The sequence below is a fragment of the Castor canadensis genome, chromosome 3 (genome assembly GCF_047511655.1).
Source record: "Castor canadensis chromosome 3, mCasCan1.hap1v2, whole genome shotgun sequence".
NCBI lineage: Eukaryota > Metazoa > Chordata > Mammalia > Rodentia > Castoridae > Castor > Castor canadensis.
Window position 1 is genome coordinate 150856881 of NC_133388.1, and position 72089 is coordinate 150928969.

Genomic DNA, 72089 nt, shown 5'->3' on the forward strand with positions numbered 1-72089 from the left:
GGGTGGGGGATGAAAGAGGGGGAAGAACAGGGGAGAGGGGATGAGGTGGCCCAAACAATGTATACATGTGCGAGTAAATGTAAAAATGATAAAAGAAAACCAGAATAACATTTTGGAAATGCTATTAATAATACATTAATACATCAAATACATGTATTAATAATACATTTAATACATCAAATACATTTGGTGGATATTGAAAAATTCATACTTTTTCATGTAAATTTCTATATGCTCTATTTTTTCTGGAAATTTCTCTACTATACTGAATTTTCAAATTTATTGCTATAAAACCACACTAGTAGGCACCAACTGATGTTGGAACTGCCCTGCAAAGCTTAGTGGCAATAGATTTGGACTTTAACAACCATTGCAGAAAAGGAAATGAAGCTTCAGCACAAATGAAGAGGTGACCTAGAACCAATCCTGTTCAAAAACCTGTTGCTTGTGGTTTCACAACAGATATTTTACTGTCTTGTCCTGACCTCTGTGAACAAACATCACTCTTGAAGGTATCCAGTTCTTGGATCATTGTCTTTTCATTTAAATAAACTTATAATTGAATTTATGCAATCTCTGTCCAGGAAACTGCTATAACTCAGAAATTAACTTAGAAAGTTGACTTGTGACAGTATTGATACTACAGCAAACAGCAAGAGAAGACAATATTGTTTTTTCAAAATGAAAATATATTCTAAAAAAGGAACATTTTTGAGATAGCATAGTGACTGCTAATCACAACAGCATATCAATTAATAAATATTACCACTTTACTCATGTTCATTTTTGTTTAGTATAACTAAACAAAATTTATTTAGTATAACTAAAGTATACTAAATAAAAGCATAAGTCATAATTCTCAGTTTTTCGGTTGCTATATCAGGGCAATGACAGGTGTTGAAGAGTGTCATGTGAGCAATCATAATTTAGACACAGTTAAGCTAATGAAGAATTGTAAGTAATTTGAATATTTTTATTGAAAAATTAAGAGTGTTCCAAGTCGAAGTGATAGGATGTTCACAGATCCCATGCTAGAAGAAACCATGGCTCAAAGAGTGAGGAAAATTGCCATAGAACTACAGTAGCAATAGAAATTGGGACACTGGTATAAGATGAGGTTGGAGAGGTAAACTGACGAAAAAATATGTACTTCTTTTAGGCTATGTGAGGAACTCAGATTCTATGTTTTGATCAAGTATAAACTATTGTAGGAGTTATAATTTGGAATTGTTTTAAAACAATTACCCTGGCTCCCATTTGAAAAAGTGATTAGAGAAAATAAAATCTGGTAGCAGGAAGAGTGCTTAGGAAGACGCCATGTAGTTTAAGACAGAGATTATGTCTATGATATCCTAAAGAAGCATCTGAATCATGGATGGGAAGGGTAAAGAAAGTGTGGAGCAGGACTTCTAGATGTCTGGCTTCAGTATTTCAGGATGTAGTACCATATTCACTTGGAAATACTTGAGGAAGCCATGATAAGAGGAAGGAATCAATGTTCTTCCTTTAAAATATTAAATTTGTGATATCTGTGAGAAAACCAAGTATAAATAAACCACAATGTGGATGTCCTATGCTAATAAACAGATGATGAAGTACATGATATGACAAGAAAGAATGCAGATAAAGGCATTAAATAAAGCTCTGAGGAGTTATCTTATTTCTGTCTGAGTCCATTACAAAATGAAAACCACAGATTAGCTGTGACTGTGTAGAACAGTCAGGAAAGATTTTCTGTAGATTCAATTATTCTAGTAGGTTTTGAAGGAAAAAAGAAAATACTTCCTACTGATGAAAAGGAAAACATAACTCTAGAAGATGGAAAAAAAGATATTGGCATAAAAATAAAAGGCAGGGAACAGAATGGCCAGAAAACTCAATAATTCTGGCATATCTACAATTTTGAATGTGCCATGGCAACAAATGGAGACAATATATGAATAGTTACTATATGTAAAGACTGTTAAGCAAATGAGATGTAATTTCTCAGAAGACAATGGGGAGTTAGTGACATATTTCAAGCCAGAATGACGTGATTAAACTAGCATTCTTGTTAAAATGCTTAGCTAAAGAATGAAGGATAAGTTAAAACAGTTTTTTCTTAAACTATGTTCCAAACAATACTAGATTTAGTAAGGGAATAATTTTGTACGCAAAAAAACCCTCCATTCTATAATTGAATAAATTTGCAAAATGACAAATTAAGGTATCTTGTACTATAAGACTTCTCAAAAACTATAATACACTAGTATATATTGTTAATTCTCTATATGGAGATATAATGTACATAGTCTCTCAAAGTTATCAGATCATAAAATTGTTTCCTCAAATAGCACCCTAAGACTGTTTTCTACAAGACACATATTTGGGAAGTGATTTATTAAAATTCTCAAATTTAATAGTGTTTAGGTAACATCATTCCTTTCTGCATAGATTTAATATTAAAAAAACTTTAATCTGTTACTCTCTGTGTCCCTTATGTTATATTAATGGGAGTAAGAACTATTTTTATTTGCCAATGATATATTTGGCTTCTAATGAAGTGTCCTATGTTCTATAAGAAAAAAAAAACATTGAAAACACATAGGCATAGAGAAACATGTGGCGGGTGGGAGACAGAGTACAATCACAGAGATAGTCAACTTTTAATTTTGTATTACTTTCTACTGAGTGTATGCCTTTTACTGCCACATTGTCAACATCTGGGATAAACTGGAATGCAATGATATCATGCATTGCATTTTTTAAAGAATTAGTATAGGTGTGGGTGTATGTGTCCATGTTGAAGGACACTTCATCCTGATGTAAGATGACAATTGGCTTGACTATACTTACGATGGTTGACAGGATAAAGATCTTAGATTGGTGAGATCTAAGAGAATAGCAGCTACCCAAATGTCACCCTTTTAACATTAGCCCAAAAAACAATAAAAGGAATCCTCAGAGACTAGTTAAAAACAAAACAAAACCAAGTGAAAGCAAACAAAGAAAAAGTGTTTTACTAATGAGTCTGCTCTCCTCTGTTTCTTGGCAGGTAGTGAATAACTCACTTTTCTCTGGTCAGAGCCCATTCTTCCCATTTTCTATCCATTTTTCTTGAGTGAAAGTTCTGTGCTATTTGTCTTTAAAAATAAGACACCTTTATTTAGCCTAAGCTTTAAATACTCAGGAAACCACAGGAGTATTGTGATAGAGTCTTCTGGCATTCTGCTTCTTCCTATGACTTCTAGCTCCTGTGCCTAGCTCAGACTTCTTTGCTTTCTGACTGTGAGCAGGTCTCCAGGTGTCAACCTTGGCCACTTCTTGACATTTCTAAGAGAAAGTTCAAGTTTCTAATTTCTCAGCATTCTTAGGCATACAGCCAATTGCAACATTGGACACATAATGGAGAGTACCACCGGTTTTATGTGCGGGATTCACTGAAGCGCTAATGGGTCTACGGATATTTCTTTTTATTGTTGTTGTTGTTTTTATTGTTTTATTATTCATATGGGCATACAAGGCTTAGGTCATTTCTCCCCCCTGCCCCCACCCCCTCCCTTACCACCCACTCCGTCCCCTCCCTCTCCCCCCCCTCAATACCCAGCAGAAACTATTTTGCCCTTATCTCTAATTTTGTTGAAGAGAGAGTATAAGCAATAACAGGAAGGTACAAGGGTTTTTGCTGGTTGAGATAAGGATAGCTATACAGGGAGTTGACTCACATTAATTTCTTGGGTGTGTGTTACCTTCTAGGTTAATTCTTTTTGATCTAACCTTTTCTCTAGTTCCTGGTCCCCTTTTCCTATTGGCCTCAGTTGCTTTTAAAGTATCTGCTTTAGTTTCTCTGCGTTAAGGGCAACAAATGCTAGCTAATTTTTTAGGTGTCTTACCTATCCTCACCCCTCCCTTGTGTGCTCTCCCTTTATCATGTGCTCAAAGTCCAATCCCCTTGTTGTGTTTGCCCTTGATCTAATGTCCACATATGAGGGAGAACATATGATTTTTGGTCTTTTGGGACAGGCTAACCTCACTCAGAATGATGTTCTCCAATTCCATCCATTTACCAGCGAATGATAACATTTCGTTCTTCTTCATGGCTGCATAAAATTCCATTGTGTATAGATACCACATTTTCTTAATCCATTGAAATAGTGGATTAAGAACACTATTAATCCAATTAAGAACACTGGTATTGCTGGATCAAATTGTAGATCAATGTTTAGTGTTTTAAGTGCCCTCCAAATTTTTTTCCAGAGTGGTTTTGCTAGTTTACATTCTCACCAACAGTGTATGAGGATTCCTTTTTCCCGCATCCTCGCCAACACCTGTTGTTCGTGGTGTTGCTAATGATAGCTATTCTAACAGGGGTGAGGTGGAATCTTAATGTGGTTTTATTTTGCATTTCCATTATTGCTAGAGATGGTGAGCATTTTTTCATGTGTTTTTTGGTCATTTGAATTTCTTCTTTTGAGAAAGTTCTGTCTAGTTCACTTGCCCATTTCTTTATTGGTTCATTAGTTTTGGGAGAATTTAGTTTTTTAAGTTCCCTATATATTCTGGTTATCAGTCCTTTGTCTGATGTGTAGCTGGCAAATATTTTCTCCCACTCTATGGGTGTTCTCTTCAGTTTAGAGACCATTTCTTTTGATGAACAGAAGCTTTTTAGTTTTATGAGGTCCCATTTATCTATGCTATCTCTTAGTTGATGTGCTGCTGGGGTTTCATTGAGAAAGTTCTTGCCTATACCTACTAACTCCAGAGTATTTCCTACTCTTTCCTGTATCAACTTTAGAGTTTGTTGTATGATATTAAGATCCTTGATCCATTTTGAGTTAATATTGATTTAGGGTGATATACATGGATCTAGTTTCAGTTTTTTGCAGACAGCTAATCAGATTTCCCAGCAGTTTTTGTTGAAGAGGTTGTCTTTTCTCCATCATATATTTTTAGTGCCTTTGTCAAAGACAAGTTGGTTATAGTTGTGTGGCTTCATATCTGGTCCTCTATTCTGTTCCACTGGTCTTCATGTCTGTTTTTGTGCCAGTACCATGCTGTTTTTATCATTATTGCTTTGTAATATAGTTTGAAGCCAGGTATCGTGATACCACCAGCATTGTTCTTTTGACTGAGTATTGCCTTGGCTATTCGTGGCTTCTTGTGTTTCCATATAAATTGCAAGGTAGATTTTTCGATCTCTTTAATGAATGTCATTGGAATTTTGATGGGAATTGCATGAAACATGTAGATTACTTTTGGGAGTATCGACATTTTTACTATGTTGATTCTACCAATCCATGAGCATGGGAGATCTCTCCACTTTCTATAGTCTTCCTCAATCTCTTTCTTCAGAAGTTTATAGTTTTCCTTGCAGAGGTCATTCACATCTTTTGTTAGGTTTACACCTAGGTATTTGATTTTTTTTGAGGCTATTGTAAATGAAATTGTTTTCATACATTCTTTTTCAGTTTGCTCATTGCTAGTGCATAGAAATACTAATGATTTTTCTATATTGATTTTATATCCTGCTACCTTGCTATAGCTATTGATGATGTCTAGAAGCTTCTGAGTAGAGTTTTTTGGGTCTTTAAGGTATAGGATCATGTTGTGTGCAAATAAGGATACTTTGACAGTTTCTTTACCTATTTGTATTCCTTTTATTCCTTCTTCTTGCCTAATTGCTCTGGCTAGGCATTCCAGTACTATGTTGAATAGGAGTGGAGATAGTAGGCATCCTTGTCTGGTTCTGGATTTTAGAGGGAATTGTTTCAGTTTTTCTCTGTTAAGTATAATGCTGGCTGTAGGTTTGTCATATATAGCTTTTATAATGTTGAGGAACTTTCCTTCTATTCCTAGTTTTCTTAGAGCTTTTATCATGAGATGGTGTTGGATCTTATCAAAGGCTTTTTCTGTATCTATTCAGATGATCAAGTAGTTTTTGTCTTTGCTTCTGTTAATGTGGTTTATTATGTTTATTGATTTTCATATGTTGAACCACACCTGCATCCCTGGGATGAAGCCTACTTGGTCATGGTGAATAATCTTTTTGATGTGTTGTTGAATCCGGTTTGCCATTATTTTGTTGAGGATTTTTTCATCATAAGGAGATTGGCCTATAGTTCTCCTTTTTGTAGGTGTCTTTGCCTGGTTTTGGGATAAGTGTAATACTGGCTTCATAAAATATGTTGGGCAGTTTTCCTTCCCTCTCTATTTCGTGGAACATTAAGGAGGGTTGGTATCAGTTCTTCTTTAAAGGTCTGATAGAATTCAGCAGAGAATCCATCAGGTCCTGGACTTTTCTTTTTGGGGAGACTCTTGATTGCTGCTTCAATTTCATTTTGTATTATAGATCTATTCAGGTGATTAATATCCTTTGGTTCAGTTTTGGATGATTATATGTATCTAGAAATCTGTCCATTTCTTTAAGATTTTCAAATTTATTTGAATACAGGTTCTCGAAGTAGTCTCTGATGATTTCCTGGACTTCCATGGTGTTTGTTGTTATCTCCTCTTTTGCTTTCCTGATCTACTAATTTGGGTTTTTTCTCTCCTCATTTTAGTCAGGTTTGCCAGGGGTCTATCGATCTTGTTTATTTTTTCAAAGAACCAACTTTTTGTTTCATTAATTCTTTGTATGTTTTTTTTGATTTCTATTTTGTTGATTTCAGCTCTTATTTTTATTATTTCTCTCCTTCTATTTGTTTTGGGATTTGCTTTTTCTTGTTTTTCTAGGAGTTTGAGATGTATCATTAGGTCATTGATTTGGGATCTTCCAGTCTTTTTAATATATGCACTCATGGCTACAAACTTTCCTCTCAGGACTGCCTTTGCTGTGTCCCATTGGGTCCGGTAGGTAGTGTCTTCATTTTCATTGAGTTCCATGAACTTTATAATTTCCTCTTTTATTTCATTGATGATCCATTGTTCATTTAGTAATGAGTTATTTAGTTTCCAGCTTTTTACATGTTTTTGCCTTTACTTTTGTTGTTGAGTTCTACTTTTACTTCATTGTGATCAGATAGTATGCACGGTATTATTTCTATTTTCTTATATTTCTGAGGCTTGCTTTGTGCCCTAGGATATGATCTATTTTGGAGAAGGTTCCATGGGCTGCTGAGAAGAATGTATATTGTGTAGAAGTTGGGTGAAATATTCTGTAGACATCAAGTGGGTCCATTTGATCTATTGTCTATTTTAGATCTTGGATTTCTTTATTGATTTTTTGTTTGGATGACCTATCTATTGATGATAATGGAGTGTTAAAGTCTCCCACAACCACTGTGTTGGCGTTAATATATGCTTTTAGGTCTTTCAGGGTATGTTTGATGAAATTGGGTACGTTGACATTGGGTGCATACAGGTTGATGATTATTATTTCCTTTTGGTCTATTTCCCCTTTTATTAGTATGAAATGTCCTTCTTTATCTTGTTTGATCAAAGTAGGTTTGAAGTCTACTTTGTCAGAGATAAGTATTGCTACTCCTGCCTGTTTTTAGGGGCCATTAGCTTGGTAAATCTTCTTCCAGCCTTTCATCCTAAGCCTATGCTTATTTCTGTCAGTGCGATGGGTCTCCTGTAAACAAGAAATTGTTGGATCTTCCTTTTTAATCCATTTCGTCAAGTGGTGCCTTTTGATGGGTGAATTAAATCCATTAACATTAAGTGTTAGTACTGATAGGTATGTGGTGATTCCTGTCATTTAGTTGTCTTAGTTGTTTGAAGGTTCAGTTGTGTGTGCCTAAGTTGAGGTTACTCTCTACTTTCTTGCTTTTTCTTTTCCTGTGGTTTTGAGCTGCCTGTTTTTTCATGGTTAAGTTGGGTTTCACTTTCTGCGTACAGAATCCCTTGAAGAATCTTTTGTAGTGGTGACTTTTTAATCATATATTGTTTTAGTTTCTGCTTATCATGGAAGACTTTTATTGCTCCATCTATTTTGAATGATAGTTTTGCTGGGGTTGAAGTTATTTTTATTCAGTGCCCAGAAGATCTCACCCCACACTCTTCTTGCTTTTAATGTTTCTGTTGAGAAGTCTGCTGTGATTTTGATGGGTTTACCTTTGTATGTTACTTGCTTTTTCTCTCTTACAGCCTTCAATATTCTTTCCCTAGTTTCTGAACTTGTTGTTTTAATGACGACATGTCGTGGGTTAGTTCTATTTTGATCTGGTCTGTTTGGTGTCCTGCAGGCCTCTTGTATCTGTATGGGAATATCTTTCTCTAGATTTGGGAAATTTTCTGTTATTATTTTTTTGAATATATTATGCATTCCCTTCACTTGTACCTCTTCTCCTTCTTCGATGGCCATGATTCTCAAGTTTGGTCTTTTGATGCAGTCGGTGAGTTCTTGCATTTTCTTTTCACAGGTCTTGAGTTGTTTAATTTATAGTTCTTCAGGTTTTCCTTTGATTACCATTTCATCTTCAAAGTCTGAGATTCTGTCTTCTGTTTGTTCTATTCTGTGGGATTAGCCTTCTGTTTTGTTTTGCAGTCCTGTTTCATTCGTTTTTCTGAGGTTTTCTATATCCTGGGTGGTTTCCTCTTTAATGCTGTCTATTTTTGTCCTGAGTTCATTTATCTGTTGATTAATTGTGTTCTCTGTTTCACTTTGATGTTTATACAGTGCTTCTATGGTTTCCTTTATTTCTTCTTTTGCTTTTTCAAATTCTCTATTTTTGTTGTTTTGGAATTTCTTGAGTGTCTCCTGTACATTTTGGTTGACCATATCTAGTATCATCTCTATAAAATTCTCATTGAATACCTGTAGTATGTCTTCTTTTAAATTATTCTTGTGGGCTTCATTGGGTTTCTTTAGCAGAGTTTATCTTCATTTTGATGGAGTCTGGATCTGAGTATCTGTTTTCTTCATTTCCCTCTGGTTCCCGTACTAATTTTTTGCTGTGGGGAAACTGGTTTCCCTGTTTTCTCTGTCTTCCCGTCATTGTCCTTGGTGTTGTTACTGTCCCTGTACTGTGTGCAATTAAGTATTTTCTAGCTTGTAATAATAACAATGGTAAGATTTAGAATGGAAGGGTGAGAGGAGATGGGAAGCAAGAAGTTAAAGAAAACGGAAAAACAAATAAACAGAGAAGTAGGAGACAACGAAACAGGGAATCAATGAAGGAAGTTACAAAGGTATAAACAGGGAGTGTTAGTGTACTAATCAACAGTAAGCTGAACAGGCATTAGAGAGACAGAGAGAGGATTGAAAAAAAATAAAAAGAATAAAGATAAGAATAAAAATGAAAAATAAGTAAATGAAAGAGATATATATAAAAATAAAATAAAACAAAATGCAAAATAGGTAATAAAAAAATAAATAAATAAAAAACTGTCCATGTTCAAATGCAATGAAGTTTCAGTCTTAATAATTTTGTTGTCTGTCTCAGTCTTTAATCCTGGAGATGGTGGCTCAGATGTTGTTCTGTAGTTGTCTCATCAAAGAGGACGCATAAAGTACAAGAAAACTGCGCAAAAAAACCCTCAAAAAAATAAAAAACAAAAAACAAAACCCCACCAAGTGTCCCAAGTTCAAATGCAATACAGTTTCAGTAAGTTTTTCGCATGCACGTGTAGTTCAGTTGTTTTCTCATCAGAGGTAGGGAGAAAGAAAAAAAAAAAGTCTGGAGACAGTTCTGTGACTGGTATCTGGGGCTGTGATTGCCTGGCTGCTGCTGTCAGCTTGTTGTTGCTGGAGAAGTTATTTATGCAGATCTCAGGGGTGAGCTTAGCACTCACCTGGACCTGCAGGCTTTGTTTACTCAGAGTATTCCTGTGCAAGAGCCTCTGCTACAAGCTTTCTCCTTTCCAAGCACACTGGGGGAGGTGACACTGCACCCACTTTCTCAGGCCTGTGTGTTTGTTTACAGCTCATGTGGGAAGTGGGTCTTCCCCCCTCTCCTGTGGAGTTTTCCTCCCACCATCACTTTTACAAGCTTTCCTGCTCCTGATTACTGGGCGGTGCTGCTGCTCCTGCCAGCCGCAGTGTTTGTTTACAGTTCACATGGGAAGTGGGTCTTCCCTCCTCTCCTGTGGAGTTTTCCTCCCTCTGCCACTCTCACAAGTTTTCCCACTCCTGGTTGCTGGGCACGTGCCCCTGCTCCCACCGGAGCCTCTCTGGCCAGGCCCGGCTTGTTTATTTTCAGTCCCGGGAAGGATTCCCTTCCCCCAATCTTTGGCACTCAGTGCAACCCACCCTCTTTCCCATGTCTTTATTGTTCTTCTTGCTTATTACTCAGTTTCTCTTTTTTCTCTGGGTGGAGGTTGGTCTGTCCAGGGGGCTATGCTGATCTGGCCCAGGCTTTTTTGTGGGAGTACTGCATACTGCTAAGCTTACCTTGTCCACGTCTTCCCAAGCCATCTGGGCGTGGGCATCTGGCGGTCCGGGGGCTCTCCTGGTGTCTCCGTTAACGTGAATTGGAGTGCTCTGTACCGGCTGGAGGTGTGGAGGGGTCAAAGTTTTGCATCTTCTCTGTGGTTTTGCCTGCAAGGTGTGTCTCCAGTGTCTCTCCAAGATTTCACTATAGGAGGCACGCTTTCTGCTTCCTCCCTCTAGTCGCCATCTTGGAAAAACCAGATATTTCTGATACAATGTTATTCACACCTTAATCCCCTCCTTCACTTTCATCCCCTCCATCACAATGAATCATAGGTGGTATTTTTATATTTCATTTTTATTCTGAGGAAACTGATATTACTAAAATTACTTTTGAAGTATTCATTTGAGATACTGAATTTATAAGTCAAGACAGACTCAACCTCTTGTTTGCACAGTTTTAATAACATAAGGCACTGTGTGAAAAGATTTATCATCCTATAGTAGTTCCAAGTAGGAAAAAATCATTTCAATGGAAATTGGCCCGTGCTAGGCCATCTTTTTAATGCACTCTAACCCAGGCAGTGTTCTGAGGGAATACATTAAAATAATAAGGGACTATATTAAAAGTAATCTGTTGATTATAAACCTGTTAACAGAATGTATGTATCTATGGATGATTTATTTTACTAAATCACTTCAGGAATCAATACATGATTCTATCATTTGCTAAAATATGCTCAATGACCCATTTGGAATCAACTGCAGACCCAGTTTACCAGTAAAATGACTTAGTGTCATCTGTGGTGGTTATAGTTCATGCAGGAAATAGGTGAAAAGAGAAGTTCAGAGCTAGGACAGAGCATTTCAGTCGCATTTCATATGCCAAGAAATGACATATGAAAGAGATAAAATTTTAACTGGACCATGGATAAAGTAGGGTTTGGAGATATGTAGAGCTAGAGATAGCACTGTATGCAGGTACAAATGCGTATGTAAACAAAGACATTGATTCGGGTTAACACAAACTCTGCTCATAAAAGAATGAATAGATGTAGCTTAAAATATGTAGGAGAAGGATTAGAAACAAAATTAGGTTTGTTAGAAATTTTAATGTGCTCTGGATTAACATTTTACAACTGATAGCCCAAAACCTCATATGAGAACTTTTTTACTTTTTACTGTAAACCTACCCATTAACTGTTTGGTGGTACTCACTATTTGACAGTACTTCTGTACTCATGTTGCTTTCATTAGCTATGATAAGCAAGAAGCATATTAAAAAATCCTATTTCCCACAACACTTCTGTCTTTATTTATTAGATATTTAAAGTTAAATATATTTAATGAAGTCTTTACTACCATTAGAAAATAAGCAAAGAACAGGTGTGAATAACAGGTGACCCACTTCATTAAAATATTTAATGAAAAATTTGGCCCCTTTTCTGAACAGTGGGTCATGAAAGTTAACTGGGCAAAGTATATAATCTGACAAATCAACCTGTTTTTTACCAAATCTAAATATTTTGGAGTTTTTTTAGTCCATACTTTATTCTTTGCTTTGCATTTTGATAGATTCATTTTGTATTCTCTTTGCTTTACTCCATATACCTTGTCACCATAACCCAAAGCCTCAAGTCTCAAAATCTCTTACCTGCACCATTATGTTAGCACTAAGGCAATTCTAAGATTAAGTTACAATGAGGCAGAGATTTCCTTTATCTGGAAAATGTCCTTTGTGTATACTTTTCCAGTGTTTTTGGGTGGTCAGTATCTTCCTCATTCCTCATCATTGTTATGTTCAGGACCTCAAAAGAGACTATTGGACACATTAAATAAGGATTATAAGAGATAAGTTTCTCTAAAAGAAATAACAAACCTAAACTAGAAATCATTATGGAAGTCTCCCATACAGTAGAAAAAACTTGAGGGTAGTTATATCCAAATGATAAGAGATATCCAACCAAAATGTAGAGGTTAATAAATGCTATCAAAAGCATGGGCTAGGTAGGTATTCAGGGGAAAATTTGGAGCTGAGATAAAGTGAATCTTAGATAGGGTATATGAGTGGGGGATGAGTCTGAGAAGGCAATCAGGAGCTGGATCCAGAAAAGTCTTAGATACTACACCATTGATTTTGTGCATCCGGAAGGTAAAAAATGTTACTGATGACTTTTAACCCTGGGGTTTTATGTAAAATTTGCAGTTTCTAGCTGTAAAGTAGAGACTAGTGTGGGAGAGACTGAAGATAGGGAATTTAGCTGAGAAGATATCTTAATATCTTATTATTATGGAGGTCTGAACTGCAAACATGGTGGAGGGAGTAAACAGGCAAGACTCTGGTACTATGGAAGTAAAATCAACAGGATTTTGTTTTATTGGATGTAAGGTGTGAGCAGAAATAAAATCTTATTGTTGATTAAAAAAATAACATGTATCATTTTCTTCATGGAATTGAGCAAAATTCTTGTCATTCTTTCAATTCTTTTTATACCATAATATTCTATCCATCACAGGGCAAGAATTGCTTATAATTATAAAATTTTCTTCTTCCTAGTTTGAAGTGACTGTTAGCATATGTTTAAAGCAGACTTTTCAATGTAGTTATGGTTAACCAAATTTCTGCAATAACATATGTTGTCTTTATTTATTTATTACTAGTCTGGCAAGGGTTTCTTTTCTAGCTATGTTGCCTAGAGTGTTTCTCTTTGTAATTACTTTCAGATTATTTCCTAGGTGGTATGAGAGGGATTTTACCCTAACTGGATCAAAGCTGAAGCTAGGACTATCCTTACATTAATTGTGGCCCCCTCTCTCTGTTTCTTGCCAATAGCTCTTTGCCTGGTATGTTACAGTGAGGGTTTTGTTTTTGAACTGTTTGCATGATGGGTTTCATAAGGTACAGCGATAGAAAGGTAAAGCATATAAGTTTTATGGAAATGTAGCAAAAATCATATCCTATAAGCATAAGTCCTAAAAATAAGGATTTCTTTCTCTTCAGTGTTTTCCAAATTGGCAAAATTGCTTGGTTAAAAGAAGGGTCTACACAATAGTCTTAGACAACATAGACCAGCATGATTCTTCTACAAAGGCACAGACTTTAATTTTATTAGCTTTATAGAATCTGTGGAAAAGTATTAATTTTAAATTATTTTTTAAAAACTTCCTTCTTTTAAAATCAACATTATCCACATTGTATCTTTATGTTTAAAGTGTAAACCCACAAATTGAATATGGCCTCTGTTTGGCAAATGAATATTAAATGCTTTTCCTGGAAAATGTGTTTGCTCATTAAATTTGACAGTCATTGCTTATGTGGTAAATGTTGTCAGTGCCAAGAACTATCTGGCATGGCTGCCAGATACAGGTCCATTATTTTAATTGCCTTTAACCTATAATCAATATTTACTGCTTTCCATAGAAAGAGATTGCATAGCTAAGCAGTATAAAAAGTAAGCTTATTGTTCTGCACCTTCATTTCTGCTTTTACTTCTGAAAGATAATATTAAATCCATCCTCTGGGGAGTAGTTTCTTTATCAAAACTGTTCCCTATCACATGTTTTATGAAATGCTCACATCAGCCCAAACATGTATATTTCAAATGAAAGAATTTAAATGTTTGGGTAGGTGAGGCTCAATTTCTGCTTCATCATAAAGTTTTCTACATTGTTTTGTTTTTGTTATTGGAAGAAGTTTCTGAATTTAAATATTTTTTGAGGAATGCATACTTCTAAGCATAAAATCTCCAGGATTTGTTCTGGAAATATGGAGAAGAACTAAACCTGCAGGTAAATATCAAAAGATCTTAACTGGCAAGAAGAAAAATGTTAAGGATATAATGGTGCTTTGATCTTTTAAACATGCAAGTTGACATTGGGTAGCCATTGAAGATTATTACACTGAAGAATGACATTGTAAAAAGATCCCTTTGATGGTAATGTGAAGCGAGACTAATGGTGAGCCAGGGAAAGGAAATAAGCTTTACTATGCACAAACACAGGAACTAAAAAGAATTATAGCAATATTGTATATCAGGAATGTTATAACTCGTGTGTGTGTGTGTGTGTGTGTGTGTGTGTAGATATAGGGCTGTGATTCATTACAAGATTTTTGTAGAAATGGTCTCTAAACTGAAGAGATCACCCATAGAGTGGGAGAAAATATTTGCCAGCTATACATCAGACAAAGGACTGATAACATGAATATATAGGGAACTTAAAAAACTAAACTCTTCCCAAATCAATGAACCAATAAAGAAATGGGCAACCGAACTAAACAGAACTTTCTCAAAAGAAGAAATTCAAATGGCCAAAAAACATGAAAAAATGTTCACCATCTCTAGTCATAAAGGAAATACAAATCAAAACCACACTAAGATTCCACCCCACCCCTGTTAGAATAGTCATCATCAAAAACACCACCCACAACAGGTTTTGGCAAGGATGTGGGGAAAAATGAACCCTCGTACACTGCTGGTGGGAATGCAAATTAGTGCAACCAGTCTGGAAAAAAATACGGAGGCTTTTTAAAAATGTAAACAGAGATCTGCCATATGATCCAGCAATCTCACTCCTGTGGATATACCCAAAGGCACCAGCACACCCATGTTTATTGCAGTGCTATTCATAATAGCCAGGTTATGGAAACAGCCAAGATGCCCCACTATAGATGAATGGTTTAAGAAAATGTTGTACTTATACACAATGAAGTTTTACTCAGCCATGAAAAAGAATGAAATCTTATTATTCTCAAGTAAATGGATGGAACTGGAGAACATCATTCTGTGCTAGGTTAGCCAAGTTCAGAAGACCGAAAATCGTATCTTCTCCCTCATATGTGGACTTTAGATCTAGGGCAAGTACAGCAATGTTGTTGGACTTGGGTCACATGACAAGGGGAGAACATATATGGGAGGTATGGGAATAGGTAGGAAACGCAAAACATGAAAGTGTTTGATGTCCCCATTGCAGAGGAACTAATACAGAAACCTTAAAGTGACAGTGGTCAATATGGGAAGTGGATCAAGAACTAGTGAAAAGGTCAGGTAGAGATGAATCAACTTGGGATGTATCACATTTGTACATGGAAGCAATTAGGAATCTTCTGTATAGCTATCCTTATCTCAACTAGCAAAAATGCTATGTCTTTTATCACTTATGTCTTCTCTTCAACAAAATTTGAGAAAACAGCAGAACAGATTCTGCCTGGAAGCAAGGGGGGTGGGGAGGAGAGGGAGGAGCCAGGGGCAGGGGGGAGAAATGGCCCAAACAATATATGCACATGTGAATAAATGAATAAAAATATTTTAAAAATATTTGGAAAGAGATTAAATTGTCAAAAATCAGGAACTTGTAAAATAAATATGCTACACTATAGTTTTATGAAGCCATTGAAATTGAGTTTTATTTAGTAAAACAAAGTAGTGTTTATAACACATGACTAACATGAAATTGGTAAGTGAAAAAGTATATATATATATATGAGACATTCATATTATATGTAAAACATATCTAGAAGAATACAGTAAAATATAATTAGTGCATTTTGTTTTTCTCTTTTTAGTTAACTGTATTTTCTAAATTTCAACAGTTGACTATTATATATACATAATTCCTGAGATTGCCACCTATTAAAAGATTATCACACTTCTCTGTGGATGGAGTCAAGAAATTTGGATGGAAGGCACAATTTTGGAAGTCAAAGTTCAATTTAACTAGAATGTGGTGTCCTTGACTTTTTTGGATCCCTAATATATTTCAAGTGGTCAACCAAAATCACCACAAATGAAGCCTTACACTGTGATCAAAAGTTAACTTGATGTGCATCATAACCTTAATTTGTTAAAGAGAAAATATGCAAAGAAAAAAATGAAAGCATTGTAGTGAAAGAGCTTATTTATGTGATTTACTATACTTGAGTCTTTAGCCACCTAGTACAATTATACTAAGCAAGAAATACTTTCATCTAGACCATTCATGTTTTCAGTCAAAAAGAAATGAGTGTCTCTAAATAAAGTGTAAACTCCCTCATATTCTAACAGAGTATTGTCAACTTGACCATGATTTAAGCAAAGTTGTGTGGCACCAGACAAATACTATGTATATTTAGCATAGAAAAAAGAATATTTTTCAGTCTTAAACAATATACACCAACATAATTTACCTTATTCAAAAATTTTTGTCTACCATATGCAAGACATTGTGTTAAGCATTAAAGAACATTAAAAATTATGAGATGTATGCTGATTTAAAGAAAGAGGCAGGCAAATAGATGGAATGGCATAATAACTGACAGCCAGAAAGCAAGGTAAGTGTAACAAGAAAGGTACAGATAAACAAGTTTAATTGAATAACAATTACAACTTTGTCTGTCTCAGATTTTTAGAAGTTGAGGACAATACAGTATGTTATGGTTTGAATGTGGTTTGTCTCCGACAAAACTCATTCTGAAACTTAATTATCATTGTAACAATACTAATAGGTGGGAGGCCCCCACCTACTAATACTATTAGTGTGAGGCCCCCTCACACCTTTGCACTCTTTGCACTGCTCTGGATTGGCATTCCTATCTCATCTTCCCTTTATATTTCTTACTTGTTTTTCTTTGGAGATACTGAGGTTTGAATTCAGGGCCTTGTACTTGCTAAGCACATGCTCTACCACTTGAGCCACGCCTTTAGTCCTTTTTGTTTTGATTTTTACTTTTCTTCCTCTTCTGCCCTCCTCTTCCCCCTCATTATGAGAACTTTCTCCAGGTCAGGGAATTGAGGCACAGGCCCTGGGACAATAGCCCCTACCCTCTTCTACCTCACTGAGCTCCACATGCACTCCACCCAGACTGAACCCAGGGTAGAAACCAGGAGTACTTGGCCTTCCTCTGCTCTGTGGCACCTGTGGGGCTCACAGCTCTCTTCAAAGTCAAGAAACACCTTCTAGAAAGAAGCCTCATGTTGTCAGAAAAGCAGGCGAGCTCCATTTCCAGACTCCATCAGAGGGTGCAGCTGACCCTTGTTGGCAGAGAAGAGCTCTCGGCTTCTGAGAATAGTTTGTGGGCTTTACCTTGGAAAAAGATGGAGAGCAAGGTGAAGACAGGAAGTTACTGTGATAACAAGATTTATTAGTAACTTCTGCTCTATGAACTTGCCACCTTCTTTAATCGCTGCCTCCATTGAAGGTGTCTGCTGACCTGACCATGTGTGGACAGTTTGTCTATAGATTCTGGTGCCCAATTAACTGTCCATCTGCACAAAGAAGATGGAGTCCATCTTTATTTTTATTGCCTGAGAATCAGAGCCATCAGAGACTTGGAGAAACAGTGGTTTATTAAAAGCACCAATATCAACTTGACCTGTTGGTTTTCTTGACAAGGAAATTGTAGCTCCACTTAAATTCTCCTTTTCAGCAGATGAAATACTACACTGTCTTAGACACTGAGTCTGCACTTTTATATCTGGTGTTAATTGACATCCTAATGGCTCTTGATGGCTCTAAAACATTGTAGGATTTTTTTTGTTTTTGCAGATAGCTTATGGATTAAGATGTCAAAGTCTTTATTAAATTTGTACTTGAGCATGAAAAAAAAAAAAGAAGTCAAGGGCCAGATGCCAGCACCTTGAATCTGGACTTCTTATCTTTTAGATCAGTAATAAGTATCTTTATTATAAATTATTCAGTCTCAGGTGTTCTGCTGTAACAATGCAAAAGGTACTATGACACAATAATTACTGAAGCACTGCCATTCAAAGAAGGCAATAGACCATTTTATCAGCATATAATAAGAGATTATTACATCTATTAAGCTATCATTAACTCTATTGGGTTCCTATAGACAAAATGGAACCCCATTTATTGAAAGTGAAATTTATTGAATGACAATTTTTCAGCTAGAAGACAGTTTATATAGAGGGTTTCAAGAAACAGCAGGAATAGATTATTTTTCCCATGATAAGTACAAAATTGAAAACTGATAGTTATCAAAAAGCCATGATAGATAAAATCCACAGCCACCCTAGGTCGTGAGGGAGTAAGAGAAAGGATGTACGTGCACAAACAATTAATTCATAAGAAAATGTTAATTTCTCATTTTAAATATAACGTATTTCTTCCTGGTGAAAAAAAAAAAGAATGCTGATGGTTTTCAAACACTGATTCACTTAGTATATAAGGGTTATGCTCATTTTTGTCAGGTAAATAATTCCTTAAGGGTTCAAGCTATATGAAGTATGGTGGCATTGAACAATGTATATTGTACTTTACAAGATTTGGTGATGTGAGTTAGATGATCTTTTCAAACTACTCTGAAAAAATGAGCTTCATTTATAATCTTGAGAAGCATTTATTTTTAACAGAATAAGGTAAGATGCAGCCACAGTGAATTTCAAACCAGGAGAGTGAAATTAATAAATGTTTTTGATATTACTAGTTCATCATTTAGATAAAATAAAAATACTAATATCCCTATGTCATCTTCTTTACCATTCGAATTATTCAGGATGGGTACAACATTCAAATCAAAATAATCAATAGATAATATAAGGATATTTGGGAGGCAGAGACAGGAAGATTATAGCTCAAGATGACCCCAGGGAAGCAAGAAACCAAAAAGTTAGTGAAATACTATATCAAAAGCCAATCTCGACATAGTGGCACATGCCTATTAGATGGGAAGAATAAGTAGGAGAATCTTGGCAAAAGCTGGCCCAGACAAAAGCAAGAGACCTTATCTGAAAAATAAACAAAATAAAAAGGGCTGGGGGCTGTGATCAAGAGGTGGAGTACTTGATGTAAGCATAAGGCCCTGAGTTCCAATTTCAGCATATATGTCTCTTTCTGTCTCATATATATATGTGTGTGTGATATGTGATATATATTGATATATATATACTGATATATATATGTGTATATATGGTACACATGTATCTACTGTAGTATATTTATATATGTATATATCTATCTATCATTTATTTATCTATATACAATGAAAGAAACATTGTTAGGTGTTTGGTTTTCTTTTCGAGAGTAGAATGGTATGATAGTATTTTATTTCTGTCAACAAGGTCCATGTTACTGATATATCATTTACATATAAAACATATCATTGACTTCACTGTGTCTGTGCAGTGACTGCATTACATTTCATTTTTTGAAATTATTTGACTGATAGCAGCCATAAGTAATTGAAAGGGCATCAGGGTGAGAGCAAGGAGGACTTATTTCTAGTCATAGAGCTCCCATTGTTTTTGAACATTTTATTAGTATATGATATCTATACAGGGGGTTTCATGTTGTGACATTTCCACATATATATAAATTATACCCCGTTTTGATTCATCCCCTTTGTTATTCTCCCTCTTCCCCCACTACCCTTTTTTAAAATGACTTCAGCAGGTTTCAGTGTTCCATATTCATGTTTGTATGGGAAGTACCTCAACCATATTCACCTCCCTTACCCTTTTTATTTACCCTCCCTCTCCCACAAGTAACCTCCCTATAGCATGACTTGTTTTACATTACTGTCTTTCATTGAGTGTCTGTTCATTATTGGGTGGGATTTTCCTTGATAGTTTTTAATTTTTGAAAGTATTCCAAGCATGGAAAAGGTCTTAGTATGATAATAAACTCAGATAACATAAAAGATAATATTGAAAAGTTAAGCATTTTAACAGGGTCTTTCTAGACACATACACAGTCAAATACAGAAAAAGTTGCCCTACTTCCTGTACCTGATATCCAGCTGCTTGATGCAACACTGTCAGTTCTTTTACCAATACTCCATTCACCCACAATATAGGAGATAATAAGAAAGACATAGCATTTTTGTTAGTTTGAGATGAAGATAGCTATACATATCTGTTCTAGATTCCATGTTCAATGTTTTCTTCCTTCTTGGTTACAGGAGATCTATGTGGTTCAAGGCAAGCTCCTATTTTAGAAGATATATGTATGTTGCTTTGGATATAAAATATAATTATTTTATATTTTCCATGGTTTTGGTAAAATATGCTACATATTCTCTTTTGAAAAAGACAAAAAATAAAAAAAGCATCCATTACCAGATGAAACTACTACTTCTGAAATGCTGATGTCTAAGTACCACTATTGGAGAATAAATATCCTACTCACAAATGCGCATTGTAACCTACAGTATTAAAATTGGAATAGAATGGAGAGAGACCAAATTTCAATGGAAACATAGCTGACAGAGCAACTGCTTCTATACATAAGGATGAGAAATTTTTCACAGAACTTAGAAAATCTATGATGAAGCCAAAGTGCTGGATGGCCAGAGAGAAGTTGGAAAGAAACTTGAATCTTAGTCAAGGTAAAATACATGGGATGTACTATATCTAAAAGAGAAACCTGCCATTAGCAATATAATTTATTGGATAACAGTTGTGAAAAATGCAGAGAAGATGCTTCAATAATAGGTATTGATGATGAAAAGAGAGACAAAGGAGGAAGAAGACCTGTCTCAAAGCAGCAGCACAAGGCAGAGCTTGATTTGAAATACTCATTTGATACTGAATAAGAGCTATTACAAACATATCTCTATGTGCATAAATTTGAATGGGAAGAATTTGACAAAAATCAAAAAGTATTTTCTTTTCCGTAAAAATACCTCTCAGTCATGGTGATTTTTAATTATAATACAATTGTTACCATGAAGATAAAAAACAGTTTATGGATGATAAAATGTAGAGTGATCTCAATTGTCTAGTCTGTAATAATTTCAGAATAAATAATTTAGTCTAACCTTTAAAAGTAACACGTGTTGGTACATGTTGCAATATTCAGCTGATGTATAGTACTACTAAATTTCTATCAGCAGAGATTTCAAAATTATTCAATATATTTTAATGAGACATTAAATTGGGATAATTGTAATGTAGCTCTTAAAAATTTTAAAACAAGCTCTTCTGTTAAGACGTTTTAATGAATAGAAATATCTAGAAGCAATATGCTTAAAATAAATTATTAGGAACATGTGTTACTTCATGGAGAAGTTTATGTTTTCCGAGTTAGTAGTAGTATTGATAAAAAATTGCACTTATAATTTGCATTATGCTGTATAAGTAATTTTACATATATCATTTTACTTATTCATGTTTTTATTTTAAGCAAGTTTTAATACCATAAATCTCTTCCAGGAAGATTAAACAATTTGTGGAAGTCTAGAGAGGTTTACTTCATTAAATTAATCATTACAGATATTTCTTAAGAGTTAACCTATATTAAAAATTTTATTTATAATTAGTATATTTCATATCATATAACTTAAAATTTAAATAATTTGTAAAAGTAAGATGACAGTAAATTCTTTTCAATTACATATCTATGCAAAAATGGCATTAGTATGAGATACACAGGATTTTTCCAAATTAAAAATAAGATATAAAATGGAATACAGCTTTTGTATCTATTCAACAGGCAGATCAACACATTCTGAATCTTTTGAAGTAGAAAGCAAAAAACACTATTCACATTATATATATTTACCTGGATATATCTAGAAATGCTTGGCTTATCTTAACATTATGTCTTGGTATAACTGCATAAAATTTCTGAGAACCTTGCTGTGATAAGTTCTTCAGACACATATCTACCATCTTTCTTTCACAAAAGAAATGTGATTCTTACAGAATAGTTCATTATTTAAAGAATTTATTTACCAAACATATGAAGTTTATGCCAATTTGTATCTAGAGTAAGATATATCCAAGTCAAGAAAGATGTCTTTAGAGATTCCTTATTATGTGATATCTCCCAACATTTTATTTCAAAGATTTTTAGATCCACAGAAAAGTGAAGGAATATAGTAATAAAATTCATCTACCTTTCACTTGAATTAACAATTATTAAGGTTTTGCTATATAGCTTCTTTGTTTCAGAATAACCCGAGAGGAAGTTATATATTAAGGAACTTCACTCTAATGTAATATGATAGTATATTTTTATGTTTTACCATTAAAATGAAAAATATCAGTTCTTACATTATTAAAATACTTAACTATTTTCTTTATCTTACAGTAAACACAAAATGGTTTTCAATACAAAGCTCTATGAAAAAAGACCTACTGATTAAAGATTTCCTTGCTCTTTAACCTTAAAACATATTACTACATGAGCACAAATTCAAAATATTACATTAAAATTCTTAGTGTGCACATATTGTGAATATACTAAAGAACTAATCTCTTTCTGATTTTCAATTTAGCATTTTCTCTGTAACACCCCTTTTAATATTTAGATTTTAAACAATAAATTGCATAGCAAATTATTTCTTCCAAACCTATTTCTTCCCTTTCATTTCTACCATTCCCTAGAAGTAATTGTTTTCATTATTTCTGATTGCTTTCTAGTTAACCTATCCTCTATTTCAATTTGCAAAAATCAACAGAAAGCATGAATCTCCTCCTCTTCCTCCTCCTTCTTCTTCTTTCTTCCTTTCCTCCTTCTCTTCCCCTCCCTCTTCTCCTTTCCTTCCTCTCTTCCTCCTTCCCTCGTGTCATCTCCCTCCCTCCTTCCCTTCCTCCTTCTTTCTCTCTTTTCTTCCTTCCTTCCTTCTGCCTCCTCCTCTTCTATTCCTTCTACTTTTCTGCTTTTCTTTCATCTTCTTTTTCCTCTCCTTACTTTCCCTCTTTATCTCCTTCCCTCCTTCCTTCTCTTCTTTCTTTATCTCCTTCCTTGTACTCCTTAACTTTTATTTCTTGTGCTCCCCTTCCTGCTCCTCCTTCTCCTCTTCTCTTTCCCTCCTTCTCCTCCTTGTTCTACTTTAGCTACCTGAAAAAATCAACTATCTTTGGAAATAGTCTATAGATTACTCAATCAGCATCCTGTGATGATCATTTAGATTTTCCAATATTGTGCAATAACACATATCAAAATGAAAAACTGTATATATAGAGTATGTGTATTCCACCAGATGATATTGAGTTGCACCTTTAAGGTACATGTTTAACAGTAGACTGCCAAAACAAAACATCAGTGCACAGGTAATTTTATTATATATTTCCAAATTATTCTTTGTTTATGGTATGATATTTGGAACTTGCACCATCAGCTACAGTCTTACCATAGTTTTACCACAGATTGCATTTTTAAATTTCTGAAATTTTACCAATCTCATATAAAAGAAAAAAATACTTTTTCCTTTAAAGTTTACTTTTGCTTTAGACATAAATATCCAGACATATGCAGTCTTGCCTACTTTTTAAGTGTGCTTAGCATATGCTTACAATATCTTTACTATATGAAATAATTATCTGATAAATCAGAATTTCAGGAGAAATGCATTTTTTCTTTTTTTTAATGCTGTGCTGTATGGGGGTACATTGGAATATTTGCAAAATTTCTTACAATGTATCAAATATGTCATACTGAATTCACCCCCTCTGCTACTCTCTTTTATCCTCCACTCCAGATTCTCTGAACAGTCTAATGGGTATCATTTTTGCATTTACATAGATGTGCATACATTTTTTGATCATGTCTCGGGCCCCACCACGTCCAAGCAGAACTTGTTCTACCCTCTTGGTCTCTGATAAAGATAGCTATATAGGGAGATTCCTTGTGTTGGTTCCATGCATATATGTATTACAACCCAAATTGGTTGATCTCTACCAGACCTTTTCACTACTTCCTATTCCCCTTCCCATATTGGCCTTGGCCAGTTTAAGACTACTATATTTTTTTCCAACACAGTGAGAACATCAGCCACATTCAAGTTTTTGATTTCTTTCCCTTGCCTCATGCCTCCCATGGTTGGTCTCCCCTTATTGTGACCCTTGTCCAATAATATTACTGCATTTGTTTTAGGTCTATCATCCACATATGAGGGAGAACATGTGAATTTTTGCCTTCTGAGCCTGACTAACTTCTCTTAAGATGATGTTCTCCAGTTCCATCCATTTACTTGTGAATGACAAAATTTCATTCTTCTTTGTGGCCAACTAAAATTCCACTGTGTATAATAAATACCACATTTTCTTAATCCATTCATCAGTAGTGGGGTACCTTAGCTGTTTCCATAGCTTGGCTGTTGTTAATAGTACTGCAGTAAACATGGGTGTGCAGGTGCCTTTGTAGTAACCTGAGTCACAATCTTTTGGGTATATCCCTAGGATATAGGATATAGGAGTGGTATTCCTGGATCATATGGCAGATCTATTTTTAGTTTTTTAAGAAGTCTCAATATTATTTTCCATAGTAGTTGAACTAGCTTACATTCCCACTAGCAGTGTATGAGAGTTCTTTTTTTCCCCACATCCTCACCAACACCTGTTGTCAGTGGTGTTTTTGATGATGGCTATTCTAACAGGAGTGAGGTGGAATCTTAGTGTGGTTTTGATTTGCATTTCTTTTATGGCTAAGGATGGTGAGCATTTTTCATGTTCTTTAGCCATTTGGACTTTTTCCTTGGAAAAAGTTTTGTTTAGTTCAGTTGCCCATGTCTTTAATGGGTCATTGATTTTGGAGCAGTATAGTTTTAGATTTTTAGCTCCCTGTATACTCTGGTTATCAGTTCCTTGTCTGATGTATAGCTAGCAAAGATTTTCTCCCACTCTGTGGGTGACCTCTTCAATTTAGAGACCATTTCTTTTGTTGTAAAGAAGGTTCTTAATTTCATGTAGTCCCATTTGTCAATCCTTTCTCTTAGCTGCTGAGCTGCTTATGTTCTAGTGAGGAAGTCCTTGCCTATGCCTGTTGCTTCCAGTGTATTCCCTGCTCTTTCCTGTACTAGCATCAGGTTTTGGGTCTGATATTAAAGTCCTTAACCCACTTTGAGTTGATATTAGTACAAAGTGACAGGCATGGATCTAGTTTCGGTTTTCTGCAGGCAGATAACCACTTTTCCAAGCAACATTTGTCTAAGATGCTGTCTTTTCTCCATCATATGAGGTGGACATAGTTGTGTGGATTCACATCCAGGTCCTCTATTCTATTCCACTGATCTTCATGTCTGTTTTTGTGCCAGTACCATGCTGTTTTTATTGCCATGGCTCTCCAATGTTGGAGAAATGCATTTTGAGGAAATCTTTACTTGTGCAATGGAACATCTTAAATATTTTACCTGTTCAATTTATCTACTTCAGTATCAGTTGATACCACAGAATATGTGTATAGTATAGTATTAACTGAGGGTTTATTTTATTAAACACAATCCAGTGATTGGTCTGAAAAAATATAAAGCTACAAAAATTATGGGACTGCCCATTGTAAGTAATTATGCATGGCATTTGGCTGAAAATTTCTATGGCTTCTTATTCAGGGTAATATATATGAAAAGATGAGGATATGTATTCTTTTATCATTAGTTAATGATTTTTTTCAAATATTTTATTTTTAGACTTAATTAAAATGAACCTTAAAATCTACTTTTGGCTGGGATTTTTTTTTAATCAAGAAGACATTTTAAATACCTAAATACTTTAAAACTTGGTCAGTGGCTGTGGTCCAAACTTTTTAAGTCATATTCAAACGCTGTAGCTTCACTCTATTCATATAAGCATGTCAATAGTGGCTGCCATGATGAAAATCCAGACTTGAAAATTAATCCTCTTTTATGATTCTTTCCATTAACTGCCCAAGCCCCTGTGGCAGCCAGCTGGAACACCAGCTTATTCCAGTTTCTATAATACTGTTAAGGACTAGGAAAGAGGTCCAATCTTCAAACCACCAGGGAAAATTACATAGATTTTTATATCTGGGTAGGAATTTCAGGATCATAAAGTCCAAATCTGTAGTTTTTCAGGTTAATAAACTGAAGCATAGAAAGGTGAATATGTATTCAAGGTCAGATATTAAGTATATGTCAGAATAGCCCAATTTTCCAAACTTGTAGACCCATATGATTTAGTAAAAAGAGGTCTTTTCCTCATTTAATAATAATCTCTTTTTCAGCACAGAAATCAGAAGTACACTTCTGATAGCCACATTTTAATGATAAAGTATTATAATGTCTTGAGATTTTATTTTGCTTTCTTTATATTAGTAACATTATTACCTTAGTTTAGTGAAGTGGGATACACTGTGTCAAAAGGCAAATTTAAACAATCTCACCATTGTTTCCAAGCGTCTTATTAGAACAAGTTTGCAATTTTTCCATTAAGACAAAAACGTCTTATTTCTCCCATCACCTCTAAAAGTGATCCAGATATTATTTCACTTTTTCTTCCATGATGTTACTTAGATATATTCCATATCTAAACCTCTAAAACATAGTTACTTATAACCTATATAATGTTCTGGATTGTTACACTGAATGCATGGGGAGAATAGGAATGAAGCATCATCTTCAAACATCTTTTAGACCTTATTATTACTTTTTATATATTAAAAGCTGAGAAGTTTGCTTGGTATAAGAACTCAGATGTCCTACATGGGTCATATTAATATATAAGTGATATATACAACAATTTTAATTTATTTTATTTGTCCTTTGAAAGTAAAAAGAATATCTGTTGCTAATACTTAAATATTAACACCTAGTAAAGAGGCAGTCCAAAGTAGATCTAGTATTTGATATTCCTGAATTCAAATCTAATTTGGGTACTTCTGGTAAATTGGAGCAATTAAATCACCTTACTTAAAGTCTGCAAAGTATGAATAATCACTGCCCTTTACAATTTAGTTTTGGGATCACTGTTAGGGGCTATGTGTAACTCAAAGCTACTCCATATTTTTACCTTCTCATTCAATTCTCTGTAATATTCTGTAAGCATTGTATGTAATCATGTTTTTTACCTTTTTTGAGAACCTTGACCCATCAGCAACAATAAAACCTCTAATATCTCACAAAATGTAAATTAATTTGTTATAACAAGGTATCAGAAATTCCAATGCTGGAGTGATAACGTTTTTCCATGAGGAAATTGCAATTATTTAGCAAGCACAGCATCTAAAACACTTTCTCTGTGGAGTTTTTGTCCAGAATTTACTTGTTGGATGACCCACTCTTTAATTGAAATATCTTCATTTTCCTAGGTAATGTACAGTGATGTTGACGATTAGTGAGCCCAGACAACCTTTATGGCTGAAATGCAAAGTGCTTGCCTTGCAAATGAGATATTTACCTGCGAATAGCTCTTAAATGGTATCTACCTACCTGTGAGTAAAGTATAAATTTGACATTTTCTCCTTAGATTAGCAATTGAAAAAAATCATTCAGATTGATTTTCTCAGCTCTCAACCTTATTCAAATCTTTACATTCCATGTCAGCACAACTGTAATAAATTCCTGTTTTATTTCATTTCTTCCACTTACATCATCCAGCTCTACCCACCTAATGTCAAGGTAAACAAGATACTCCTTAGTTAAATAGAAATTGAATTCAAACTGCTTATTTTGCCATTCAAAGTGATTCATAGTCACTAGACTTCTAGGTCTCTTTCTTATACAAGTTCTGCAATGCAGAGAAATGGATCATCACATAAAATCCAAAATAATCGTCTTCTTTTTGCCTCAAAATTTCTTTCCCTACTGTTCTCTTTATCTTCGTAATGCTAAGCTCTAATAGTCATTTATTTCCTAGTGAAAGTCCTTTTTCTCCATCCAGACTGCCCATATTTCTGGTTTGTTTCTCTTATGTCTGTAGTCTCAACCCTTACTCATTGTAGGACTCAAACTTAAAACAATGTTGATGCTTCAGTCTCACTCCTAGAGATGTACATTTAATTTGTAGGGGATAGAGTTTGAGGCATTGGGATTTTTAAAATCTCACTAGGTAATTCTGATGTGCAGTCACAATTAACAGCCATTGTCATATGTGTTTCAGTTATACAGTACCTGCAAAATTCATGAAGCAATTCAGTAAGACACACATCACTCACTTTTGTGATGTCTGTATATTTAAATGTTTTTTGGAAGGGAGAACATTGGCTTCTGTATAAATGTTGATATGTTTGGGATCTGTTAGTGCTACTTGTAAAATTTTTATTTTGTATTCATACTACACAATATAAATATAAAATATATTTAAAAGCAAAAATAACTTCAGTCACCAATAAATACATTTCTTTTAAATGTGTAATTATATTTGTTTCCACTGTTACCTAACTGATGGCATTTATTGAAGCCATCACCAAAATTAGTCATTACCAACAAGTTATCATACAGTATTCCTAACAATATTATAAGAGGCACAAGGAACAAGTTGAAAGACTGATTATTTTTAGTAAGTTGAGAGAACAGCTAAGATATCAGTGTGGCTACATATAAGTGAACAAGAAGGAGTGAGAAGAACAAGACACATAGGTGGTTCATATGTATTTAACTAATAGTGGGTATGGTGGAGAGACCCAATCAGTGTGGAGTCAGTGAAAGTTCAGAGGTGGAATCTGAAAGTAGCTTAGCACTACTTGCTGTGAGATTCCAGAGACCACACTGTGACATTTCAAGTATTTATCCTATCTAGCCATGTTGGTCAAATTTCTACCCCCCCCCCAAAAAAAATGACATGACTATTGAGATTATTTATCACACAACCTTAAAGCAGAATGAATTTCTGTAGAGGACTGGGAAATCTCAGCTACTTAGAGGTTACTGGGTGTAAATTGGTTCCTTGTGTTCTATGTGAGATGGTACAGATGTCATAAGAAGTATATGTTTAAGGATAACATCCAACTGCAGCAAAATAATTGATTATAAAAGAAAACAAAGGCTGGCAGAATGGCTCAAGTGATAGGGTACTTGTTTAGCAAGCCTAGTAAGCTTGAGTCCCTGAGTTCACACCCCAGTACCACCAAAAAAATAATAATAATAACAAGAGAAAACAAAACCAATGCTGAGTATTGGAACATGCGTTCAAAAGCAGACAGTAAAAGAGAGCTAAGACCTGAATATAATCATGCACAGAGTAGCAATGATTCAGTCTCAGTTGGGCCATGTATATGACAGTGGTCACATAAGATAGTAATGGAGATGAAAAGGTTCCATTGTTGACAATTTCCTACCTATTGTAGTGTTGAGTGATTGACCTGTCCAGTCTAGGTTTCTGTGAGTGCACACTATGATGCTTACCCAACAAAGTCACCCAGAGGTATATTTCTCAGAATGTGTCTTTAAAATTAAGGGGCATATGATTGTAATCATAAGCTTTAAATCATTGTAAGGTCTGCAAGACAGGCACAACATGTAGGCATTTAGCAATTCTCCAAGAATTAAGTGAAAAAAGAGTAACACAGTGATGATATGAATAAGAACTTTTAATATTATATGAAAACAAATTAATTTCAAATATGAGAGTTAATATTATTGTTACATAACTACTTGAAGCCATGTTTTCTTCAAACCTCATGGGTTTGAACAGGATTAAATGTATTAAAAGTTCTGGAATATAGAGGGACTGTCATATAGTATGCTTCAACAAGTGCCATCAATTAGGTAGAACTGAAGAGAAAGCTATGTGAGACTAAGGAAAGGTGACATGTATTTACAAATCCCTGGGAAGGAGAGAGAGGAATGTAAATAAGATCACACAGATGCCTACCTGTTGCTAATGGCTCCAGGTGTCTAAGTTGCTTGGTAAGTAAACCTGTGTGCAATTTATCAATAATATTGCTCATGTCCTCTCATCTAATTCTTTTTGTTACTACCATTATTCTAAATTATCATGCATCTTTAGGTATTATAAACCAGGCATACTTGAACCAGGTAGACATACTGTCCATCTGGCTATGATTTGGAGCCAAGGCAGGAACTGCACATGCTGAATGACCAGTTACAGAGGTACACAGAAAAGCAACCACTGCCCAAACAGGCTTTACTCTCTATTTTCAACTAACTGAGCTTCATAGAACAGCATCTACAAAGACAAACTTCTAATTTGGTTAGCAAGAGTGTCTTGTGGAATAACAGAAAACAAACAATGTCCTTTATTGTTTGATCATGGTAAGGTGTACAATACTATGTGTGTATGCATTACCATTCTCATAACATTTCTTAATTAATGGCATACACATACATATGCCATAAAATTAGAAATATGGGTATGCTTCGCTCATGAAAGGCAAGAGCATCATAATCATTAAACATATTATTGGAAAATTTCACTACCAATTGGTGGTTAAAACAACTTAACATTTTCTAGATGGGTTCCATAAAATACTAACCAGCACTCCTTAGCTATTTTCGTTCAGAACCATCACTTATTCTTATAGTCTGTAACAAAAGGAACTTAATTTCCCACACCCTTGTACTAGAGGTCTCTTTCTATGATCAAGCAAGGGGAGATCTGGAAAAGTTTGGAAATATCAAGAAAGGGAGAGGTCAAGGTATTTCTAGCCCTCTATGTGAGTAGTGAGGTATAACCACTACCAACTTTTTTTAGTTGTAGGCTTTCCCCAGGATAGCACTCTCTTCATGGTCCCAGCTGTCCAGGAAGGTCTTCCATGCTTCTTCATTTAGTCTAATGTCCCCATATTCTGGTTCCCACAATGCCACACTCCCTAGTGGTGTTCTGGAACTCTTAACCTCTACATTCTCTAATAGTCCCATGTTAGACTTATTAGCTTTTCTTACACCTGTGCAAAAAAGACTTTGAAATTATGATGCCTCCATTTGAAATATTGAGGGAGGTTTCTATTTTCATATTAGATTTTGACTAACAAGAAACAAAAGATATTATTAATGGTCATTTCAAAAGAATTTGATGGTCACCAAATATCTTGACCAGCAATGTCTCTATAAAAGTTTCTCACCTATAGAAATTACTAAGGTTTTTAGTATAAGGTGGATTTCCAACAGAGAAATAAGTAATTGACTCTTCTGAAGAATTGAGATTTTTTTTGTTTGTTTTATTATGTTTGGCTTTTTTTCATGGACTATTACAAAAACCCTATGAAGGTAGTGCTAAACAAAACATAATTTGAAAATGCTGATCAAAGTAAGCTTTAGTCTGAATATTCTGAGTCTATAACACCTGATGAACTAGTTTTAATATTTTCCATCCATTTTTATTTGACACATGCCTAGTTGTGAAAACCTGAAACAAATATCTTGAAAATTAAAGGAAAAATGGATGAGCATAAGTACACAAAAACCATCTCCCTCACTTTAAATCCATTTGCAATATTATGGTTAGAAAAGGCAAGTTATTTCATGCTGAAATGCCTTTTGCAAATTTGGTAATTGGGTCAAGTTTTTTAAGTTTGTACCCTGGAAATGCCACTGCATTTCATTTATAATCAAACTGGCTGAGTTTGAAATGATATTAAACGTGCCAGATTGGGGAAAAAAATCCAAATGGATTCATACAGAAATGTTATTAACTTGGAAATGGTTCAATGGGCGTTTGGCATTTTCACATTGGTGAGTTTAATTTGTGGAGTGGGAACAATGAGCTAGAGAGATATAGAGCTCTGTATTTTTCCCACTTTAACATTTATGTTTGTCATTTATGAACCTGAGCAAAGAATTAATTAAATTTCTGCCATGTATCTTTTAGGCTTTATAACATGTAGAAACTTTGTTATATTCACATATTTCCTTTGTATATTATCAGTTTGAACACGGTCTTTTCCATGAAGTATTTAGTCAAAAGAAGAATAAGAAAAACAAGGGCCATAAAAAAATATTGTTTTGTGTAAATAAACTCACTGAAGTATAAGTTTAAACCCCTAAGGTACTTCTTAAAAAGGCAAGATAAGTACATATTGTGTAAAGGTGAAGTAGCCATTTTAATTAATGAAGTGAAGAAAAAAAATAGTGAAGTATACAAGACAAATTCTGATGAGCTGAAAAGCAAAAACAACCTCAATGAATAAAGGGCGACAGTTGTGACATAGAAAATAACTTCTGAATCTCCCACAAAGATTAGCAGAATTCCTTGTGCAGAGCAGTATTCCATAAAAATGAGTGGATTTTCTGTATATAGCATATTATAAAAGTCAAAACTCCCAACTGAAATCAAGAGGATTGAATAATAGTAACCAACTCTGATTAGCCAAGTCTGTGGCTTTGGGCTAATCACTCAACTCTATTCATTATTTGCTCCACAAATGTTTATTATTCACCTACTCTATGATAATCACACAGCTATATTATGGGGATTTGTAAGAGGATTCCATTAGAATGATCATAAGAGACATCTCTGAACTGATACAAGTTAATTAAATAGCATTTAGTTTTTTAGCTGTACAGTTGAGTGGTTACTGACAGCTCCTATGTGTTCAGCATTCCAGATAGAGGGTCAAGAGGTAAGAATGTACTTTGGCATGTTCCCACAGCTAGTGCAGTTGGATCATAATGGGGAAGCATGAGAAGGTATTCAGGAGACAGATCATGTCAGGCTTCGTAATCTCGCCACAATAATTTTTCTCATTCAGAAGAACTTAGGGAAAATAAATTCTTCCAATTCTAAGAGTCTCTAATCTGTGTGAATGAGAAAGATAAAATTAAATCTCACGAATACACAGAAGAAAAGAAGACAAATCAAAAGAAAAGATGATTAATGGAGTGTCTGACAAAGAAAACAAGTAATAAAAATTCAATTGAGTCTATGATTTTGAATAATTGTCATAAAATATATGCTTAACTATAAAGCAAAGATGTAATGTAACAAAAAATGCAATGAATTACATATTAGCAACTTAGATCAGCTTTGATATATTTCTTTCCTTGGGATGGTTACATATGATGTTATATTTAATTCATAGAAGATTAAACTGTTTTTTCATTATTGTATATTTCAAAGTGCAAGCCATTTTGTGTCATTTACTTTTTCATCTCTATTACCTTATCTACTAGATAAAGATGGAATAGCTATCAATAAATATTGCAGAAACTCATATCACATCATTTCCTTAAGTATTCTGCATGAAATTTAGGTGTCTAGAATGTTATATCACAAAGGAAAAAAGTGTATTTTGGGTCAATTTAGTTACAGTATACAACACTGGAGCAGTAGCTGTAAGGAAGTGAGAAAACATTGTGCAGAAGTGTCACTTTGCTCCATTTACAGCAAGATCTTCAGCAGTCTCTAACCTAAGATGTTCATTTATAGTTGTTTTAAAGAAACAAGAGTATAGGTCTTTGTACACAACTCCTTGACCAGTCCATGGATGCAGGCTGTTCCAAATGAGGGATCATAATGGCATGGCAAAACTCCCTTCACCTTAAGTCAGCTTACTGAATGAGAAGTCTGTGCGCTAACACTCTAGGCAGCCAGGGAAACAGGGACCAGGAACTTGAAAGGACATCTGAATGCTTCACCATGTTAACCACAACACCTAACTTCTCAGAATGCTAGGGTATTGTACAGCAAAAGGAACACAGGCACTGGGACTATTGGAACCATAGTTCTCACTTGTTGAGAAATGTTGAATGACTTTAAACTTGTCTGATCTATTGTGTAGTCTTCAAAATTAGGTTTATTGGGCATAAGGCAGATTATTCGAATATCTTTTTTACTCTATTTCTGATTGTCTTCCCAAAGATACTTCAAGATAGGAAGCCTGAATTTTTTAAATTTTAAAATTTCTTACTGAAATTAGACTAGAAGTGTCCACATCTCAAACTATATCCACAGGGTATAATCGGTTACAGATCCAGGGCTACTTTAGTCACTCTTTTCCCCATACTGCCTCTCTTACTCCTTACCTAATCATGCTTGTGTCTACTGCTATCATCTATAAGGCCTAGGGATGCCCAGGTCAGTTTTGTACTAGACATCAATATAAACACTATCTACGTTGTTTCTGGCATAGCAGGTAGGACACTTGGGCCCCTGCTGACAAGTACTAAAACAAAGCTTAGGATAATGGAAGGAAAGAGGAGAAGCAGAGCATTTAAGTTCATTCAGGAAAACCCTCCTCCAGAAAAGGGTTTCTCCTTTTCATTTAGCCTAGTTTGGGTTTTTTAGAAAGCTAAACTCAAGCTTCAGCTCGTTAGAAAGGTAAAGTCACATTGCCTAGAAAACATTTCATTTTTACTTTAGAGTCTTTCCATATGAGTTACTGAAAGTCCCATTAATTTTGAAGCTCTTTCTACAGTTGATTTTATTATTCTGAAACCATTTATCAAATATTTACCTTGAACTCATCTCTGAACTGAGAAGACGACGTAATGTTGAATCAGCTGTAGCTCCTGTCCTTAGAAATTCGGGTTTAATCATAAGATAGATGAGTGAGCAGCTTATTACAGTAATGTGATATGTGTATGCAAAGTTAGTCAGCTGTTGCATTGGAAGAACATATAAAAGGCACATAATCAAGCTGGGAGATCAGAAAATTCCTTATTGGAGAGATAATGTTTTAGATTTATTCTCTTTGGATGAAGAATTACTGAGATAAAAGGGACCAGTGGGAGGAAATAAATAGGGTAAGAGGAATCCAGATAAAAGTATTGTAGAGATGCTTAGTAGAAAAAAAAAAAGGAAAGTTTGACTTACATGGAGGTTCTCAAGTGATCCCTATCACTATAGCTAGGAGAGAAAGTATAAAATTAGGAAAGAAGGTATTAGGTAAGGAGATGAGACATGCCTAACAGTCATCTTGAGTCACTTTTAGTGATATAACGTGATTAGGTTGGCCTTCTAATACTTTAATTTTTAAGTATAAACCTTTAACACATTAATATCTAGCACACAGTTACTTATGTTTATTTTATGATAAGCATTTTGCATTTACTATCTCAATTACTTTCCATACTAATCTCAAGAAGCCTGGGCTATTTTCATTCCCCTTTCACATCAGAAGCATTAAGTAACTTGGTCCAAAGTCTGACTGATTTGGATAACAAATTTTTAGGAATTTAGTCTGAAGTCAGGCAGAACATTTACAAGACTCCTAGAATAAGTATGTAAGAAGTGAGATAGGAAAATATAGAACATAGCTGAATATAGTGGCAGTGGCAATAAGGCAAGAGCGTGAGTGAATATGGAAATTAACGACACAGAATCTATATGATTCAGAGTTCAAGTTGGTTGCATTGGGCATGAGAGATGAAGGGTCCAGATGTCTATCAAACTTTGCTATAGAACTGGGTGGATGGTATTGCCTCTGGCTGAAGCAGTGAATATCAAGAGAACACTCAAGAGATCCAGAGATGAAAGCTTCAGACATGCACAGGTTAAATTTGAGACTTTTGTGAGACAAACGTAATGATAATAATAGGAATTGTTATATAAGTTTAGCTGCCGAGTTCTATCTGATATAGAGAGTGACATGGGATTCCTCAGGTCATGGTGAATATTTGGGGTTATGGAACACATACAGAAAAAGTTAACATAGGAGCCTGAGACTTCTATCTTTAGAAAGGCTTTTTGTAAGTTTGGGTCTTTGCCTGCATTTGAGAACTTGGTTTCTGTCACATTTGCAATGAGGCTGGTTTGTTCTGGTTTTACTGTTTCTACAAATAACTTGTGAATGGTGAATACCTGCTTTCTGTCTGGGAATCTGAACTTCTGGTAGCTTCTAGGCAGAGATTGCCTATCTGAAAAATCTCTAACAAAGGTCCTAAATCTGAGTCTCCAGTGAGCTTTCTGGGTACACATACTGCACATGGGTGGTGGCATAAACTCTGTTGAAGGAAGAGTGTAGTCTGTGTAACCTTTCATGGGAAATGGGAATGCAGGAAGCCTGAGCAAGGATTTCTCCAGATTCTACTGGTATCTTTTCCCCTTACTGAGCTGCCTATAGGATTTTCCTCTGTTTTAAGAAATGGTAGATACAGGCTCAGCTAGTGAATCTTTCTAGTGGATTATAGATTGTATAGGTGGTCATGGGAGCTTTGAAACAGGAACATGGAAAATTTCTCCAGATGCTCATAGGTAACCTTTCTTGGAAGAGGTAGGGATAGAAGTCGTACTTATGCAGGCTTAGGAATATTTTGGAGTGAAGGAGGTGTAAGGAGAATGTAGATTTGTTTCCTCCAAGAACTTGATATTCAAAGGAAATATTTAATGAAATCAAAAGAAGAAATATGTCTTAGAAAAATTCAGAGTTGGGAAAGACTTGAACGTGTCTATATGCTAAGGAGAAAACCAATAAAGAGGGAAAACATGAAAATGCAGACTAGAGAAAAGATTCAGTTGAGAAAGTATGAAAGGTCAGAGCCAGAATAAAAGTACCCTATTTTCCTTAGGTGCCAGCAGCTAAGAGATAAGAAAGAAGGAAGAAAAATGTAAGAAGGTAGATGCAGATGAATTGACAAACTAAAAGATTAGGGAACATGATATTTTTGTTGGACGTCATTGTTGTTTTGCTTTATTTCTCTGTGAATCAAAAGATATATCCAGTAGCATTATTTAATTCAATAAAAAGTAGCAATCAATTTATTTCCTACAGAACTGAGTAGCTGAATAGATGAGTCATTTTAGCTACTTATAGAGCCCAGTGGTTTTCCTGGACTCATAGACCCTCTGCATCTAGATCAAAGAGCTATGTACATTAAACTTTGTTCCAAAGAATGAACTATATCTAAAATGTTCTTGCAGTGTGCTCATATGTATTCTGCTTTAATATACTCAAAGAAGCTGGCTTAGTCAAAAAGCATGGTCTTTGCAAATTCTTACCTTTTTACTCTATAACTTTTTTTTTGAAGGGACTGGAGTTTGAATTCAGGGCAATGTGCTTACAACGCAAGTGCTCTACTGCTTGTGCTAAGCTTCGAGGCAATTTTGTTTTAATTATTTTGGAGATGGGGTCTTCCACATTACTACTTGCCTGACCCGGACTTGAACCATAATCCTTCCAATCTCAGCCTCCTAAGTAGCTAGAATTACAAGTATTAGTCACAGTCACCCTGCTTATAATTTTTATTTATTCTTCTTATTAATTCTTTTCTTGATACTAACCAAATTTATTTTCCAATTTTTTACATAGAAACCCTTCAAATATTTGAAGACCTTTGATGGAATTGAGTTTTCTCTTCTTAGCATATATATAAATAAGCCTTTTACCATATTCATAAAACATTTCTGAAACCCTTACCAGTCCATGGCTCTTCTATTATTTGGAAGGCTAATAATGACAGTGAAATCAGAAAAATACATTTATAATTTGATGTATGGTTCAGTACTCAAAAAATGTGGGCTTTTTAAAGAGGCAAACCTAGATCTGATTACTTTACGGCCACCTAACCATTTTTCAGCTTTAAGAAAAACGAAGACTTATTTCTTTATCTATAAAATATGAATGAGTAAAACCTATTTCATGTAGAAGTTATGAGGGATGAATTAAATCTTATAGATAAAGCATTTAACAATATTGAAATACATGAGGTAGCAGGAAATATACATATACACATGTATATGATTAATTATATATGATTAGTTTATTTTTTCCACTGAGCTGATCATCTCACCAAGTAAAGGCACTTACAAGGTCAACTAGTTAAGCTCATATTGACTTTGTCATGTAAGTTTGCTCTCAATTCTAGAAACATCTCAGTTCTACTACTAATAGCTTATCAGAAATTAATGTTATTTTCCTTGTTGCCAAAAAGGTAATATCAATTGAGCATGTCCATTCTCCAGTTCCATGTCTTCCTTTGACTGTTTCATAGACTTTTGTTCAATCACAAATAAAAATTTAGTGTCTATTATGGGCCAAGCAGTTCTAGGCATTGTAGATTTAGTGATGGAAAATACTTCTCTGCTCTAAGGGAGTTTATTTTCTAATAGGTGAGGCAGAAATACACAAGATAAGTAACTGAACTGTGTAGTATATCCTGATAGTAATATGTTCCAAAGATGAAAAGTAAAGTAGAAATTGAGAGTAGGAAATATCAAGGGAATTGTGGGAAAGAAATGGAATTAAGCATTTGTATAGTATGTCCAGAGAAAGATTCCTCAGGAGATAGTTGAGTAAAGATGTAGAGAATGTGAGGAAACCACCCATGTGGATACCTGGAGAAAGATCATCTTACCTACCATGTAGGAAGAACAAAAAAAAAAAGCGCAAAAAATAATCCCTGAAGTAGGAATGGGTCAGAGGTGTGTTTCCCATAGAATGCAATAACAGATCAAGAAGGTAATGAGTTTGAGAGGCAATGGGACAGATCATGGAAGACTCTATAGGTCATGGTAAGGAATTTCCTACTTCCCGGATCATCAGTAGAAGCATCACCTGAAGTGATCACCTATCACCTGGGAAACTTGTTGGAAATGCAATTTCTAAGGCCCACTTCAGACCTATAGCCTTTGAATCTCTAGATATAGAATCTTGCAACATGATTTAAAGCCAATACTCTAGAGCATGCTGGTGCTTACATAGTTTGACACCCTCTGGACTTATAGATGAATAAAGGAAGCTAGAGGAGAGCTCAGGCAAACAGATGAGGGTCATGGACTGGCACAACAAAAATATCAATTATTCTCTGTTAAATATATATATAAAACAGAAGCAATGAGACCAGATAATGAGATTTTTATGTAACTTAGATAAAACATGTTGTTTAAACTTGGTATTGGAACAGAATACAGCTGAAAAAGAATGGAATTGTGGTTATATTTTCAGCATAGTCTCAACAGGATGAGTAGAATAAAAGAATGAGAGAATGCAAAGAAGATCCCAAGGATTGAGAGTAGAAAATCAGGAGGAAATGAGCTGTGCTTAACTACTAACCTTGTCTTGTAAAAAAAATAATCCTGAACCTGTCTACTTGAAAAAAAAAAAACAGGAATTTACTTTTCTCTACACTTTTAATCTGGCATCTGTATCAGGGAAATATAGTCACATACTTGGCATAGGCAATCTGAAGAAAACTTTCCAATGTTGAGAATATGTGCTTTTGAAACTTTAATAGTGTGTTAAATATTTTGATAGGATTTCTAAATGTACCAAAGAGAAGTAGCTATATAAAACATTTGGGCTCTGATTTATTCTTATTAAAATATATTATTATTTTATCTGATACTCAGGGAATCTTCATATTTAAAAGGTATAAATTACCTGGAAGCTGTACCTTGTCAATTTTTATAATTATGATAAGGCAGAGAAGGGATGAGTTATTATGAGAATTTTATAACATTTCCTTCTCATCCAGATGGAAAATTGAGCTCTAAGATTTGTTACCTGATGAATTTGGCCATGCTCATATTATAGCCAAGACTTATTCTCTCCTCTCTTTGTAATCACCTTTCTCAGAATTGTAGCTTCAGTGATAAAATGACCTCTTCATCTGAAGATGGAAGTGCTTCAATTTTTTACAATTAATATTTTCAGTAATAATAATAATACTCACAGATGACTTGTATTTTAGATTGACAATTTTTGATTTCCAAAAACCATAAATTTTGATTATTCAAACCAGTGGAGTAGAACTTTGGAATAGATTAACCCAAACACAAATAACCCCAGGCCATTTTGTCTTTGATTTCAGCATTCATTTTCATATATTTTTAGCTAGAATTAATCAGCAGTCAAATGCATATTACCAAATCTAAATAATGCAGCATTTTCATGTGATAGTCCTTGAGATAAAATAATCACAGGTTATTGGTTAAATAACAAATTTAATTATGAAAGGTTAAATGTGACAAGAGAGAAGGTCTCATAAGTACAGTTTTGAAGAACACAATGTCTTGTGCAAGTGACTTGTTTTTGTTTCTGAGTCTTTTGTTTCATTTTATTTTGGTATTTTTGAGACCAATAACCATAATATTCAGATCCAGTCCATGGTATTTATGTTACAACCAACTACTGCTATGGTGATTAATTGATACTCTGGATTTGCAAAGAAATATCAAATCTTACTTTTGGAAAGAATTTTAAAACTTACCTAATATAACTTATAATAAGTAATTCATTATTGTAGCCATTATGACATTTAGAAGATTTTCTTGTAGCATCTGAATAAATCTATCCAGAGATGAGGAGGTCAGGTTCAGCTCCTCCTTTGATGGCCGCTCTTGATTAAGTTTATATTCCTGAGCTGCTTCTCTCTGGCTCTATCACCATGACTCTTCCTTTTTGTTATCACCTAAAAGTCTTCTAGTCACCACAGTTTTGCCTTTGAAAAGTCTCACACAGTCTTTTGTTTTAAGGATTACATAATCTTCAGAAACTTCAAAGTATATATATATAACTTGATATAACTTGATATTATTTGACTAATTTTTTTTTAATTATTTGATTAATTTTTTTTTGTCTTTTCTTTTTTGGTGCTGGGATCGAATTGACTATTCCTTCTTAAACTCATCTTAGTACCTGTCTTAGTTAACACTGTCTTCCACCCAGATACTCAAAAGAGAATTTTGGAGTTAACTTTTTTTCTCTTCCTTACATAATTAATTAAATTTCTACATTTTGTCTATTTTTCCATTCTCACTTTTCTCAAATCCATCACTTTTATATACCCCAGGGCTATTTCAGTAGTTTAATCTAACTGGGTCTCAACTGGTCTCACCAAAATAACTTTATTACTGGCATGTCCCTAAAATTTTTCTCTCCAATTCTTCCTAAAGATAAAATTGCTAATGGACAGGAAACCTTTAATAATTGTCATCTGAAGAATGACTGAAAACTCATTTGAAAGGCACACATGGCCCTCATTGCTATGGCCATCTTTCTAACCAGCACATTCATGTAATTTCATAACATTTACACCATACTTCATCATTTGGGAGCACATGAAATGTTTTGCCATTTCATACCCTGTACTTCATTTACATGCACATGTTTGGACTCTACTTGGAATGTCCTACTTTCTTCCTACCCAAAACCAATTACCTCCCTGGAAAACTGGTTTTCATCTGGAAAGACTCAGATTCATGATTACCCACCTCATCGAGGATTCATGATTAATAAATATTAAAGTGATAACTTCCTCTTTTGTTCTACAACAGTATCTTAAAAATAATTATATTATCATTAGTATTAAAAATAATAAACTACAATTAGAATAATAAACTTTATTAAATATGATAATCATCATGCTTATCTCCTCCCCAAGGCTTTGAGTAATGGTGAGAGTAACTCTTAGTGTGTGTATACTCTTATCTGTACCTCCAATGAAGGTTTCAGAATCATTGGTACCCAACCAAAATTTACAAAACTTGGAGCAAATGAATAGATAAATAACTTTGGAATGAATTTTACTTTAAAGATGGAGGTAAATTCAACAACTATTTTTGACAAATAAACAGCAAAATAAGTATATATTTTGACTTTATAAGGAGGAAAGTTATAAAAAATGTTTATGATGTGCTTGCATCCTTAATAATGAGCTAAACATTCTTAAAAATCATAGAATACTAGTGTTTTGTCCAGGACATTTACTTGAAAGAAATAAAATCAATAAAAATGTAGTCATTCAAAACAGGCTAAAAGCTTGACAGTATGTGAAATGAAATTTTCTTCAGAAATAGAAACCAGTCAGAATAAAAAATGATATTTTTAAATAGATGAAGCCTCTATTTGTGTAATTCTTAATGGTTGTAAGTTCTCTACTCTTCTCACTTCGAAGGAAATTATCATTGTTATCTGACTTGACAGTGAATAAACAAAGACATCTTTAATTTAGGAGAAGTCCTAAATGTTTAAATAGAAATTTTAAATGAATTTTTAAATTAAGTTTTAAAATGAATATTTTTACAACTCCAGTGTAATCTTCTTCCAAATAGTCATGATAACAAAGAAGAAATTGAAGACACAGTTGTGAAACCTTATTCATATTTTCAAATCTATACACCTAAGTTAATAATGAAGATAACTGACTTTAAAACAGGTGATTATGGTTTAGAGTTTCATTTCAAATCATGAACACATATCAATTTTCAAAAGAATAAGTACACTACTCAGAAAGGAAATGTAACATGGTTTCCATCCTATTCTGTCCCAAATATTATCCATACGCTCATATCACTTCAAATTCATGTTCTTTATGGGTCTATTCAGCAGTTGTATCTAATTACCATTTTTCACCAATTCAAAAGTACATTTTTCAATATTTTAACACTCTGGGCTGCAAATGCATAGAAAAATTGATAATGTGTTGTAGTTTAACAGAACTTAACTTTTATTGTGAAAAAAGTAATGCTGTAAACAGCACACAAAACATCGGGTCCTAGATATCTCAAGACATGAAATTAAGTACCTAGTATTTTGATATATTTTTACTTTCAATCTAAATTGTGAACTAAAGGGGAAATTCTAATTTTCTCTACTCCACTATCTTAGAACATGTTTCTTCTCTCCTAGATAAATGATTAACAAAGGTTATCCAAAAATTTCCAAAGGAAAGCCTGACTAAATTTTCTACATCTGAATTTCTAATCACTATTTGAATAACTGGCTACATTGGCATATATTTTGATACTTCAACATGACATAAAAATCATTAAACCCAGGAAGAAGCCATCTGGATCGTAAAATTGTCATTCCCATCTCAAAGAGCCATCACTGCTGCTCAGTACCTATAAAACAGCCTTTAGAAAACATGTCTCAGATGAAAATTGGACACTTTCTAACTCTCTTCACCATCTAGAAAGAAATCTGGTTTTCAAGCTTACCCAAACTTTCTTGCTGCTGACACTTTTCACACACTGTAGAGGGTGATCCTCTGTTAGCATTCATAATTACATTAGTTATTTGATAAGACACCTTACGGATTTATGCCTTAGTGTTGTTCCCATGCCTTCATTTGAATTCTGAAACTTTACCCCTCATTTCTTCTTCCCTCCAACTCTTTATACCACCTGTTTCTTTCCTGCATTGTGTTCGCCAGTACCCTGTCACTTCTGTTTATGAATCTATCTCTACATATTATAATTTCCATGATGCTCAATTTCTGTTATTAATAAAATATTTTCTGATCTTTTCACCCCACATAATGTCCTGTGACTCGCCTTCCCAGCATGTATCTTGGTGTTTGTTTTACATTAAACTTCATGGCTATTTTATGAACTTTTCTCTCCAACATAAAGCTTAACCATTATAATAACAAAAGTTAATTCTAAATGATATTATCTTTAATGGCTGCTTAATGATTATTGAAGTTTAATTAATCATTTCTGGTTCTTTAAATATTTGAGTTGTTTATATTGTTCACCATTAAAAATATAGTATATCTTTCTACTTAGAATTTTCATAGAATGAAATTTCCAAGACTGAGATACAGATAAACTAACTTTCTTAGAGCTTTGGATACATATTTCTAGGTTACTTTATAAAAAGGGAGTAGCTCTGCACTCACAGGCTACATGAGGCTGTATGTCTCACTACCTCTCAACATCATTCAATATTGAAATTTGGAAAAATATCTGCTAATTTGATAGATTTTAGAAATATATATTTGTGTATAGTTTGCTAATGGGTTTAAAATTATTTCATAATTATAAAAGCATCATTTTATATTTACAAGATAAAATCAGGTATGATTTTCTTCTATCAATAACCTTTTCTTAGATTTTATTATATTATCTACTTAGGCTTCAATATTTATGTTATAATTTGTATAAACCCATATTTAAAATCTATATGTCAATTTTTAAAAGACTTCATTTTTATTTTAGAGTATTTCACCTAAACTATTAATATTTATTTGATATATTTTTAAGTCTATTTTGACTTTTAGATATTGAAAGGCATTCCACATCCAGGGCAAGTTGTTTATTAATCTTAACTCGAAAATTGCTTGAGATTTATTTTGTTATATGCTAAGAGATGTCAATTATTCCCATAACATTTTAACTAATTATAGTTAAGTTAAAGTTTTTAGGTTGAGTACAGATCCCCATATCCTTTCTGACCTTTATTATCACAAAAAGGGGGCATAAAAATATATAAACCCACAAAGGTCAAGAGAAAGGGAGGGACTCAACAAAATTTTGGAATTTAGAAAATAGATAAAATTAGTTAAGTAAATTAGCAGATTTGAGAAACTTGAAACTCAGATATATTATTGGGATCTTCAGGTGAAAACAACTTTAATATCTAGTACCCAAAATAAGCTTGGAAATGGTGACAGGAATTAGTACCAAGTAGTGTTCAAGCAGAGATATAAATCAGGATATAAGATTTGAAACTCTACTTAGAAAATAATTAGAAATAATTTGGATGGCTGTTCATCTCCCCCAGTATGGTATTTTCTCTCTGGAAAGGGTGAGTCAGAAGAAATCTGTACCAGGAACCATGAGAAAAGCTCATAGCAATGATACTCTTATGAAAATAATGGAGGTTAATAGTTTTAGTCAAGGTTATCTAGAGCAACAGAAGAAATGGATATTGGGAAAAAGAAGGAGGGGAGGATTTATTGAAAAGAATTGGCTCAAGCAGTTATGGAGGCTGAGAAGTGTCAAGATCTGCAAGGTGAGTCAGCAAGTAGACCAAAGTCGCTGATGGCACAGTTCCATTCTGAGTCTGAAGGCAACACTTTGACTTGACTGCCTGTCATGGCAAAGATAGTCAGGCAGAGAGAGAATAAATTCTCCTTTATTCAAACTTTGTATTCTATTCAGGCATCCAATAAAGCCGATGAAGCTCACTTACATAGGGGAGGGCTACCTGCCTTTGTCTACTGATTCAACACAAATACACCCCCACAAACACACTCCAAAGAACTTGTTAACTAAATAGTCACTTTGTGCCCCAGTCAAGTTTGCATATAAAATTAACCATTAATTAAGGGATTTCTATATATCAAATGGCAAGACCCTAGCCCACTTCTCTTACACAGTTTACAGAATTTTGTTAAACCATGTGAAACTTTCTAGGCAAGAAACAGAAAAGGTTTCCCCTGGTGAATCTGATTAACTTAAGAGATGAAAACTTGACAAATGGGATTCCCTCCACAGAATGGTCCTGCCAGATGATCCTACAAACAACATCACTGCCCAAAGCACCTCCCATGCCCAGAGCGCCTTAGCGATTCACTCTACAATATGCACCTACAGTTTAGAATCAGGAGACAATAGATGCAAACTGTCTAGATTTAAAAATGAGAAACGATCAAAATGAATTTGAAAGAAACAAATGAAGCAAGACAAAGCATTTTAAAAGTCTATCTTTAACAGTTGTCAAAGATTTTCAGAAAAATGAGAATGAATGAACTGTAGGAATTTAAAACATGATAGTAGAAAGGTTATATTGAAATAAACAGAAATCCCCTCAACAAGTATAACAAAATAACTTAGTAGAAAGTGGAAAAGACAAAACCATTAGAGAATCAACTCAGAAGTTAAGTAAAAAGAGTTAATAAACAAAGGTAGAGGAAAAGAAAATGCCCAAAGATATAATACTAGAGGATGAACTGTGCCTTTAAAAATTTGTTTCTAAATATAATTATATTTGGAGATAGAACTGTTAAATCTGTAGTCAAGATAAAATCAGGTCATATGGCTAAAGCCTAATTCAACATGAATGGCAGTCGTTCAATAGAGATTAGGACACAGACATACAGGAAGGAGGACATGGAGATACAGGAAGAAGATGGCAATAAACAAGCAATGGAGAGACTCTTTATAAGAAACCAACCCTGTAGACACCTTAATCTTGGACTTCTAGCCTCCATAACTATAAGAATATAAATTTCTGCTTTTGAAGCCATGAAGTCTTTGAAAATTAGTTATGGAAACCCTTGCAAAACAAAGAAAATTGCTTCAGAAATTTTCAGATATCTGAAAGACACCAATAGTCAAAGTGAAAATTTAACCTTGTGTCAACATTGTGAATAACCACCACAACAAAGGCTGTGATGAGGTACTTTGTGCTGTTTCATTATACTAAAAATAATGTCAACCTCATCATATAAATATATTCAGGTCTTCTTAACACTGAATCAAGAATGAAGCAGCAAATTTCCCCTTTTCCACATTGCATTAGAATTCCACTTTTATGAAGACTTGAACCTGAAGACTGTTATGGCAAATTTAAAATGTGCCCCAAAATGCCTGGGTATACCACCAAGAGCAAAAATCACACATGTAGCTATTTAATGATATATGTGAAGAATAAAGCAGCCTTCATGAAATGCTTCTTGCCATTCTGATATTAAGAAATTGATTCTCAAGAATATTTTTGATGACTTGCTCACATCAAAAAGCTTATTTACCTCAAGTAAGTAAATATGAACTTTAGTTCCCTTGTAAATCTTTGTTATTTTCTTAGAAAAGGAGACAGTAAAAGGATAGAGCAGTGCTTTGGTATATTTTAAGACTTATTACCTGTCTTTGGGCCTATTATTAGATCTTTACTAGATGAAAATCATTTTATTTGAGGGCTTAAAATATAAGCCTGTGCTATTTTTGCAGTTGATTTACAAGGTGCCTTTGCATTAAGAACTGAAATTACTTAACCCTATTTACTCCACTTTTAGTCAGGAAAGTTCAAGATAGTCTGTAGCTCAATAATCCTCACTGAATTAAAGTAGCTCCAAGTTTGTTTTCTATTTATATTTCTACCATGCCACAAATGCTCTTGATTTTACCTTTTAAATATTCCATGTTATCCCAAGGTCAAACTATAACCTACCTTGGACAGTAGGGATGAGATAAATTCAGAATGTTGCTTCACAAACATTTTCTTCCATATAAGTTTACTTTCTGTAGCGTGCAGTCACATTTTAACAACAGTTAAGCAGTTAAGTATAAGATTCTTCATCATGTCTCTTGATTATAGGAAATATAGGGAGATGTCAAAGGATATAAACTTTCAACTATAAAAATGAATAAGTTCTGGTGATCTAATATATAGAATAATGACTATAGTTAATCATGTTGCATTGGTTACATTAAATATTATAAGAGAACAGATTTTAAGTGCCCTCACCACATACATACCAAAAAAAGTGGCTATGGGTAATGATGAATGTGTTGCATAATTCGACCGTGAAAATTGATGCAGAATGTACATGTATACCAAACCATCAGGTTTTACATATTGAGGGTATGTGATCTTTATTTTTCAATTGAAGTAAAAACTTCATTAATTAAAAGAATACAAAATAAAAAGCTTGTTTCAAAAATCTTGTCCATGGTTCATCACAGGTGAACCATGATCACAGTCTCAATCGTGCACAATTGTACTTAAGTAAAATTATCAAGTTGAGAATGAGAATGCAGTAAATACTATGGAAGCATATTGACACATAACTTTTAGCCATGTGGCACTGTCATACTGTTCTGAGAAGTAGATAAAGAGCATGGGCATTTTTTAACAAAGACTTGATGCGGTCCGGAATTAAGCAACTATTTACTTCCTTCCTATGTCTAGAATGACACCGAGACAGTTTCTATATAGTAAAGACCCATATTCTATAAAATAAGTAAGAAATGTCTGGGACAGAGAAGGTTTATGAAAAGAATAAAAAGTTCAGAGAGGATGTTGTACTAGCCACTACAGGCTCATTGTATAGAACCATACCTTTAAACCAAGGGCCTTCTGGCAGCCAATGCAAGAAAGGAAACATGCATTTTTATCTTTTTACTGCCTGTTTGCAGGAAATATGACTTTTTCATAAGCAAACTAACACTATGATATTTAAGAGGAATTTTTAATATTAATATAAGAAGTACTGAACACAAGTGATATATTATGTAATTCCAAAGGCAAAGGGAAAAAGTGAAATACCAGTAATTATGGAAACTAAACAAAAGGCATGCTTCAGGCATTTATTTTGTAAGTAAAATTAATTTTTTGTCTGCAATGTTACCTATAAAATTCTGAATGATATTAATTTGTGATATAGCATATTATCATACCTTAAAAGCTCTAAAAACTGATATTGTAACAATTATTTTTGGTATTGAGAATCTGAAAATGATGATACAGTCATACTTTGTGAATGTATATGGGTATGGGAGTATATGTGTATATACATATGTATATATAGATAGATAGATAGATAATATGTGTATTTATATATTGCATATAATCTCCCTAGGCATTTCAGCATTCCAAACACTTTATTTCCAAAGAACCAAATTGAAACCCTGTAAAAATCAGTGGTCAGAAAGCAGTGAAAGTCTACTTAGTGGAGATTTACTGCTTAAATTAAAAGTATCTTCCAATTTAGACTGAATTGCAATGCAACACATACATAAAAGATGATGAATGCACTAAATTCCCTTTGATTAGCACTATCACACCAAATAGCAAATGACACTGAGTAGATAGGACCTTTTAAGTGTTGCCAGATGTTTTTGATCAGAGTTTATTCCTCTCAATTTACTTTAATGTGTGATCATATGTTAATATGCAGCTAGAGTATACTACCTTTAAAACTCAACAAGCCCAAAAAATGTTTACAGCAGATAGGGCATTTATTAGAGCTCTAATTACTAATCACAGGGGAAGAAAGTAAAGTACAAAGTAATGCTCAAGAGAAATTTTAAGCCAGGAGCAGGTAGCTCATGCTTGTCATCCTAAATATGCAGGAGGACCATGTTTCTAAATCAGTCCATACATAAAAGTTTGTAAAACCCCACTGTATGTGGGCATGGTGGCACATGCCTTGTATCCCAACTAGGCTCTAATCTGGGGTCCAGGCCAGCCTGGGCAAAAAGTCACACCCTCTCTCCAAAATAATCAGGGGAAAACAAGGCTGAACATGTGGCTTAAGCAGTAGAGTGGCTCACAAACTGTAAGCTCTTGCTTCAAAACCTGGTATCAACAAAAAAATAAATAAAAATTAAAAGAGATAGAAATTGGTTCTACTTCCTTTATTTCTATATTTAAGATTGATATTATTATTCTTATTATTAATACTGATATTATGGCTATTGTTTTCATTGTTTTTTGGTTTGTTAACAAGTATTTATACTCTTGCTTGGTATTTAAGCTTAGAAACCCTGAACACAGACATTTTATACAAATGTGAGGAATATGAGTCAAAAGACAATTTAATAGATTGATTTAAGATAGTAAGAAACCCAATTTGGTTTCTAAGAGAAAGAATTCAGAGCCAGGAACCCGTGGGTCATGCCTATAATCCTAGCTACTCAGGAGGCAGAGATCAGGAGAATGGCGGTTCAAAGCTAGCCTGGGCAAATAGCTCCTAAGACCTTATCTCGACAAACCCTTCACAAAACTTGGGTTGGTGGAGTGGCTCAAGGTGAGGGCCCTAAGTCCACGTCCTAGTACTGCAAAAAAAAAAAAAAGAATTGAGGCTAAAGTTCAACTAGGAGGGTAATATATTTACAGACGCCACGAAGCAAACTTTTTCACTAGATTTTCTATTAATAATGGAAAATGAAATTCAAGTTTTTCAGCCTATACAACATGCACAGACTCAATATTCCTTGTACCTTCAACTTCAAAAGGAAAAACAATTTTCCCTGATTGTTTTTACTGCTATTATGACCCATGTAAGGATCTGTATAACCAATCACATTTCATCATAGAGGAGGGGGAGGAGGAGGATGAAAAGAAGAAAACTAATTTAAGTGTTTTCTAACATTATATAGTATAGTGATAGGTACATTCATATAGAAGTTTAATTAATTTTCAAAACCATCTTATAGGTTATTTAAGTTTATTCTCACTTTGTAGATGATGAAACAGATTCAGAGAAATGCTTTGTCAAAATTAGAGATAAGAAGTAACTAAGCTAAGGTTTAAAGCTATTTTAAACTGTAAAGTCTATGCCCTTTCCATATGTGAATAGAGTAGAATAGAAAACTAAGTTTCTCTCCTTTATTAACTCTTCTCAGAAATTAGATTATACTTTTTCACAATGAGCATGAAGTCTATAAAAACATTCAGTTTTTCATTTATTAAAATAGTACTTCTCTGGAATGTCAAATTTCTAAATCATGTATAATTTGTGAATGAGCTAATGAAACTTGCACAAAATAATTGAGTACCATTTAGAAAAGGTTCAGTAACATTCCAACATTATTTTATTACCTGCATTTGTCTTCAAATGAGTTAAGTGAATTGACATATACATATTTTCAGGAAGTTAAATACAACTCCTCCTAAGACTATGGTCTTGATTTTAGTCAAGTAAAAGTTTGCTTTCCAAACTCATTTGTCAAAAAAAAAAAATCACAGTTTAGAAAATAAAACTGGCACAACATCCCAGATAGGATTCTAACAATTATCCATTGTTCCCTTGCCACATTCACTGGTTCTGTGAATTTTAAGGAAATTCTCAAAATTTTAAGGAAGCAAAAAGTGAGACTCACTTTTACTAGTCCTTGCTTTGCTTTATTGTCATTTTGGTTTAGGTTTCTTTTCACAGCACAGTTTTAATTTAGAGTAGATAAATCAACTTCAATCCATTTTCCAAGAAGATGAGTAGAAAAACCCTATAGCCTAAAAAACTTTGCATATTGATTTCCTATTGAGTCCAAAGGCCAGGCTCCAGCAACAGTGGTGTTTTCCCAATTGTTTCATATTGTCAGAGGTGAGCAGCCATCACTTCTAGAATGTCTGAGAAATCATGCTCTCCTTCCTGGATGGAAAAATATTCCTCCCAGGATGCAACTGCTGTTTTTTGTAGACAGTACATTCAAGTTAGAAATGGAGAAAATCATTAAAAAATGTATTTCTACCTAGAAACATATAATAACTTTAAGAAAAATTTTTTTTGATTTGCAAAATATATAAGGTTAAAATAACATTAAAGATTGCTTAGTGAAGAATGTTGGGGGAGACAAGTTAATATGCATATAAGAAATAACATGCAGAGTGATTGACATTTGAATAATTTTTCCTGCTCATATTAGAAGATCCTTTCTGTGTAGTTCCTAGTACATCTTTAGCACTACCACACATATTTTTTTGATAATTTTTCATATCCCCATTTCCTACTGCTCATAGCAGATTACTTATTATGTCACTTTTTCCCTTTTTGTCTAGCTTGATATTTACATGTAATAGGTTCTCAATAAATAAATACTCCTTGAACAGATTAGTTAAATACAAATATAAGGCCTTTATCTGGATGCAGTTTTTGCTTATAAATTATACTTTCAATAAAGTTGAAGAAATTAAATATAAACTAAGGTAAAAACATAAAAATATTACCTTCAGTCCAGGAAGTTTCTCAGGGAGGCAGGATTTAAATTACTTCCTAGTCTATATAGGAATATATCATGTTCATTGAATCCTTCTCTCACTCTCATCAGACAATATGTCACATTGTTTAATACAAGCTGAATTAAAACAAAATTGTATGTTCTATGTAAATAAGTTTTAAAAATATAAAAGCAAACTCATACAGTATGAAGGTACACATAGACCTATCTATTAACCAGACAATGCTTTCTCTTAAGTTTGTCTTGATATGTGAAAAACTAGTGACACACAGAATTTCCAAACAAGTTTTCCATATTTATAGCATTGTTTCTGACTCACCACCCAAATGTGTAGTCACCAGATGTTTTTTTCTATAAAATAGGAGTTATTGGTTCCATTAAATATTTTAAATATTTTCATAAATCTGTCATTGGTTTATACAAATAAAATTATCCTCCATTAAAGAGTAGGTGATTTGGGCTGAACTAGAAAATGTTGGAAAACCACTGCCTGCCATATATCACACCTTCTCAAATTTACCTTGTGAAATCATTTCTCAGAGTAGTAATTACTTGTCTATAACTTTGGTTCCTCACCAAACTCAGTAACATGGCCACAATGTTTCCTGGCAAGTACAGAAGTTACATAGTTATTTGTTGACTGAACACATAGCAGGAATTTGAGTGTATAAGAAAGTTGCTGATCTTGATGTTACTGGATAAAAAATGGCTATGAGCTAGATGAGCAGACAGACCTAAGCAGAGTCCAGGTAAATGATGTGGGCCATGTTCACAGCCCTGCTATGAGGGAAGAGTCCTTACAAAGAAAGTCTTCAGAAGATGGTGTCACAAGCAATAACTGGAAACAAACAAATGTTGTAGAAATAGCTAGCGAAATCTTTTATTCTTTCAATTCATCATTAACCCAGAAGGTGCTAAGAGCCTTCTTGGACCCATACTATTGTACCATATAATAACCATGTGCAAGAGAACTCAAAAGAAGTAAAGACATGCTTTCTTATTGCTATTTAATCAGGTAAACTAGATATTTAAAAATGGGAATCTATTTTTTGCAAATAACTGCCCCTTAGAAACTGAGAAGATTTAGCTGAAATGAAGATATGAATACAATGGGATTTTTTGCCTTTTGAGTTCCCCATTTTTGTCTGATATGAGTGCCTTTTAAAATAGTCTTTCTCTGTGATCTGAAGCATTATTTTAAGGGAATCTCAGATTCTGAATATCTGAACTGTCAGGCATCTTAAAGATTGTTTTCACATATTTGTTTTACCAAGTGGCCTTGATAAGGCTGATGAAATAATGTGAAAAATGTGGTTAAAAATTACACTTATTTTTCCAAAGAAAGGAATGAGAAAAATGATGTTATTTAACAATTTAGTAATATAATCTTTATGATTGATATATTTTCCAGTATTGAGACAGAATTCAGATGAAGCAGGAAGTAGAGGCACACATCTATAATCCCAGGTACTCTGGAGGTAGAAGCATGAGTATCAAAAATTCAAGGACAGACATGAAAAGTTAGGAAGACCTTATCTCAAAACCAAAATTGAAATAGAAGCTCTTGGGGTGTGGCTCAGGTGGGTTCAATTCACATTATGACATAAATAAAAGCAAAATATCAAAACATTGATGATAAAATACAAAGAATGTTCTTCTTTACTATTTGAAACAAACACAAGTTCATTTTCTATATTAATATGTGGTCATTTACTGTTCCTTAAAGTCTGAGAATAATATTCTGAACTTTTGAGAGGCTGGTATAATTTCTTCATGAGATATGCAAATTTTCCACTGAAAGTATCTGTTCTTAGAATTTTCTTAGATTTTTATAATAAAATTAACTAATTCTAATATATATTGATTTTTAACCATTTTTTCAGTTTTTAAATGAATTTTCCAAGTTCATATAAGCTGTTAAATTTCCGGAAATAATTTGTTTTTAATAGTCCTTTGTGATTTTTCTCTTTAGTATTTTCCTACTGTCATTTTAATTTATTTTTTCTCTTTTTTCTTTTTGGTGGTACTGAGGATTAAATTTATTGCCTTGTATTTTCTAGGCAAACACTCTTTCTGCCACACACTTGGCCCTTTATCCTTTTGTTATTTTTCAAAGAGCTCTTTTGGATTTTGCCCTGAATGTCTACAACCATTATCCTCCTACCTATTTCTCCTACAGATGTGAAATTACAGGTGTACACCACCATGCCCGACTTGTTCTTTGACACAGAATCTCTCTAATGTTTTTCGCCTAGGCTGGTCTCAAAACATTACAGGCATGAGATTCTGCACCTAACTCTGAAGATTTTAAAATCACTATCTGATCATAATTTATGTTTCTAAAGATTATAATTTGGTTTATGTTTGAAATATTTTCAAGGATTTTCAGATAACAACATATTTAAAAACCAATAATTTTGTTTTATGATAAAAAATCATTAATTTCCATGGATATAAGAACTGTAAACATTCTGAATAAAGGGATGCAGATTTTATTTAAAAAACATTATCAGAAAGAGGAGAAAAGAGAGACATTTTAAAAAGTGTTATTTTCTATGTTTCTGCATTGTTACCTTCCTTTTGTTCTCTGATAATAAAAAATTCATTTTACTGCATGATTTTTTTATGTTATATGCTTTTATTGATGTGTGTTATGTTTCACACATGGATATAAATCCAGCTGCTCAAAACTTGTTTTGTGGTTAAATGAAGCAAGGTCTACTCTGGGCTTTTTTTTGTTGCACATTTCACTCAACACATTTCTCTCTCTCCTCCCTTCCTCTTTCTCTCTGTCTCTCTTTCTCTCTCTCTCTCTCTCACACACAGACAGACACACACATACACACATCATCATCATCATCTTTGATTTAAATTTCTGTCATCTGCAACTGAAATGTTTTATACAAAAAGTCTCCTTTCTAAATGCTTAATGTAATATCAGGAAGTGAGTTAGGTTTCCTGCTACTTTAGCCCACAACATTGTTGTTTTAGAAACAACAAAGAAATCACACTTTCATCAGTGCATCAAAGCTGTGTATTATTAAACCATCTACAATGATAATTTGTTCCTAGAAACTCATTCAAATGTGGAAGTTCAAATAAAATATAACACTTGACATTTTAGGACACAAAATTGGGAAAAAAGGGAAAGGAAATTGGTAGAAGAACACACAGTTAAAATGAATTTGACATTGAATGTCAATATGTGGTTTAATAAAAGATCAAAAGCCACAAAAGAGAAAAAAATCAAAACTCTGCCATGCTGCCTCACTTGTCTATTGCACTGGCTCACTATGAAAGGTGTTTATTTGTTCTAGGAAAAACATACGTGATAAAAAATTAAAAGAAAGAAAAGAAAGTTGATCATAAATGACAAAAATACACATCTAGATATATCTCATTAAATAGATGAGCAGAGACTTAAAATAGATGAGCAGATTTTCTAAGGGTCAAAGTTCTCAGACAAAATGGAGGAAAAGTCAAGATGCTTTGCTTTCAGCTGGTGAAAATAAACCTGAGGCTAGACTACCATAAGGAAACACTGGAGAACACATTGCTTCTTGCTTGAGTAAGAACCCAGAGTCAACCCCTGCAAAACTGAAAAGTAAGGAAACAAACATCACTAGAAAAGAAAGCCCTAATTTTCTTTCAGCCACTTCACCTCTCCCCTCTGCCAGTGCACTTCTCTTGTTCTTCCAGAGCTTTCTCACTCTGCCTCCTCTGTACCTAAAATTGCTCTCATAAAACTAGCTAACAGAATCACAAACATTTATGTGGAGGTTTGACAACGATACTTCCCAGAGTCCAGCCTTCCACACACTTAACAACTAGGGCAAAAATGAGAGTGAAACCAAAAAGAAACCAGGGCTCCCCACCTTGGTTGAAAGAGGTATTCAATTGTAATCTAATTTACTTACATGGGGAGGGTCTCCTTACAATGTCATTTGGATTTTAGAAGGGCTTGGGGGTGATAATTCTACAGTTGCTGCTATAGCTATGTTAAGAAGTTGTAAAATCACTATACCTAAGGAAAAGTCACTTTACCTGCGTTTTACCTGAAGCCACCATAGTGTCAGAGAAAGTTTCACCTAAAAAATTAATATCTTAAGGTGAAATGCTGACATTATGGAACTGGGACTACGTTTCATTCTTCCCTAATTGAATTCGTTGACATGTTCCTCCTTCCCATCTCTCCTTCTATCCACCCTTCTTTTCCCTTTTTCTTTTTTTTTTCTTTATTACCACTTTATTTACTCTGTTTCTCTCTTGCAGTTTCCCTCTCTCTCTCTCTCCCCCCACCTTTTGTTTACTGTTTCTATGTTTTTCTTTCTTATTTGCTTCATGAAAAATTGTTACTTTGACTTTGGTACTTCATCACACAGATGTGTAGAGCAGGTACTAATCCAACTTATTCTCAATGTTTGTAATATTTGACAAAGAGAAACAGGATCCCAAGTTTCTTGTGAAAAGAGTGTTCTTCAAGAAAATGGATAGTAATAGAATATATCAAAAACCTGTGGTGTCTATATTATAGAGCTTATTAAATTTCTATTTTAAATTTTATTGATAATAATTGTACGTATTTGTGGGATACATTGTGATGCTTCAATACAAGTATACATTATGTAATGATCAAATCAGGGAAATTGGCATCCGAGCATATCTAACAACTTAAATATTTAGCATATTTTTGTTGTGAGAAGATTGAAGATCTGCTTATATATATATAATATATATAATTTGTCTTATATATATCATACATATATTATTTTTCATATATGCATATATTCAGCCATAGAAAAAGATGAAAACTTGTCATTAGTTGCAATACCTATGCAACAGAACCTGGTGGTCATTACTTTAAGTGAAATCAGCTAGGCACAGAAGAACAAATACTGCATGGTCTCACTGGACCATGAACAGAATCTAAAATTGTTGATCCCACAGAAGCCGAGGGTAGAACATTGGTTATAGAAGTTGGGGACCATAGCAAGGAGAGAAGTTTGGGGGAAGTTTGTCAATGGATACAATGTTACAAGGATAAGTTCTGGTGTTCTGTTACCCAGTTGGTTTGTTAGGTAGCGATAATGTATTCTAATCTAGACTCTGGATCTTATTTTTCCAGCTCTATTCCATTTTATTGATCACCACATGAATGAAGGATGAAAAACTAAATTTGACCCTGTTGCTATCCTATATAGAGTGCTTTTAGGCATCCACATTGTTTACAATGAAAAAAAAGTCTTAAATTTCTTCCCAAGAAATTCAAGGCCTTTTAGCTTGGTCTCACTTTTTATCAACCTCATCTCCTGCCACCAACAATATTTCCCTATGCCCTATACTTCTAGAAAATGAAAATTATCTCTGATACTAAACATGACTTTTCAATATCATTTTCTATAAATTGCCATCATGTTTTCCTAGACTAAGAGACAAAGCTAAAACAATAAATATAAATCAGTGCTACAGAAAAAATATGAAGATAAGATTAGCATAAAATTTTAATTTAAAAAAATTACTATTGGAAGTGGCTGTTCTTTAAATAATTATTTTAAAATTTACTTAAAAATTAGTATTGCCAATAGGATAGATTACTTAAATTACTTATATCATGTCAAAAATTTTAAGTTTTATTTATTAAAATTATAAGGTTTATACACTTTAACTTTAGAGAATTCTTAATATCCCTTGTCTGTAAAGAAATGTAAAGAGAGCCTAGGTCAACTTACTATTAAAAGGGATGAGTTATTTTTGTGCTCAAGGAAAATTTCAGGACTATGTATAATGAAGGCCCCACTGGCACAATACATCAAACTTTCTTTATGTCTTAATCACACTTCTGCTTATGCAAACAGAGGGAGAGCTAGAGTTCCAGGCAAAACTCCAGCTTAGGTTGATCCTTGATAAGTGGTTTGAGGATAGAAATCATCTCTTAGTAGCAGAGCAGTTAAAAACACAAAGTGAATAAAAGTTTGGAAATGAAGCCATTTGATAAAGGAGAACTGACAAAAAAAATAGCATGTGTACCTAAATTTACTAGCAAGTCCCTAGCTCAGCCCTTCTTTGTGTCTGGAAACATGATCTTTGAGTTTCTTATCTCCCTGTGCCTCCACATCTGTGATGCATGTTTCTACTTGGGGTATTTAAACACTAGAAGAGACGCTCTTTTTATCTATGTGCAGAAATGGGACACTTCTAACCACCAATTTAAAACTGGTGGGCATTTGTTATTTTAATGATGCAATAAAACAATATACACTTTTACTATTTTGGTAGTGTTTGAAGAAATTCTCTCACCTTTACATCATTGTGTAACACCACCATTTCCAACGGCAAACTAAGTACACAAGTGTGGGAAAAAGAACTAAATAATCTGAGAATGGTAAAGGACATATCTATTCAAGAAAATCAATAATCATTCTTCTTAACTGGTACAATGTCCAGCTGAAGTTCTGATACTGCAAAGTTGCCAGCAAGAAAGACAGGAAGGCAGACATTCTTTTGCTTGGCTAAAGGAGGAAAATGCCTTCTACCTGCCTCATCTTCCCTAGGAGCCAAGAAGATCTCGTTCTATGAGTGTATGGGATTTGGCCTCTAAAAGTTCAAACAGGGTGCCTGTTTTAATATAAAATATCATTTGAATCTTAACTTATTTTTAGCAAATGTATAAAGACTTTAATTTGTGATAACAGTTTCCCTTTAAAGTTTTTACTGGCAAACCACCTGATGATTTAAATGAAAACAGGAAAGTAAAATAGGAATTTTTAAAAATCCATAAAAGTTTATTCATTATTTATTTCTAGCATTATTCAGCTTGAAATAAGATCTAGCTGATTATTCTCTAAGTATAAAATAAGAACTTTTTTTTCAAGAAGGACTTTGGGATAAAATATGGCAGGGCAGTTTCACTTCAAGGGATGGTTTTCTCTAAAGATCAGCCATGTCTGTGAGCCATTGGACAGATTCCAAGAACCAATGGTCAGTGCTCTGCAGTACTTAGAGCTGTTCTGACTCTGAGGGGATGCATTTTGTTTACCTAGAACAACAGACTGGAGAGTCTCTAATATATGAAATGCTAAAACTATACAAAGATGTAGTATATAATTCTATTTTATTGCCCAGGCTGACAAGAAAGAAGAAAATGTTAGTGTAACTACCCAGCATCTTGCAGAATTTACCTGCTGTGATAAGATAAAGTAAGCAGTCCCCCTATTTCTCTTCTGTTTCATTTCCTCTGCTTCCAATAGTGTTCCAGTGTAACTTTTATTATTCAAGGAACTTTCAGAAGATTTCCTTGACAGCCAGTGTTGAAAAGTATTAGGAAACAATGAGGACTCAGCTCTGAACTCTCTTTAGCTCATGATAATTACATACAGTACTTCCAAGGTGACATATACTTTTGCTCATGAAGGTCTTAAAATCAAGCAACTGATAGAGTTCCATATCACTCAAGGCCATGGACCTGAGCAAGGAAATCTTCAAGAGAAGCATTTACTTTTTTATCCCAATTCAGCCTTAGTAAGTTAGAAAATAGCTCGAATTTTTTGAAGAACTAAAGAAATATTCTCAAAAATTGGAATATTTTAGAAGACCATGGTTTCACTGAGATCACAGAATTGAGTTTTTCTACCCTCTTCCCATCACCAGCACATCCAGCCACCTTTATTTTCAGATAATATTAATTATTTTTTAGCATCCTCCATACATAGGAACTAAAAATGCTTAGGTGTATGATTGAGACTAAACAATGAATTCCACAATGGCAATAGCCTCAGGTCTCAAGAACTGTTCTAAGTTCCTTACATGGCTGATCTCACTTTCAATAATTCCATATATTAGGCCTAATTATCACTCCAATTTTGCATGAGGAATGAAGAGACCAAGTTCTCCTAACTGTCTTCACGTCAAACAGTTAAGAGTCTGAGGTAATATTTTTCTACAATAAGCCTCTGAGGGAAAAACTATACCTTCTGGTGTTCATCCATAACCAACCAGTAGATGGTTTTTGTTCACACATGAGGACACTGAAATACAGAGAATATTTTGGTTGTCTTTTGGGATTTACAGTCACCACTGATAAACAGTGGCCTTTTGTATTGAGACTTTTTGCTTTCAGGATGAACTGATTTCAGCAAATCAAATTGGATTTTGTTATTAATCAAATGACCCTTATAGAAGACTTAAATTAATTGGTACTGTGACCTTACTCCTGACTAAATTGGAGAATCAAACATTAAACTTCCTGAAATTAGAGCCACCTCATCCCATGCTGATTGAATTAAAAATATTACAGAATTCAGTTACTCTGAGCTAATGCAATGTAAGATTTAATAATATTGACAAATTTGTTCCATCTTTTGACTCTGGATGAGTAAAACTGAATTTAGTATTCTCTGAATTGGGTAGCTCTATGGCTTGGGATTAGGTTTCTAAGTAATTTTGAATATTTACCATCTATGTCATAAAATTTTAATCATGTCTAAATAGAATCATATGACTGAGGATGTGTTAATAATGTTTTACATGCATTAGGCATCCCAAATGAAAATATTTCTTCCTTAATTTGATTTTCAGCAGTGTCACTGACAATATCAGTTTGATAAAACTACAGGAGTTTATTCACCAGAAAAGTTGTGTACTGACCAGTCCAAACATCAGTAGGGTATTCTTTTAGAAACTTGATTCTAAATTATTATTGGCTACTCAAGTACAACTCAGTAAAAAACCAAAAAAAAAAAATGATAATTTTCAGGGAATTATAGGCAAGACAGAAAATTTTCTCAAATACTAACCAAGGTGAAAGAATATGATATGGGTGACACAAATCACTTTTAATATTCCTTCTTTTAATAACAGTTTCCCAAATGTCATTTGAGAAATCACTGCCCACATAATTATAGCTTAAAAACCTTTAATAATACTGACCAAGTTCCCAGTTCTAATCTATTGCACTCTTTAATTTTGGGAAGACTTGTTATCTTTCCACAATGAGAGATGGTGGTGAGCAACTCAACCCACTCCTCACATCCCTTTCACTCTCCATAGGATAGAGGAACTCATCACTAACAAAAACACTATTCAGGTAACTCAATTTGTTTCCCAAAAGACAAGAAATTTCAATATGTAGTATTACAGGCTATTATATTCTAGTTTCTAAAATAGTGTACTACATGGGTGTGTAGCATGTGTGTGCACCTGTACACATATTTTCCCCTTTCCTCATCCTTACAACACCTGGAAATAATGCAGTACCCCACTAATTAAAACATAAAGAACCTAGAATCAGCTTTTCTATGAATAAAGAAAGAGGCAATTGATGTCATCTGGAAAAATTACTAGACTCAAATGGAAAGACTTCAGAGTCTTTCCAAATATGAGTTTGAACACTGTCTCTCTGACATCACAGCTAGATCGACCAGGCCAGAAAACTGATTTTAAGGACACATGCCTAGAGTTGCTATGACATTTGAGAGAAGCAGGCCACAGAACATCTGTTCAAAATAAATGTGTGCAACACCTGGTAAAAAATTCACTGGGAAGTAAAATCCCTTTAGAAAAATTTCAGCAAAATGTCATTTATGAACTCTTTTCTTCAATCTCTCAACTCCACACTGATAGAGATTCTGGCAGTGTCAGAGAAAGCACAGCTTTCAGTTGAAATCAAATTGAATTTTTTCAATTATACAAATTTGGAAACTAATATTTTTTACATGACTTTTGAATACAGTAGTAGCTTTCTGGCTGGTAGATGGACATTTTCAAGAATCAATTTCTTTCAAATGTTTGCCTATGACCTCATCTGTCTCATTATCATTTTCTCAAGAATGCAGAAGATGGCACCTACATGATTTTTGCCATTCTAGTTGGGTAGGTTTGTCTTATGAATCAAGCTGCTCAGTACATTAAAGAACATGCATCAGGACTACTGCATAGGTTAGAACTTCTATGCTATTCCAAAATCATTTGTTCATTTTTGTTTTTTGGAGTGAATTTTGGAATATTCTTATTTGCTATTACCACCACTACTGACAAAAGGCAGAAATACAGTGTTTCCTAAAGGGAAATGAGAGGATGCAATAAAGGAGCAAATAACAAATCTTGAGTGCTGTACTGCATACCACATGGTTTGGACATCTTATGACCAGCTGTACATTGATGTGGTTAAAAACATAGAAGAATAATGGAGGGGATAAATTCAAGTACGATATATTTGCTATACTGTAAGAACTTTCTAAAATGCCACAATATACTCAAACCCAGCACAAAAATAACAAATGAAAACACAGGACATGTTGGGCTTTGATGGCTCATGTCTGTAATTCTAGCAATTCATGAGGCAGAGATCAGGAGGATTTTGGTTCGAGGTCAGTCGGGCAAATATGTTGCAAGATCCTATAATCTTGACACACACACTAAAATGGCCTGGTGGGAGTGGCTTAAGTGGTACAGCATCTGCCTAGTAAGTGTGAGGCTCTGAGTTCAAGCTCCAGTACCAACAATAACAACAACAAAAAAACCCCACAGGACCCCCAGTCAAATAACTTGTGCCAGGTCTAACTGCATGTTTGTGTACTTTATTTATTAAAAAGTTACAGTTTATAATAACAGGTATGTAGTATAGGTATATAGTATAAGACTACTTTAAGGACTTAATAAAATAATGTAGGTAGATAACTTCACATGTTTATTGAAATAAAGAGTAATTTTAATTATCAGAAATGTGTGGCTAAGCTGCTTAGTAGAGTTTCTTTGCCCTAATACCTGCATGCATTTTGTGTATATGCATATTCAATATTAAACAATCAGCTTCTGACTTGCTAAGATGTTAGTGTGAAATTCTTAAGAAAATATAATCCCTTTATATAAAATAGTGTGGTTTTTCATATATCGTATGTGTGTCTTCCCATATGCTTTAAATCATCTCTAGATTGCTTTAAATACTTAATAACATGTAAATGCTATATAAATACTTATTATACTGCACTGTGTAATGACAAAAATGTTTATACACGTTCAATAAAGATGTAATTTTAAAAAATAATTTCTATCTGCCTTTGGTTGAACTACGGATGTTGAATACAGATGTTCAACCATGTCTTTCTGTGGAGGGGGGCAGTTAGCATAAAAAATATACATAGAAAGAGATCATTATATTCTTTATAAATAAATTGCCTTAATGATATTTAATGGAACCACAAATATAATGAAAAGGATTTTTAATATTAGATCTAGATTATAATGTAACTTTCTCATGACTGAGAGAATTCCTCTCCACAAACAAATGGTTTCTGCCACTGCCAACCACCTCACTAAAATAGGAGTGAGAGAGATCCTTCCAAGACAGCACTAATGATCTTTCTGTGATACTTGTCAATTCCAGTCTTTCTTCTTGTATGGCCTCCTACCTCCTTAATTGTAAATTCTCTGATGTTTTGACTTTGCTCTAATTTGCCTTTTTATTGGCCATAGTTCTTAGCATACTGAACACCTCCATAAATACTCAAACAATAACATGTCAGAGTACTATTGACCTTTTTACTTGTTATGCTTCTTAATAACAAGAGACAAGATTTCTTAAAATTATTCATAAGAGTAAAGGATAAGGGAACTTTTTGAAGTAAAATAGGAAACAGAGGTGGAAAGGTCAGGAAAAGACACATTTGACTGCATAAAAATGGAACCATTTGTATATTGCAAAAGTCACTATTAACAAAAAACACTAAAAGAGTGATTAAGGGTAAAAATATTTAAATTTGTATAGGAGAATGATTTTGTATATAAAATACAAAGAAGCTTTAAAATGGATAGGGCTAAAAGACAGTAAAACATAAACAACAATTCTTAATGATAACTCACAGGTTAGCCAAGGGCTCAACCTCAATAACAATCAATGAAATGCATATAAAGTACTCATGGCTATCATTTTACAACTGAGCTTGATAAAAGTACAACACCTATTGTCGACAGAATATAAGAGGGAAATGCTCTCTTATATGTTTTACATGAAAACAAAACTAGTTATGTGACTCAGTAAAAAGAAATCCAGCAATATGTGCTAAATTTTTTAATGTACCTAATTTCTACACACCAATCTGTGCCACAAAATTAAAATGCTACTACATATAGGAACAAATAAATTTGCCACAAGAATGATTTTAGGAGCTCTACAAAACAAAATAGAACAAGAAACCTAGAAACAAATCACATTCTCAGGAGTAATAGTTTAATAAATTAGAGTATCTTCATACTGTAGAAAGTTCATAATTTTAACAGTTAGCTGAAGCTACTACCATAGTATATTTTGGTAATAAAGCAAGATGCAAAAAATACAAATAATAAGGCTAAATTCACATAAAGCAATGAGAAGTAGAAACAATATTTTGTATATGATTTCTTGAGTGTGGGGAGAAAAGAGTGGAAGCAAATGTACCACACTGGTTATATTGGTTGCCTTCAGCAGAGAAAAAAGTAAAAGGGCTAGGGAAGAAATCCACAATATAGCATTTGCTGTGGACTTTTGTCTTCTCAAGCTGTGTAAGAACGTAAATTAAAGGTGTTGAATATTTGAAAATAAACATTTGAAAATAAAAATATTCAAAATGTAAAAGCACTCAATTAAGATACCAATTTCTAAAGATAGTATGACTGTAGACCTAAAACAAATGCAGCAGTATTATGGGGCACATTAAGGTGAGGCTGTGCAAGGGAGGGACAGGGCAAGGGAAGGAAACCAAAAACTTGAGTGAGGTTGGTGTGCTTACTGTACAGGAATGAATATAGAAATTTTAAACTGGCTGGGGCCACCATAGGGAGTGGACTAGGGAGTAGTGAAGAGGACGGGAAGAGGCAAATCAATTGAATCTGTCATACACATACACATGGGAATAGCACAAGGAAACTCCTTGTGTAGCTATCTTTATCTCAGACTAGCAAAATGTCACATTTCTCCTTCTGTCTTTTATGTTTATTCTTCTACAAAATCAGAGAGCAGGAGGGCAGAACAAGTTTTGTCCGGGGGAGGGGAGAGATGCGGGAGTGGACAACTGGCACCAGTGGGAAGGGGGATGTGGGGGCGACAGGGGTAGGAGGATGAATAGTTTGCAAGCAATGTATATACATATACATGAATGCATAAGTGATACCTGTTAAAACTGTTTTCAGAAATCAAGGGAGTGGGGAGGAAAGAGAGCAGTGGAGGGGGTGAATTGAAGTATAATATACTTGATACATTGTAAGAAACTTTGTAAATGATACAATGTACCCCCAACCAGCACAAAAATAAAAACAAGATAGTATCCAATATTCACATTATCCAAGAAGCACCTAAATCAATGGAATTGTATATGAAAATGAACAAATTTTTGAGCTGTGAATTTTATGACAGTCACTATCTCTAAGTCAACATTACACATTTACACACACACAGACACACATACACCATACTCCATTGTGCATTTTTTTTTACAAACATGCAATAACAATAAAAGTTGTCTGAAACTCTGGGGAATTAGTTTTTCCTCTAGAATAACAGTGATCAAATACTACCACAGCCGATCTATGTTTTCTTACTCATTTCTTCAATTGCACCAGGATTTGTTATGTAACCTGAAAAGAGAGAACTAAAGTGAAATCCTGAACAGTTTTTTACAGCAATGGTTTAGGCAGAAAGATTAAAGAGTCTCTTATCCTCTCCTGTCTGCAGCCACAAGTAACCCCAAATGCAAGACATCATCTTTAGATGGGAAAAAATGTATGAGACTATTCTCCTACATCCCTAGAAGGGAGGTGCAGCAAATTATGGACAATGGAGCTACTTGCCAGGTGACTTCTTTCCCATTAATTTCACAGAGATTTTTGCCTAAAACATTCACAAGTGTCACAATAAAATGTGTTGACAGTTTGGACAGAGTAGTGTTTACTCCATTATTATACAGTATGCCTTATCAAGTATTTTCAAGTGAGATGATTGCTTCTTTTCTGTAGGTAATTTTAAAGAGTGCATAGAAAGATCAACAAATCTGTTGGTCAAAGTCAAATTGCTACTATACCCACACCTCCCCCATCCTTTAATTTCAACAAAGCAAATATTTTGCAAAGTTATTAAAATATTAACACAAATATAGAGAAAATGAGCCAGAAAATCCTTATTTTCATGATGCATTGCATAAAACTAGAATAAATCAATTGCTTAGGCAACAGGCAACTATTTGAATATTGAACTATCAAAGGAGAAAAACATTAAATAAATCCAACTCATCATAATCCACACTAGGAGAAGAAAATAATGCATGAATAACCAAAATCCATAAATAATTGTATACAAATTGAGAATTGGGTTTTTTTTTCAATACAGTCAATACTGACATGTATAATTACATAAAATTGTACCAGTGCTCACATATCCACACACATATATTCTGTGACAAGAAATAAGGATGTTGATGGAAGTCAATTTGGAAAGTGAATTTGCTAGAAATATTAAATATAAATAAGAATGGTTGAATGATCATTACCATTTATAGAAAATAGATTACTATAAAATGGAGGAATTCAACTTTAAAGAACTTAAAGTAATGTGATTCTTGAGAAATATCTTTAGTGAGTATTTGAAAGAAGGAAAATAGATATGTTCTAAGTTTTCTACATTTCAAACTCAAGGGTAAAATCTTTCTAATTGTGGTCACTTTGCTTCTTGTCATCATGACATATCTTTCAGGAAAGAAAGAAAAATCCTAAGTACCTACACTTTTAAAAATAAAAAGCAATCAATATTACCAAAACTGGGACCCATAGCATATGATAACATTATAGACATACAACATACACACATAATAAATTGCACCATCAATAAATCAACAGGATAAATGATCAGAGATTATATATAACTACAGCCTAGATTTGGGATTGTCTACTTCCTTATGATCACTTCCATAAGAGTGCTTGGCTCTCTGACCTCAGTGAGTCATAATACATTTTATCAATACTCAAGGCACTCACACATAACTCACAAACCACACCTCAATTCTGACAGATATTGGCATGTTAATGTCCAAATCAATGATTAATCCAGTATATTGCTCTTTTATTTCTTAATCTCATGTCTAGTGATTTTTATTACTACATTATTTCAATTACATTTCTTTCATGTTTAGGAATATTCTTGATGACTACTTCTCTTTCTTTTGGCTACAGAACTGTCCTAATTCCTTTAGATTCTCTGATCATCTACTATGCACACTTTGTTTTTCTTACCCAGGCCTTAAAGGTCTATGTTCCCTGTGCCCTCCAACATTCTCAGTTTCTTCTATAAAACATCACTACTAAAAATTACTGTCCAATGTGCTATCCAACCTCAGGCCTAAAACAAACTTCTTTCATGAGTGTTGCACTAATAATATACTTCTTTGAACTTAAAATTCTATTTAATTTTAAGATATACTGTTACTGTACACTTAAAAAGTTGTAAAGTTACTCCTCCAGTAATTTCTTACTTAATATGTTCTTTAAAATATTTAAATACATTTTAGATTTATACAAATAATTTAATATGTATCAATGTTGAGCATATATCAAAAATCCAAAGTCACATTTTAAATGTGAGTTTATTGTTTCTTTGAATGGTACAGCTCAACTTATAGTTGCATATAAACCTATTTACATTTTTAAGTAGCATCTTACATGCTTTCTTTAAAACATAAAACTATGAGGCGAGACGGTGGGGGTGATCTAACCAAAAAAAAAAAAAAATCCAAAGTGAAATCACTTGGTTAAAAATTCCTAAACATTGTTATATCAGACACTTTTGAGTCATTTTTATTCAAAATATTCAATGTCTGTGTTTTCCCACATACTATCATTTTCTGTATTGTGAAAAGTAGTGGTAAACCAGGCATTGTGATGAATGACTGTAATTCAAGCTACTTGGGACATGGAGACAGGAGGATCATGGGTCAAGGCCAACAGGGGCCTATCTCAAAAGCAAGGCAGGCATAATGGTGTATACCTGTGAACCCAGCAACTCAGTAAGAAGACTTAGGAGGAGTGTGGTCTAAGGTTAGTCTGGGCAAAAGTTCAAAACCATATCTGAAAAACAAACTAAAAGCAAAAGGACTGGGGAAATGTCTCAAGTGCTAGAGCACTTGCCTGGCAAACATGAGTTCCTGAATTTAATCCTTACTACCATCTACCCCTCAAAAAAAAGTATTGATAACACAGTATTTTTATCAGTACTCCAGTGTCATCTCAGATATTTCTCCCAAAGTACTGATATCATACTACAAAGTTTCATGCTTATATCACCTTTACTTGGAAGATGACATCCAACAGTTCCTAAAGCAATGACCATGATTTGTTTTCCCTTCACAAGTGACTCTTTTGTTACCTGAAATAAGGTATTGTGGATGTATAGTCATGGCAATGGGAATGAAATGTAAATTTAACATAACAGAAATGACAACCACACAAAAATTTTACTTGAGTATCTCTGTGATTCTAAGATACCATTGGTGAAGATGCATTCCAGTGACATAGATGGAAAAATCACAAACTGTGGTAAAAAGTCAATGAAATGTGTTATCAGTCTGATATCTTCATGTTCCCTTTAGCATCATATTTGAAACCACCATGCCCTTTTGCAAAAACCTGTACCTTAACCCATGTAAATTCCTTCACTCACCTAGGTGAAGTGTAAAAACCAAAGTATTGGCTTCTTTTCCACATTTTATATGTTGTATTCAGTCTGTTTACAATACATAAAATGCTTTCTCTTCTCCCCATTTCTTCTTCCATTACCCAGTTCCAGAACTCCATCATCTCCCTTTGAATGTTATAACCTCTCAGATAGAAAGTATCCCTTTCTCTCTAATTCAAATTGTATACTTATAACCATCTCATTAAAATCTATATTGCATATATTACAAAATAAGAATAAAAGAAGATATTTACCCAAGAATGCACCTTTATACTTTATAAATTATGCTATTGCAAACTGGAAATAAAATTTAAAGTAACAGAAGAGTAACAGTACAAAATTAAATTAAAGTAGCTAGAAAAAGGTCAGCGCTTTGACATAAAACTCAAAGAAAAAAGAAACACTCTTGAAATGTACAAAATATGTGAGGTAAAACCAAGCCACATGATCCAGAGCACTTTCTCTTTTCCTGTTGCTGAAATCTGAGAAATTGTTTCAACACATAGAGTGTCATAAAAAGACGTGTAATATCATGAAGAAACTTTGCCAATCATCTTGCAACAGATAAAATACTGAATTTCCATCAATGGTTTCTTGTAATAGTTTTCTGTGAAAGAAGATGACAAAATAACAAAGTCCAATTGTATAAAATAATTCAATGATAGACTAAAATGATACTTTAAAAGCACAAAAATTTTATATTATCTGAATTTATCAGAGTTATATTTAGAATTTTTCAGGATTAGCCATGTGGCAGAAACTGTTAGATATTCACAGAAATCTGTTGCCTTCAACTTTCTGGGCATACAGATGTACTGTACACCAAACAAACATCCCTTTTAAGTACCCCTTTGAATGAGTTTTGGGTAATGGAGTAGTATGAAGGTAAAGTGTTCCAATTCCAAGCATGGCTCATTAGATATTCCAGGACACGTTCCTTTTTGTTGTGTTCATCTTCAAATTGGCTGGGATACAGATGACAATAGTGATCTTGAAGCCATCTGTTATAACTGTAATGTAAGCAAGAAATAAACTATTATGCGTGAGGCACTGAAGATATCTGGAGCTATTTGTTAGAGAAGCTAGAATTACACTAACTAATATAGTGAAGCCATAAAGACTATGGAAGACAAAACCTTACATATCCTTAACTAGCCAAGAGAAAGAAAAGGGTTTGCTTTTTAAATTAAGTAATATACTTAGGTAAAGGCTTAAATAAATGACTACCTAAGTTCTCTTCCTTATTCAATATTTATTGCATGTGGACTCTGATGAACACTGTAATGGGTAATGAGTATGACAGTGAAATGTAGCCCCTTACTCAAGGGACTCTGCAAACAGAGCTGATATTCCATTAGAAAATAAATGTAGCTCTCCAAAATAATAAAACCATATAATCAAAGTCCCTAGATCTCTGTATCATAAACCATGGCTAAAATAATTTTAGGATCAATAACCTTCAAACCCTATAAGGCCAAGTGTTCATCATAATGACAAATAAAGCCCCTTCCTCCAAATTACACTTGCAAAATCAGATGTTAAGAATGTCTCTAAAAGTTTCTGGAACCTCTCGCAAGCTGGTTAAGTTGTAATGTGTACAATATTATTGAATTATTTGACATGCTAATCATTCGACTTGGTTATAAACCAACCTAACCAGGAAGGGTACTTTTAAAAAATGATGATTTGGACTTCACAACAATTTTCTTTGCATATTTCTTTCTGACAATATAGAATGAGACCAAGTACCTGACCTCTAACAGCGTGAATTAGTTTTATCAGTTTTTCTACTGTCTGTATTTGAAAACAATAAGCACACCTTCCTTTATATTTGTTTTGTTTTTGTTTTTTTGCTGTCAACCTGAACTATATGAGATATTTCCATATTAAGGTTTTGCATATGTTCAACCCTAGTAGATACTGTTAAAGCATATTCCTGACTGGTTTTTACCGATGTATACTCTATCAGCATTATGTGAAAGTTCTAGTTACTCTAGCTCCTACAAACACTTGTCTTTTTATCTAATTCGTTTTAGAAAATTGGTAGGTATGTGATAGCACTTAGTAGTGGTTTAATATATTCATAACTCCCTAGTGACTAGGTAAAGTTATAAACTTTTAGATGTTCTATTTTAAGTAATGTCTGCTCAAGATGTTTGTTGTGCATTTTTGAGTTAGGTTGTCTTTGCTTATTGATCACAGGAATTCCTGAGAGAGAGCTACATTCACACATGCACATACTCGTATCTATTCAATATGAGTCCTTTGTTAGATGTGTTTGAATTTTCTCTCACTCCTTGCCTTTTTCCACTATTTTTTATTGGTACACATTTTATATTTTTTGAATAGATTTTATAATTAACATAAAGTTGTACATATTTATGGTGTATCAAATGAAGTCAATACATGTAAATATAGTGCAGTGTTTAAATCAGGATAAAATATTTCTCTTTAAGCTCTCTCAATTATTTATTTTAATAAACCCATACTCTTAGTTTTAATATAAATTTACATTTTTTGCTTTTTAATGATTTTTTTGTGTCTTGCTTTAGAAATCTGGGACTAATCTAAAATCACAAAGTTACTTTTCCCTATGTTTTTCTCCTAAACCTTATTGCTTAACCTTTCATGTCATATTTGCAATCCATGGATAGTGAATGTTTTTATATGGGATGGGGTAGGTTATTCAGTCAATTCAATGCCTTTCTCCATAGCATTATAGTGTCACCTTTTCATTAATCAGGGGAGAATCTATATGAGTATGTTTCTATTTTGTTCCATTTGTCAGCTTACACATCTTTCCATGAATAGCATGTTTTCTTAATTATTAAAGATATAGAAGAGTTACTAATATTTGGCAATGTAATTTTTTTGGCCATATTGGAGTTTGAATTCAGGATGCCACGCTTGCTAGCTAGCTGTTCTACCACTTGATCCTCTCTCTCATTTCCTTTTTTGCTTTTAGGTTATTTTTCAGATAGGGGCTCATGTTTTTTACCCAGGGCAGGCTTTGGACTGCAATCATCCTATGTATGCCTCTTGCATAGCTGGGATTATATCTGTAAACTACCATGCCTGACTTATTTGTTGAGATGGGTCTTACTAACTTTTTGCTCAGGCTGATCACACCCATGATCTTCCCCATCTTCACTTCCTGAGTAACTGGAATTATAGGCATTAAATACTGTACTTGTTCTAGAAAAGTAATTTTCTCTCTTTTTTTTTGTTGTTGGGCTGAGTGGGGGTACATTGTGGCATTTATGAGTGCTCTTACAATGTATCAAATATATCATACTTGAAGTCACCTACTCCACCTTCTGCTTTGTCCCTTCCTCCCACCATTCCTGGAATAGTTTCAACAGGTATCACTTTTGCATTTACATACATGTGTACACAGTATTTGTACTACATTCACCCTCCTTCACAATTTCCCTACCAACCTGTTCCACTCTGCTGTTCTCCAATTCTATAAATGGAAAAATACATGTCATTTTTGTTTGTTTAAGATAGCTGCACAGGGAGTTTCCTTGTTACATTTCTATATATATGTATTATATATATAATATATGTAACATATATATATTATATATAATATATGTAACATATATATAATATATATAACATATGTATAATATATGTATATAATATATATATATATTACAACCCAAATTGGTTCATCTTTATTTTTATTCTTCCTAACTTAGTCCCCTTTGTATGGTGCCTTCAACAGGTTTAAAAACTTTTATATTCCTGTATAAAGAGTATATCAGCAATGTCACCTTCTTAAGTTCCTTCTTTTAAACTCCCCCTCTCATATGTGACCTCCCCGTAGCATTACCTGTTTTTCACAATATTAATGTGTTTGTATTAGATGTATATTTCACATATGAGAGAAAACATGGCTTTTGGCCTTCTGAACCTGGTTAACCTAACCTAAGATGAGTTCTCCATTTGTCTGCAAATGACAAAATTTCATTTTTTTCACGGCTGAATAAAATTCCATTGTATATAAATATGACATTTTCTTAATGTATTCATCAGTTGTGGGGCATCTTGGGTTTTTCCATAGCTTACCTATGTGAATAGTGCTGCAATAAACTTGGATGTGCAGGTGCCTTTGTTATAATGTGAGTTACCTTCCTTCGGGTATATCCCTAAGAATGGAATACTTGGATCATATGGTAGTTCT